General features: G+C 30.6%; 2 protein-coding genes and 2 long non-coding RNA genes across 4 annotated transcripts; 2 read left to right on the top strand and 2 right to left on the bottom strand.

Annotated features, from left to right (window-relative positions):
• Nucleotides 1-11,573: 11,573 nt before the first annotated feature.
• LOC107898951 (thioredoxin 1) lies at nt 11,574-13,572 on the bottom strand. The gene is made up of 2 exons (XM_016824530.2): nt 13,180-13,572; nt 11,574-12,110 (listed from the first exon to the last, which is right to left on the bottom strand). The coding sequence occupies exons 1-2, from the start codon at nt 13,436-13,438 to the stop codon at nt 11,797-11,799; spliced, it is 573 nt and encodes a 190-aa protein (XP_016680019.2). The 5' UTR covers nt 13,439-13,572; the 3' UTR covers nt 11,574-11,796.
• Nucleotides 12,792-13,264, top strand: LOC107898952 (uncharacterized). Its single transcript, XR_001684530.2, has 2 exons — nt 12,792-12,878; nt 13,066-13,264. It is a non-coding gene; the product is annotated as an uncharacterized lncRNA (long non-coding RNA).
• A 10,113-nt stretch (nt 13,573-23,685) lies between the features above and the next one.
• On the top strand, nt 23,686-24,709 carry LOC107898953 (pathogenesis-related protein STH-2). Its single transcript, XM_016824531.2, has 2 exons — nt 23,686-24,119; nt 24,197-24,709. The coding sequence occupies exons 1-2, from the start codon at nt 23,939-23,941 to the stop codon at nt 24,493-24,495; spliced, it is 480 nt and encodes a 159-aa protein (XP_016680020.1). The 5' UTR covers nt 23,686-23,938; the 3' UTR covers nt 24,496-24,709.
• Nucleotides 24,710-27,833: 3,124 nt separating this feature from the next.
• On the bottom strand, nt 27,834-29,126 carry LOC107898363 (uncharacterized). Its single transcript, XR_001684374.2, has 2 exons — nt 29,047-29,126; nt 27,834-28,097 (listed from the first exon to the last, which is right to left on the bottom strand). It is a non-coding gene; the product is annotated as an uncharacterized lncRNA (long non-coding RNA).
• Between the last annotated feature and the right edge of the window lie 22,379 nt (nt 29,127-51,505).

Raw genomic sequence — 51,505 nt, 5'->3', positions numbered from 1 at the left:
GTTCACCCCTACCTTTTAGCCCTTGCGATGTTGTTTACAAGATCACTTCTAAGCCTATTGTCAATTGTCTTAAGAATGCTCTAGCCTCTATTATCACCCTTTTTCAAAATGCTTTTGTGCCTAAACTCCTCATTTTTTTATAATATTATTTTAGCTAATGATGTCTTTCACTCCATCAAACGAAAAACCAATGGCAATGGCTCTGTAGCTACTTTTTAAAATTGATATGAGCCAAGACTTTGACAAGATCAACTGAGATTTTCTTCTCTTTATTCTTAATTCTATGAGATTTGACCAAATTTAGATCAACCTTATTCGTCAATGTATCTCCACTGTCTCCTATCAAGTGTTGGTTAATGGCTCACCATTAAAAGGCTTTGTCCCCAATAGAGGTATGTGACAGGGTGATCCTCTATCTCATTTCCTTTTTGTCATATGTATGAATGTGCTTTCTCTTATGCTTCAAAATACTGAAAGTAATGTGACCACCTCTAAACATGTTATCGTTTAGAGTATAAATACAACACCAAGATATATATATAATTAAATCAACAGTGTCTGCAAGTATACGGGTCAAATTATATTATAGATGTGTTATAATGGAACATAGGGAAGTATTTCAAGGATCGTACCGAAGGGATTACAGATTGGAGAATCTTATTATTAAATTAATTACGAAAAATAATTATTAATCTAATTGAGTTCCGAATTAGTAGTAAAAATCCAAATTAAAGTATTTATTAAACTAATTAAATTAATTTAACCTAAACTAAGCTAATGGAATTTCCTATTCCTGGTGTCGACAATGTGAGCTCTCGGCCTATGATCAATTAAATCCGTAATCATCTAATTGAGTCATTTATTACCCTCAACTAAGTTGTTTACTGCCCTTAGCTAAGAATACCCTCTTGGTCTCATCTTCATTAAGAATTACCACCTAAGTCACCCTCTCGGTCTCTTCTTAGGTATACAAATACCCTCTCAGTCTCACCGCTTGACACAAGTTATACTCGACAAGATACCCTTTAGGTCTCACCTGTCTCGATATTCTACTAGAGGCATCACTCCCTAGTATACTAAGCACTGTTGAATAAACACCCAATTTTAGATAAATAGTTACTTAATCAATTAATCAATTCTATAACCAAAACATGCTAGATATAAATAAAGCACATAATTGATTCTAATATTCATACAAACATTAGTTGATTAGACTAAAGAAATATAAATAAAAGAACAAAAGAAAGAGATAAGGAATTACTCATTAATAAATAATTGAAGCACAATTCTGAAACAATCTCCGCTCGTAATAGTCTTTACATCAGAATATAAAAGTTTCGACTAAGCAGACATAAAAATAAAATACAACTAAAAACTGAATAAAATTGTCTAGGTCTAACTCAGTATATTTTTCGGGTGACCCTAAGGTGACTTATATAGGCTACACATTACTTGGTGCCCACACAACCCTAGATACACTTTAATACTAATTAATGTAATTTACTATTAAATGACTAGGGTTCAATTAAGGAAATATCCCAATATGGTCGTCCAAAAACTCAACCACATTTTGGTCTGCCTTTGTCGCGTTGTCCTGACCTGGGGAAAGTCATTGTCACGACATAGAATGATTTTCTTCTCATCTACGTCGCGTTGTCATGACATGGAGAAACTATTTGTACGAAGAGAGGTGGATTTTAGCCCTAACAACTTCATTGTTTGAGACACGAACCTTCATGTGTTATGACATGGCCATCGTCCCTTGTATTCTTGGACCTAAATTGACACCCTAAATACTCACATGACCCATTAGTGACTCTCGAGGCCCATGTTAGCCTTACGGGTCATCGAGATACTAAGAAGTGTAAAAAAAACTTATTTTGAAAATAATTAAATCTAAACTAAGAAAACTGAAAATGCATATAAATTATAAAATCACTAGAAAACAAGCTCTTTAAATGCTGAAACGTACCTAAACTACCACTACAATTGGCGGCGGATCATAATGGTTTCATACAAGGCATTAAAATCTCAATAAATGCTCCACCCATTAATCACCTACTTTTTATTTATAGTTGATACATTTTCTTTAATACTTTTGTTGAAGTATGCAGGTCTCTCAAATCATTTCTTCTAACTGTCTTCTCTCTCACAAGACTTCAAATCAATTTCTACCATTACAATTGGTGGTAGGTCATAATGGTTCCATACGAGGTATTAAAATCTAGAGAAATGCTCCACCCATTAATCACATACTTTTTGTTTATGGTTGCTACGTTTTCTTTAATGCTTTTATTCAAGCATGTAGGTCTCTTAATTCATTTCTTCTAAATGTCTTCTCTTTCTCGGGACTTCAAATCAATTTTGATAAATTGAAGCTTTTTCTTAGCCTACAAAGCTTTAAGCAAAAAGATGATTTAATGGTATTCTTAATGCAAAAAAGGTTGATATCCCTAGAAAGTATCAAGGTCTTGAACTGGTCAAAATTTAGAAAAAGAAAGAATTACTTCACAACTTGTTGGACAAACTAAGTGCCAAAATAGATTCATGCAAATAAATGCCTTTTAAGGGGAGAAATATTCACTCTAATCAAACCCACATTTTCTTTCATCCCTCTCTACCCCCAATTTATCTTCAAAACCCCTCTTAATATTTGTGATGAAATTGACAAAAAAAACTTAGAGCCTTTTAGTAGGGCAATGATCTAGGCTCTAGAAAACTGCATACTTGCAAGTGGGACACTTTTTGTACCCCATCCCTTAGGGTGGCCTCAACATATGCAAAATCAATCTTTTCAATTATGCCATTCTCTCAAAAGTTATGTAATAGCCCATTTTTGCCCGGGCCCGCAAACCAAAAATAAACCCAATTTTATAAATAAAAATAAAGCCAAATTTTAAAATGCCCACAGTCCATTACAGCAGGCCTAATAGGGCCCAAATCAGTCCAAATCACTACCCACACCCAAACCCGTTATAAACCCAAACCCACTAGCCTAAAAAAAACCCTTTGGCCCACTCAGCCCGAAACGCAAACAGGAGCAAGGAACCCTAGCAGCTTTCGGTTCCCAACGCCGCAGTAGAAGCGCCTCTTCACGCTCCCTCCGCACGTGACGAGACTCCGTACGCGCGCGCCCTCATCTCCGTACGCGCCACGTGTAACACCCCTTACCCGAGACCGTCACCGGAATCGAGTACGAGATGTCATCCAATTTAACTTACCAATTCGGAGCATAAAAATTTGCTTTTAAAATTAAATTCACTGTTCACAACAAAACTGTCCACCTGCATGACTGTCACTAATTTAATTATAAATTGAGTTACGAGACTCTAAATTTAAATCCATAAATTTTCCCTAAAACTAGACTCATATTACTACTTACCATAAAATTTTCAGAATTTTTTACTTATCCAATTAGTACAGTTTATTCATTAAAGTATCCCCTGTTTCACAGCTCGACAGGTCTGACCTCTTGGCACTAAAAATAAATTATCTCATTGCACAGAATTCATATAAGGTTATCGTTTATTTCTTTTGAAAATAGACTCACTAAGAAATCTATACATATAAATTATGACCCATAATTATTTCTGTACAATTTATAATGATTTTCCAAAGTCAGAACAGGGGACTCCAAAAACCATTCTGACCCTGTCTCACTAAAATTCAAATATCTCAAAATACAGAATTCATTTGCCTACACCGTTTCTTTCATATAAAAATAGACTTGATAAGATTTAATTCCATATATAATTCACTCTCTAATTCCATTTCTAGTATTTATGGTTATTTTTCACATTCACGTCACTGCTGCTGCAAAGAAACTGCTTCTTTGTATTAGCTACCATTTACACATACATAATACCAAAACATAATCTTTACTAACCATTTCAATAGCTAATCTTAGCCATATCATATGAACATACTCAAAATGATTAAGACTCTATACATGCCATAGTTTAAACATTTTGAAAAGCACATAATACCGAGATGATTATGATAGTGTGATACGAGCTCCGACGATCTCCAATTCGACCAAGTTCAAATCACTATAAAACAAAGGAAAAGAAGAAAATGTGTAAGCTACAAATAGCTTAGTAAGTTACATGAAAATAATAGGTACTCATTTAATAATTAACACTTTTAACATATAACTAATGAAACATTTCTTAGCAATTTCAATCACTTACAAATGCACAATCTTACCAATTCACTTGCTTATACATTTTCACACTTAACTTTTATCACATATACTCATTCTTTCAGTTGTACCTGCATACACACTTCATTTCATATTCACTTTAACTCATTATTAATCCCGTTGAACACTCGGAATATACACAGATACGTAGAGATTTAGCACATAAGTGCAACACTGATATGTAGCCGAAGCTACCACTGTTATGTAGCCGAAGCTACCACTGAAATGTAGCCGAAGCTACCACTGTTATGTAGCCGAAGCTACCACTGAAACGTAGCCGAAGCTACCACTGATCAATAACACTGGAAATGTCCACGGGCCTACTCACACAAGCTGTCAGGTGTCTACAACACATGCTAGATCACCCAGCACCCGGGACTCACTGTAACACTGTAACACTGTAACACTGGTCTCTAGTGACATGTCACTTGTATCCACTTCTATTCCTAAGTTCAACCGGGAATTTACACTTAACACTTTATTTTAAACACTTTATCACTTGAATAATTCATGAACAATTTTCCTTCCACACTCAATATTGATTCACATATCAAATAAAATTCACAATTTATAAAATATATTACTATTATTTACACATAACTTACCTCGGATGCAAAACGACTATTTTTGTAATTTAGTCGATAACTTTCTCTTTTCCCCGATCACTTCCACTATTTCTTCTTTCTTGATCTATATTAACACAATTTAATACATTTTATCAATATTCTATTCAAATACAATTCATACACAATATTTTGGCAAATTTACATTTTTCCCCATAACTTTTCAAAAATTCCACTTTTGTCCCAAAGCTCGTAAAAATAAAATTCACTAAATTTTTAAATTTCAAACTTCACTAAATCATATTTCATGCTCATAACAGCCCTCAATTTCACAAAATCACAACTTTATGCACACTTTACCATCTTTCACAATTTAGCCATTTTTCAACATTTTCATCAAAATTCATCTAGTAAAACTTGTAATTAACACTTCAAACATTCATTATCTAACATCACTAATTAATTTACAATTATATCATGAATGGGTCAATTTTTAAACTTTAATTTCATTTAAATTAAATAGTAGAAACATGAAATTCAAGCTTCAATAAGCATAAAAATACGAAAATAATTAAAAAAAAAGGCAAGAAATCACTTACAATTGAGCTTAGAAAAATCAAAAACCCTAACTATTGAAGCATGAAAGTTTCGGCAGCAAGCTCTTCAATTTTGAAGAAGATGGACACTTATTTTCACTTTATTTTGTCTTTTTCTCAATTTGGACAAAAATGCCCTTGACCCATTACTTAGATTTTTTTCTAGAATTACCCTTTTGTGTCCATATCACTAATTTATGGTCTAATTGCCACATAAACACTTCCAATTTCAGGCAATAATTCAATTAAGTCATTTAATCACTAATTAGACACACTTTGTATTTTTCTCAATTTAGTCTTAAAAATTCAATTAGGCACCAAATCATTAAAATTTTCTATTCATATTTTCACACAATATTTCAATCAATTAGTAACTAATAAAAATTTATAAAATTAAACTATTTCACTTCGGATTTGTGGTTACGAAACTACTATTCCGATTAGGCCCTATTTCGGGCTATCACACCACGTCCCCGCCGTACGCCAGGCCTGCAAACAGAATGAAAACAACGCAGCAAAGAGAAACCAATGTGAGGGTTTATTATTTTATTTTTGTTTTTTTTTTTTGATTGGATTTTTCGGGTTCTCTGTCGAATACAGATATAAGAACTAAAAAAACGCTTGTAAGACAGACACATTCGATACTCATTGCGAATACAAAAAAAAAATCAAAGAAAAAAGGTGATTCCCTAGTTTCTTTTCTCCTGTTTTGGCTATTCAGTTTTCTTTTTTTTTCTTTTCTACGTTCAATCGTTAGATTTTTAGGTGAGAAAGTGATAAGGAAAAAGAGCGAAAGCGTACCTGGCGATAGGATTTCGGCCTCCTCCGTCGTCATCGGAGAGCAGGTCGGAATCGGGGACTACTCGCATGCCTTTGGTACGAACGACGCAGAGTCTTCCTTAGTTAGGTTTTATTTTAGTAAAGATGATAGGTGTGTTTAGGGTTATTTTAGTTTAAACCGCAGGAATCAAAACGTCGCCGTTCAGAGCCAATACAATGGCATTGAAACGACGTCGTTTCGAAGACCCGATCCGAACGGTGACCCGATCCGGGAAGGATCCGCGCACTATGGATCGTCTGGTTTATTTATTCACCAAGCCCCTCTTCGTTTTGATTAGTTTCAATTTGGTCACTTTTGTTTTTTAAAATTTATACTGTGTATTTAACTTTGTTTGCATGTCGATCCAAGATTAAGCGATGCCGTTTTACGCTTGATTGCTATTATTCTATTGTTTGCGTGAAATTGCTGATTGAGTCTCTTAAGGTTGAAAAAGATTTCATTTTTGTACGAATTTAGTTTTCTTAATTCAATAATATTTGTAAACGCAAATTAATCATACTTATATACATTATAAAACTTAATACTATATTTAATTTCAATAGTATTTAAATTTATTATAGTTTAAGATGTAATAAATTATTATTTTAACTTGTATTTTATGTTTTAAATTCATTATGCGCTAATATTTGGAGTTTATTGTATTTTTTTAATTTTGTTTTTTATTATTTTATTTAAGCTTTGATTTAAAATTCATTAATTATTGTTTTCAATTATAAAAAGTCTTTTCATATTAAATTTTGATTTCAAAAATTTTCTAATAAATCAACTTTTATATTCATTGTTTTTAATATTATTTTAGTATTTAGCTTAATATTATTTTTGAATTTGCTTTTAATATATTTTTAGAAATAATACATAGATTCCTTCAAATTATTATTTTTAATATGTTTTAAATTCATTAAATATTATTTTAAAATTTTTTATTATACTTTTATTTTTCAATTTGATATATGATTATAAATTTCATCATTTATTAATACGCATTGTAGTAGATTAGACATAATTTATATATTTAGATGTTGTAACCTGAGTAAAATTATTGTTGCTATTTTATTTGTATTTAGTTATTGCTTATTTAGCTACATCTTAGTTTAAATTTGAGTTATCATTTATCGTTTTACATTACACATTTCTTTTAAAATTTTGCACCTTTATCATACTATTTCATATTAAAAAGGCCTAGCATTTATAATCTTCGAGAGAATTGAGCCCTAATGTATTGGGTTCCAATTCTCCTTGTTAAATCTAAATAATCAAAAGTTTTATTTAATCAAAATACATAAAACCCACCCTCGGGAATTCGATAAGTCGTGTCCTAATGTATTGGATGTGATGTGTCATTTTCTCGAAATGAGGATTTTTTTTTTAAAATAATAAGGTCAATATTCAATGCTCGGAACTTTGAGAAGTCGTGCCCTAATATATTGGGTTTCGATTTTTCATCGGACTTAAAGCAATTGAATATCCTTTTAAACATCACCACGCAAGTTTTGGAAATCAAAAGACAAACTTATTCTCGAGGACTAAAAATGTCGTGCCCTAATGTATTGGGTGTGTCATTTTATTACTCCAAGATAAGGAGGTTTTTGGTATTCGCATCGATTTATCCATGCATCTTTTATAAAATTAACACTAATAAGAAAGGGGAAGGATCATATTTTAAAAGTTTTTCAAAGTTTCAACACGAAGACATAAAATGATCAATTCGGTACCAATTTTGGGCATTACGAGGGTGCTAACCCTTCCTCGTGCGTAACCGACTCCCGAACCTGTTTTCTCAAAATTCACAGACCTAAAAATATTTTCTAGGTGATCAGATCACATCTTAATAAAAGATCAGTGGCGACTCCCATTTTTATTTTCAAAGTCGATCCCTATTTTTCAAATTTAAAAATGGTTTCGACAAGTTGCATGGCGTATTTTGACGGAAAGAAATTGATTGCTCATCAAGGTTCTTACTACTAAGTATTGCAACAAATATCCTTTTAAATTTGTCAAGCCAAAGCCTTCTAACTTATGGGTCTGGAAAATCATCTTTTATTGGCAGAAATATCTGCAACATCGGTAAAGATGTTCAACTCTGGAGTGGGAAAAATAGTTGGATAACCACTGACCCATTTCGCTAGCTTATTGACACTGTGGCCCCTCAATGCTCGGGATTTCAGGCTCATACTTTCATTCAACCTGCTCGACTCTGATAGAGTTTCTAATCTCCTCAATAGAACGATCTCCATCCAAAAAGGGTCCAACATGATGGTCTAGAAATCTGACTCCAATAGCCTCTTCTCTATTAAAAAAAGCTTATGTGCATCTTTATCAAAGAAACATCAATATTATTACGCCTGGACCCCAAAAAGTTGCATAGACAAATCTTTGGCCTTTCAATATGGAAGCTATGTAACAAGAAAGATAACATAAAAACAATTGACCATCTCTTTCTAAACTGCACCTTTGTAAGAGCAATTTGGTTTGGATCCCCCTTGCACTATGCACTGACTGCTTGGATGGTATTTATGTTTCCAATTGCATTCTTCAATGGCTTCAAGGTAATGATCTCTCAACTGAGTTCTCAATAAGTTTCTACACAGCTATGTCTTACACTCTTTGGATAATCTGGAAATTAGGAAACAATCTCATCTTTCGAGGAACCAATCTTTGCCCTGTTAATGCAGCTAAAAGAATCTCTGATATGTTTCAATCAATCCTCAATTCCTTCCAAGACAACTTTTGCCCAACTTAGTAGCAGTAGAGAGTTCATTCGGTTCCTTCTTCGGATGCTACTAATGCACAATGGTCTCTTCTCTTAACATCATTACCTAGAATACTAATGATTTCCAACTCATATCTATTCACAGTTTTAGATTTGTCAGCAAACTTCTTGCCTAGATCCTCACTCTTCGTGTTATACTCTTGCTTTTTATATCTCTCAATGTCAATTCTTGTAGGCTACTGAGTGCCAATAAAAAATGGAGTAACATCATCATGGGACACTAAAACTGGATGGAAACTTCAACCAATTTTTCAGGATATTAAGTTTCTCCTCTAGGACAAAAAAAAAGGCCCGTTTTCTAAATGAGCCAGGTCTCAGGTAAAATTTTTTTTGCCTAGGCCTAACTCGAATTTCCCTAAATTTTTTTCTTGCTACTATTTGCTGTTGTTTTGCTATCATTTTGTTGTTGTTTGGATATTGTATAACTGTTGTTTTATTGTTAATTTTGCAATTATCTTAGTGTTATTTTAAGTATAAAGACTTTTTTTAATGTACTTTCAATTTGTTGGGAAACATTTATTTTTAATGTTTTTAGTGTATTTGGTATTATATTTTTGAAATTTGTTTTTATATAAAAAATAAAAAAAAATTAATACAAGCAAGCTAGGTCGGGTTCGAGTTTAGCATTTTTTTTATCTAGGCTAAGCTTAGACAAAATTTTAGGCTCATTTTTTAGGTCAAGTTGGGCTCAGAAAATAAGCCTAAAATTTTGTACCGACCCAACCCATTATCAGGTCTACCTTGTAGCAAAAAAAATTAAATAAATAAAATAATTGATTGTATTATTTTACTTATAAATAATTTTTTTTATACAAAATTAAAAGTGAGGGATGAAAGTCACATTATTTAAATACATATAATATAACAAAAACTTTGAATATTTATAAATAAATTTTAATTTAACATGCTTAATGATTATTTTATCAGTTATAATGCATTTCACCATTATCCTTGCTTTTGCATTTATATGTCATCATTAATTTTAATTTTATCGGTCCAATATGTTATTAATGTTATTAATGTTGATTTTTATTTTTTTTATGAATTTTAAGTATTTTTAAAGAGTATGGTGAAGTTGACAAAAGTTATAAATATTAATAATTAAAAAAGTTATTTTACAACTTTTTACAAATGCAACATTAGCAACTACCAGAAAAATTGGAAGGAAGTTAGTGAAAGAATCAAGTCAATGTTACTGTGATTAAATTTTAAATTTTAAAAAGTAAAAAAAGACTCTTAACATAATTAAATCTAAGTTATATATAAATTAATAATATAAACTATTTGAACTAATTAATAATATTATAAATTTATAAGACCGAATTGTGTTAAAAATAAATCTCAAATTTAGACATAATATAGCCCTTTAACTAAAATTTAACCTTTACCAAAATTTAATAAAAATAATCAATAATATTAATTATTTGGACAAACTAATAATATTATAAAATATTAGATTTAAATTAGGTTAGAAATTAAAATATAAATATTGAATCTAAATCTAGGCTGATCAATATATCATGTAAGAAAAACAGTAGGATGGTGGGACGGGTGTCATGTTGATATAGACTTACATGGTTAAAATATGTTATAGGTCCTTATATTATTTATAAATTTAAAATTTAATTCTCATATTTTTATTTTTAAAAATTTATTCTCTCTATTTTAGAATTTTAAAATTCAAGTTCGATCGTTAAAACTGTTAAATTTTTATTAAATTTGTTGATGTGATATTTTAAAAGAAAAAAATATTCACTTGGTAAAAATGTAACTAAAAAATAACGTTGTAATTAATTTAAATTTTAACAAATTAATCTTAAATGTCAATCGTTAGACCCGAATTTCGAATATCTAAAAAGTAGATAGATTAAATTCCTTAAAGTAGAAGTACGGGAACAAAATTCCAAATTTTTGTTGAAACATTTTAATTAACTGATTAATTATTATATATTTCTATAATTATATAAATTTATTCATGTTGAGAAGCTACTATAACTTGCAAAGCTTCAAGTAGTAGACATAAATTTCAAGTTTAAGCTCTATGAAATCCATTTCCTCCCCTAAAATTGTATAAAAATAAATAAATTTATTGAATCGATTTAACAAATAAAAAATTTAAATTATTTAAATGAAAATATATTAATTGATAAAAAAAAGTACAAAAATTGGGTACTATTAGGTTAATCCCCACCCTAAAGTCCAAAATTGTACTCCATCCAACTACATGCCAAATGCATCTCTAGCTTTTCTAGTAACGCAATGGTGAAGGACAAATATGAATTAGGTTATATCATGTCATATATACTAAAAAAGTGATGACCATAAACATTAAATCAAATATAATTTTCCCTTCATATATATATATATATTCCTCCTTAAATGCTTTTCCACATGGACTATTCTTTTTCGCTGCTTACAAGTTATGGCCAATATAGAAGCCATGGGTCATGAAATTCACCAAAAAAGCAAATTTTATACCTCAAAGGAATAGTTAGGTCCAAAATCACTATCAGTCTTTCCTTTTGGCAATCAAAGGAAGGAACTAAATCCACCTGAAATTTGGTTCATAGGTAAGCTTCAAATTAAATGATTGCAAATTTTGTAAGCTGAATATATAGTATATAGTTAGCAATAATTAATATTTTCAAAATACAGACATAAGCATGTGTACGAGACAAGGAACGGTTCCAAATTTGACATAAAAGTAGGAAAATTTTCAACATCACATAGAGAGAAATAAAGCATCTAACCAAAGCCAAGTGGGTGATGAGTGCTGGACACTTCCATGATTCCATCAGTCAATATCACTTCTTATGAATCGCTATCTACAAGAATCTCTCTATGCTTGCTGATAGAGTAGTTTTTGGCACAGCACCAATAACTGCATCTTTTTTCTCACCATTCAAGAAGATCATGAGTGTCGGGATGCTTCGGATTCCATATTGGGAAGCGATCGAGGGGCTATCGTCTGTATTCAGTTTGAAGCACTTGAGTTTTCCTGCGTATTGCTGTGCTAGTTCACCTATTACGGGATCGATCATGCGGCATGGTCCGCACCAAGGAGCCCAGAACTCGACTAGTACAGGTCCATCTGCGTTGAGCACAAGTGATTGCCATGTTTCATCGGTCACAGCTGGAACTGCCAACAACAATCAAAGGAACAACGGAATTTAACAGAAAGTGAAACTAGTACATATTCGAAGCAGGCTGATTCGAGCTATGCCTGATTCATTTCGTTTTGCAAGACCAACCAGTTTATAGATCACTGCTATAGGAATCTCATTTGCCAACACTGAAAAAAGGCTACCAAACTAAAATAAAATATTGTACTTATCTCTCCAATAGTTCAGCTTCAGATTGTAAGTCGCAGTAAAATCACAAGATGTTTCAATGAATTCCCATAGATGGAATCTTATAGTTTACCTATAGGTTATCCTTATAACAAGTTGCATTGAACAATCTTTTATACGAACTTTCAGCAAGAAGATTTTGTTATGCAATATGAAATAAACTATGATCCTGATGTTCCCTAATCTTGAAGATAACTCCAATTATTTGCAGAGGGATGCAAATAAACTTGTCACTACGCTATACTAGTAAAATCAACCACAAGCTTTAAAACTAAAGCTGAAACACGACAGCATTGTCCATTGTTCAAGCGTTTCTTGATTAATCAACACATCATTTTCAGCAAAGTTGATAAGACCTGACCAACGAATCTTGTGATTTCAAGTCATGAAAACATCGTTTTCAGCTTCCAATTTCAAGATAAGTGGAATAAAAACTGGACGAACCTGGCGGCTATATAAGAACCGGGGGACAGTCGAAGCAATCAAAATTGGTTAATGCTACTATCTTCCATCGACATGAATTAGGCCGCTATATGAACAGTTCCAACTTCTAACTGGTAAGCATATTTGTTAAATCAATTTCCTTATCAGAAAATTAGGGTTACAAAACTTGAATGATATTGTTAAAAGGCCCTCTACTTTATTTCCAGCTCGCATCATAGCAAATAAATCCACTTAAAAACATGATTACTCTCAAGTCTTGAAACTGTAAATCTAACATATTTCCCCTGAATTCTTGCTTAGAACTAGTTCAATCTTCATTCATAAATCGCAGCAGTATCAGTTATAATTTCAACTAAAAATTCGAAAAGTTTCGAACTGAGAGAGAGAGAGAGAGAGAGAGAAAGCAGAGCTTACTGTCAATAGCAGTTTCCTGAGCTTCGCAAACAATGCGTCCACTATGCTTGGAAACCCTAGGATATCTGGAATTCGTGGACGCGAACGAAAACAGTGAATAGGATTGGACTTTCAGCCCTTTAAATTCCGGCAAACCTCGGCAGCTATACGAAGAAACCGCCGGCTGTGAGATCATCATCGCCGGCCGTGAGAATGAAGTTCTAAAGCGTGAAGTAGTAGGAAAAGAGAGGGCGGCAATCGACTCTGTTACTGACGCCATTGAAGAGAGAGAAATCACAAGAAAGAAATGGGCAAAGAATAACGGGTTTTTTTTGTGTGTGTGTGTGTTTTAATTAGTTTCTTTAAAGGGTTTTTTACCCAAATAATATTAAAAAAATACCTAAATCACATTCTGCAATAATTATGTATTAAAATGATACATTTAAATAGGTGGAGGGTGGTGCATAGATGGCACAACTTTGATTCTGACATAATTTTGTTAAAAAAAAAAGAGAGTATAGGGCTGTGGTGCCTATCTGATAGGCAGCACCAGCCAGTGACCGCTAATAAATAGACAGCACTGATGGTGCCTATCTGATAAACGGCACACCCAGTATTTTTTCCCTCACACCCCATTATTTGGCTCATTTTAAACATTTATCAAAATACTTAAATTTTATATATTGCTTTTAATTACAAAAAAATATCAAACAGTTTTGTCCACGTCATATTTTTTGCTATACTACATTAACAAAATAAATATATTTTATAAATTTTAACTCCAACTCAATGGCCACATTCACAACTTTCATCTCGATGGTTTAATCTTTTACCTATATAAAAAATAAAAAAATTATATTAAAATAATAAAAATAACATGCCAATAAAAAATATAACAAAAACATAACATAAACGATACATAATAAATACTAATATTGTTATTATTATTTTAAAATGATAATAAGTAAAATGTATTAGTTTAAAATATAATATATATAATAACATGCCAACTTAATTATTGTCATTTTTTTTTGCATAGAACTTCAAAAGAAATTTCATTTTTAATATTTATAAAAAACATAAAATAAAATTTAAAAACATAAACTCTTATTCTCAATTATAAAATCTTAAAAAATTAGAACATATAAACTAATTTCTAATTTATCTCATAAATTTTAAATTCCATATCAATGGTCTCATCTTTTACCTACATAAAAAATAAAAAAATATTAAAATAATCAAAATAACATGCCTAATAAAGTTCATAAAAAATAAATCTAATCAATCTAAAACACAGATAACAGATAAATTACATAAAAAAATAAAACATTCTTTGTACATTAACATAAATAGGCTTTTTTACTTCAATAAACATTAAAAATAAATTATGAATGAATGAAAATATAAAATAAATACAAACATACCTTAATAGCTCTTTTTAACCAAATAATACATTACAAAAATGAGCCGGATGGGGGAGTGTGGGGAGAGAAAAATACTAGGTGTGCCCCCTATCAGATAAACACCACCAGTGCCGCCTATCAGATAGGCACCACACCTCTGTATCCTTTTTTTTTTAATGAAATTGTGTCAAAATCAATGTGGTGCCGCCTATGCATCACCCTCCACCCATTTGAATGTACCATTTTGGTACATAATTCTTGCAACATGCCATTGAGGTATTTTTTAAATATTATTTGGGTAAAAAACCCTTCTTTAAATGTTTTTTTTTATTTTCTTTCTCTTTTTCGTTTATGCTTCAAGCTATTGAGTTTTCAGTTTTGAGCAAGGATAGGTAAGAGTCTTCACATTTCGGTTAAAATTTTATTAATTGCTTGGATGAATTTAATTTGATTAATTGATTAGTAGTTAATTTTAGTTTGGTTTCGATCGGTTAATAATTTTTGAAATTTTGATTATCAATTAATTCAGTTCAAAATTGGTTAATTAACCAAATTAATCAATTACCCGAAATATTTGTTGTTTTCAAGATTTATTAGTGTTTGGTTGTTAAATTTCAAGACTCATGTAATTCTAATGTCTTATTTGTTATTTTCACCTCCATTTAAAGTTTTTTGAACAATTAAATAAAAGAAAATGAATATTGGTAATGCAATTTTTATATGTTTTATATTTATTTTAACCAGAAGAAAAAATATATAAATTTAATCGAATTAATCGAAATATTTCGGTTTGGTTAATGATTAAAGAATTTTACATTTCAAGTATTTCAGTTAATAGTAATTCAGTTTGGTGATTAAGCAAACCGAACGTTTGAACACCCTTAAGAATAAGTGGTGAAACTATTCAGTCTTCGATTAAATAAATTATTAAAATTTAAATCAATTGATCTTTTACTTAATTAATCTGTTCATATCGATTTTCGGATCAATCTATATTCATTAGGAAAATCAAAATATTATTAATATATTATCAATGAGAATCGATTAATTTTGTTAGAAAAAGTTTGTAGAAGATTATTTGTTGAGAACCGACTAATCTCCCTCGATAAATTTAGTATTGTATTTCTGGAGTGTTTGTCTTCTATTTTAGTTTCCAATAGTCATATTGTTTAAATTTGGTGTTTATATATAAGACATAATAATAAATTTATCCTCAACCTTTGTACGTTTATTCAACTTGACTTTTACTCTTTTATTGGAAGTAAATTAGAAATTTTTGAAACTAATAAAGTTAAAGGATCAAAAAGACCTAAGTAACAAATTAAAAAAAAATCATTAAGTCATTTTAAAATTTAAAATTTAATTAGAAATCATAAAAATTATAAAAAATTATTTTTAAAAGTTATAAAAATTTAAAATTAAATTTTTCTCCCCAGTTTTAATTCATGTGATGATGTGATACAATCTCAGAATGTCATATCATTTACGAGGATCAAAACTAGAAAAAAATTATCAAGTTCAAGTATTAATATGGACTAAAAAAGTTCAGGGATGAAATTAAAAAGAGCTGTCAAGTTTAAGGGCTAAATCATGATTTATCCCTACATTAAATAAGAATAATGACCGGTATTGATATTTTTTAATAAAAAATTATAGTTTTAAAATTTGTATAATTTTTTTTATAAATTTTATTACTTTAAAATAAATTTAAAAATTTAAAAGTGCTTAATTGATTTGTTTTAAAATTTGTCACTAAGGCTTTTTTGACCCTTTAACCTTGTTAGTTTCAAAGTTTTCTAATTTACTTCAATAAAAGAGTAGGGATCAAAGTGAAAACATATATAAAAGATGAGAGTTAAATTTGTCATTATACCTTATATATAAACACCAAATTTTAACAGAGGAGCTAAAATGCAACCCGGAATATAGTACATGATTGTTTTTTATGCTTTTACCCATATTTGATATATTATATACATTAAAATTATCCTTTTTTTATATATATATATAATGCCTAAAACTACTCATGACCCCTTTCATATTTGATATAATTTTAAACGTAAAATGATGTTACAATGACATTTGTAAATGTTTAAAAATTATTAACAGCTTATGATTTTTTTCTTTTTTTTTTTACATTTTATTATAAACTTAAAAGGTATAATGACTTTTTGGCCCTCAAATTTTACACACACAAAAAAGTCTTTTTAGCCCTTATTTAATTTTTTATCTCTTTTAGTCATTAAACTTGTATTTTTTGTCAAATCACCCCAAAATGGGAGAAAAAAGTTAATGTTTGTTAACTTTGTTGACGTGGCATACACATAGATTGTTATGTGGATGACATGTCAGCATTTAATTAATTAATTTATTTTAAAAATATTGAGAAATATTTTTTATAAATTTAATGATTTTTAATTTAAAAAAATAATTTTTTGGATTTTTTAAAATTTAATTAAATGTTGACGTGTCATCTACAAAACAATCCACGTGTATGTCACATCAAAAAAGTTAAAAAAATTAAATTTTCTATTCATTTTGAGATGATTTGATAAAAAAATATAAATTTAAAGACTAAAAAAGGTAACAAATTAAATAGAGAACTAAAATATTTTTTAAAATTAGAGGGCCAAAAAATCATTATGCCAATTTATAATAATTTCTTAGCTATCATAATTTTTTTTTTGTTATGAATTGGTAAACTACAATGTTACAGGATATTATTAAGTGTCAACGTAATCTTTTTAATTATTAGTTTATCAATTTAAACCTTCTAATTTAGAATAATTTAACATATTGACCAAATCGTAAAATAACTTAAAGTTTAAATAATCTCAAAACTTAATATAAATGTGATACTATACCATGAAAAAAAATTAGCATTTGTAAATATGAAATTTATTTTATTTTCCTATAACTAGATTAGTTTAAGCTTTGTATAATTATGAAATTCCTATTATGTTTAACATTTTTTATTAATAAGTTTATATTTAAAAATTATTTCTAAAACATTTTATACAAACTTAATGCCGAATGAATCTTAACTCGATTGACATCAATATTGTTGTCAGTGTAACAGGTCGTGGGTTCGAGTGCACGAAAGAACATTATGAATTATATCAAAAAGAGCAGAGTTCATAACTAATGAGATTAATGTTAAAAAAATAGTTATAAATTAATAATAAGTACTTTCTTAAAAGCATAAACTTTTTTATTTATATTAATGACTTATTTAAAATTTAAATTTATACAATTATTTAATAATGCATCTATTTACAATAAATTTATCCAAAAATTGTTAAATATCAAAAAATTTATTGTAACAGATTTTATTAAGAATCTATCTAAAAGTTTAGAATTTAATGAATTAATTGTAAGTTTGCACCCAATCAGTATGAGCATCGATAAATGCAGAAAGATGTAAATTCAAATGTGCTGAAATGCATTATTCTCTTATTTATAAATTAAAAAAATTATGAATTGTTTTAAGTATTATGTAGATAACAAATAGATATGATCAAAACCATCGAATTTCGTTTGGCTCGATTTGCTTTATAATGTAATTTTGAGCCTACTGGATTTTTGTAAAATTTTATTTCAGCTATTTGAAATTGGGTTTGAGGGTTTTTTAAAAAAATAATTTTCTTTAAATTTAATGTTTTGGGTTTTTGGCCCACTAATGTTTAATTTTTTATAATTTTTATTTAATATTTTATTATATTTTATTAAATTACAAAATACACAAAAATCAAAAATAAAAATTACAAAATCAAAAAAGAAAATATTGCAAAAATGACCCTAAGTTTCTCTCTTTTTGCAAATCAGTCCCTACACTCCATCACTTCCACCAACCACCAACTCCTATCAGCCAACCTACCGCCCCATGCCCTGCACACCAATCACCCTGTAGACACCCTGTCCCATCTCCATCAATCCATCATCCTCCTCCTCCACAAACAACCAAGAACAAAGAAAAAGGGGGCTCCCTCTCGATTACCTAGAAACCTTCCATTACCATCACTCTCGACCGCTCTTTGGGCTCCAACCGGCCATCCCTCTCAGCTCCCAAGTTTCTGCCAACTCTAAACCTCAACCCTCATACCACTATACCAGTCCATTACCGAACCAAAACAGTGCCCCTACTGGCATCCATCATCACCCCGACTTTGATAAATCATCGGGGCTCCTCTCCCGCTCTCTTAGCTCCCTCTCACACTCTCTCTCGCACTCTCACCCTCATTTCCTCAACAAGACATCACCACCATTTTCCACATTACCAGGCACCATCAACACCACGACCGAGCCCCTAAACTGAAACCCACTCCAAACAGCCGAACCAACCGATCATCAGCAACCCAAAACCCAAACCTAAACAGGAAACCAAAATACAAATACATACAAAAAAAAAAAGAAAAAGAAAGAAAGAGAGCTCCACCGTGACACCTGCAAACCAAACAAGTCAGTATTCAAACAAATAAATAAATAAATAAAAAGAGAAGAGAACCCATCTTTCGGGTTTTTCAGCAGTTAGGGCGTCGGAGCTCCGCTTATCAATCCGAACGGTTGAAGACAGAGAAAGGGTGGAGGAGAGCAACCTATATCAATTTTAGGCTGGATCAATGGTCGGATTAGGAGACTGGAATTAAAAATCGAATGTGGGAGTGATATCACGAATTATGAGGAGTCTTTTGGGAAATCTATGCCAAGATTTGAAGAGAGTAGGGAGGGAGGAGTATTTTGGTGGTACCCGATCGGAGCTCCGTGTTATAAATATAATATATGAAGTGAAACGGCGCGTCTTTACGGTAGAGGGGGCCTTTTAAATAAACGGTGTGTCTTGGGAGTTATTGTAACCCAAACAACCCATAAAAATTTTCTTAACCGCCTTTTTTCTATAAACAGTAAAGGCTGAGGAATAGAGGTGGGGGCTGGGTACTAACAATATTTTATACCCTTTTATGGGCTTGGGTTCTTCGATAAATAAGTTTAAAATTTAGGTCCGATTTATTTGTATTAAATTTTTTATATAAATTCTTTTTAAAAATATTAAAATAAATATTTTTTAATAAGTTGAAAATAAATTTAAAAAAGTTATACTTAAGTAATATTAAGATAAATGCAACATAATAAGTAAATATTTTTAAAATAATAGTAAAATTGATAATAAAATAAGAATTATAAAATATCCATACAATAATAATAAAATAGTAAAATGCCAACTAAACAATGATAAATAGCAGCAAAATAGTAGATTTTCTTTTACAAATTCGTGTTTAACTCAAATCAAAAAAAAATTTATTCGAGGCCCAATCTGTTTTTTAAAACAAGTATTATTCTTTTACTCAAAGCTATTTTTTAAACTTATATTTTTACTCAAAAATTTTTACTTTTCAGATATACCTTCATGCCGGGCCGGAACTGAGGAATAAAAGTCAGCCAATATAATTTTCCTCAGAAACAAGCAGCTCGTATCACTCCGGCGGCTGATTAAGCGGCGGCTAGGACTGCATAGGAAAGAAAAAAGTAGAAAGAGAAAGTGATGATAAGAAAGAAAGAAATAATTAAAAAAGAAGGAAAGAAATAAAAAATAAAATAAATATAAAAACGATGGGGCCCACAAGTTTTAAGAAGTGGGGTGAAAAGAGAGAAGAAAAGGGAATTTGCAACCTTAGTCCCTTAACATTTTTGGGGTAAATTACACTATCAGTCCATTTAGTTTTGAGCTTTTCATTTAAGTTTTTATTTGTTTGCATTTCAAGGAAACGAGTTTGATGGCATTTTTGGGGTACAATTTCTAATTATGTTAATTTTCTACGTTTAACTTATGTTGCATTTAATTTTTATTTTAATCTTAGATTAAATTTCTTTTGAAAAAAGCAACAACGATGAATTCGATAAAACTTGTGGTAGTGATTCCGTTAAAATTCTATTAAATTTCAAAAATAAATTCTGTGAAAATTTTCATATATATTAAAAATAAGTAAGCAATATGACCAATAATTCTTTTGTTGTGTCCGGTATGATTTTATTGATGCTTATTAGGAACGACATCTTTTTTTTCCAAAACCAAGTGAATCCATAAGTTTTGTTCTCATATAAAAAATAGTTTTTTGGTATTTTTGTGGACACTAAGATGTTACGAGTCACGAATCAAAGCCTTCGACCAAAGCACATAAAGTTGTCTAAAGAGATCGATTAATTAAATGAGACTCGTTTAATCCACTTAAATTGGCCCAATTCGTAAAACACATGGAGAAGTCCATCTACTTGAAGCATTAGTAACTGAATAAAACATTTTAGTAAAAGAGTTACCATAATGAATATTTGTAATTTTAAAGGATATTGTAAAATGTTTAAATCTCTCAGAATTTTCAAACTTGTAGATAGGTTTAATCTCGATCATTGATATAATTTAAATTGTTATTAGATTTAGGGGAGTTCAACTATAAATAGAAGTCTTCCCTCTCATTTGCAATCACTCTGTTGTAATTTTACAAAGTAATAGAAACACTTTGGGAGCATTTACTCAAACACTTGGTGTGCTTAGTTTTCTTGTGGTTTTTTTGTTCGCTTTTTGCTTCTTTGCGTAAGAGTTCACTTCTGCTATATTTCAGTGCCTTAGAGAAATTCTTTTGTGAACTTTCACTACAATAGGAGATATAAAAAATTATCGTATTTTGAAATTTTAATTCACTCAAAAAATAAGTGTTTTATTTCAAAGGATCACAATTAATCATTAGATCTCCTACTTTTAAATTTTGATTTTTTTGACAAGTGCGTAATTAACAAGGTACCAAATTTGGATCTTGTAGGGTGCCATAATCTTCCATACCTAAAATTGACTCTCGAACTTGACTTTCCTCTGGATTTCAACACAAACCTTAAAATTGTAATTTTAAAAGAGTTTTTTAAATTTCTTTTGTTAGAGATTGTGTGACTCAAATTTCATTACTTGTTGAAAAATAAATACAGTGACAAAATGAGGGGATTTATGGCGGGCTACGACCTCGAGCTGACCATACAGCACAAGTTGAATCCGTATAGAACTATTATTCTTCTATTTGATTTTGATTAGAATAGGGTTTTTCAACCCTTAATCATTCGTTTTTTAACATTAGTGAATTTTTCCTCTTCTGCCCGTGGCTTTTCCCGAAAGAGTTTCTTGTGTGTTCCTATTTTTCTTTTCTTATTGTTTTGCGATCGTTTTACCATTATTATTAACATTTATTATAATCACACCTAGCTAAAAAAAGATCCTGACTCCTCTTCTAAATAAAACCTTTGTATTTTGCAAACTAAAAACTTTCAAATATTTTCTAGAATTTGTCAACCTGATTTTTTTTTTTTATTAACGGTAAGTTAGTCGCGAGAATATAACAATTCTATTAACAGAATATATCTTAATTACAATAATAGATTTTACTTTTATATGTTTAACTCATTTAAGTTTAAATAAATTAATAAAATACACTCTTCAATAAAATTGTTTAATTAATTTTGACTTTAATACTAAGTTAATATATTTAAATTTCATTATTAATTTTAATGTACATTAATATTATGTGAACTTCATTTTTAAATATTTATTAATTTAATATTAAATGAAATAATAAAAGTACATATTTATATTTTTTTGTTAATTTTAAAGTTTATACTTATATTTTTTATATATATAATATAAAAATAGATGGATGGATTATATTCAACTAGGTTTTTTGGAGGCTACTTGCTTTCTAGATAGTCCAAGTCTTCCCATAAATTTGACAATAATTATATTATATTATATTATATTTACTTTTTCTTACTTATGATAATTTTGTTTTTGCTAAAGTATTATTTGATAAATTAAAAAATTAGGTGTTGAAAAATTAAGTATTGAAAAGTTATAAAATTGTATGATATATTACTTAAAATTAATTACTGAATATAATTAAATTGTTTGATAAATATATTTTTAAATTATAAAAAATATATATTCTACATTTTATCACTAATTTTTAAATATTTCACCTTGACCAAAAAAACAAAATTTAATCGTGAAATTTTTATAAAATAAAATAATATTAAAATAAATAAATTTAATTAAATTGATTAAAACTATTTCTTCATTAAGTGATAACTAGCTCTTATCTATTTATTATTTTTTAAATTTTTTAAAGAATTTTTATTTTAAATTATCAAATATGTTTAAAAAAAATTAAATCATTAAAAATATTAATTAGATTTAATTTTTTCAATAATAAATCAAACCGGTATTAAGATAATAAAGTAGTTAATTGAAGTTGCATTCATTTTATTATATTGAAAATTCACTGACTCATAAACATTACATCTTAAAAAGAATTGCAACTTCTTGGAGGCCCTCATCTAAATGCCAATTCTCACTATGATCCAACTTTCCAAGGTTGGATTGAAATGGAGTTAACTCTAAATTTAAATGTGATTATCCTATGAAGCATTAATGGACTGTGGTTTTTAGGGATCATATTGGGATTAATGATAATGATTCTTTGGAGGTTGGTGACCCGGCAAATTCTAAATATGGTATTTTAATCTCAAAATTGCGTTAGACAATTGGGAAAGGCATTGTTATTAGGAAAGATTGGGTTCTTAATAATACCATTAAGGATCGTGGTGAGCATTTTAAAACTGTTAAAAATACCAAGATCTCTCTTTCAAATTCAATGAACTCTATGGCGGCTTTAATAAATTCCCAGATTGATACCGAGGCTAATAAAGTTGTGGTGATTCCGAATAGCAAACACCGGAATACTGGAACTACTTCTAAGCAGTAGAGTTAGGATGATAACTTAGTTATTTTTCTAAGTAGTATTATTGCAATTTCATTTTCATTAAAAAAAAATTACAACTAACCTAATAAAATTTGAATTTAATAAAACGATTTCTTAAAATAATAATGAATGAATGCTGATAAAAACCGTCAATGCATCAAATTAATTGAATTGAATCCTAAGGATATCTGTGAACACATTAGGTTGAAAATGAATAACAAAAATTGGAGTCATCAGTGGGATGCTTATTTTGACTAGCATTAATAAAAACGATTTCTTAAAATAATAATTAATGAATGCTGATAAAAACCTTCAATGCATCAAATTAATTTAATTGAGTCCTAAGTATATCTGTCAACACATTAGGTTGAAAATGAATAACAAAATTTGGAGTCATCAATGGGATGCTGATTTTGACTAGCATTATTTCATTGAAAATGAGAATAATAAAGTTCTTAAGCTTCAAGTTAAATCTATAAATAGCATGTTAGGCCTCTACTATCCCTCACACCTCAAACATTCATTCACTCATCCCTTTCTTCTCTTCTTTCAACTCAAAGAAAACTCCCAAGTAATATTAGAATCATGGGTGTTGTCACTTATAACTATGAGTCTACCTCTCCAGTCGCCCCTGCCAGGCTTTTCAAAGCTTTTTCTCTTGAAGCTGACAAGGTTTGGCCCAAGGCTGCTCCTCAGGCAGTCAAGAGCGTTGAGGTTGAAGCTAATCCTGGCCCTGGAAGTATCGTAAAGATCAACTTTGCTGAAGGTTAGTTCTTTCATTGCTCTTTTCTGTAAATGTGGTTTTATAAGAGTATGTTTGATAACAAGCATTTATTTGTTTAGGCCTTCCATTCCAATATATGAAGCACCAGATTGGAGGACATGACGACAAGAATTTGTCATACAGTTATAGTTTGATCGAAGGTGGACCTTTGGGGGACAAGCTTGAGAAAATCAGCTATGACAACAAGTTTGAGGCAGCTGCAGGTGGAGGAAGCCTTTGCAAGAGCTCGATGAAATTTTACACTGTTGGCGACTATGTGATCACTGAAGATGAAATCAAGGCTCAAATCAAAGGGAGTGAAGGAGTTTACAAGGCTGTTGAAGCTTACCTCTTGGCTAACCCCGATGCCTGCAACTAAGATATATGTTGGTTGCTTTGAATTCTCTTGCTTGATTTTAAAGAATGGTGTGCTTTTGGTATTTTCCTTTTTACTCTTAAAACTTAAACCGTCTTCCGGTTGTCTTAATAAAAATGGCGGTGGTAATTGATCTTTGATCATCTTTGATATATGATGAAATAAAATAAATATATAAACTAGGAAAAAATTTACCTAGTATATATTTTATAGTTTACATGAAAGAGATTACAAATTGTTCTTCCTTTTGGGTTTTCCCTCTAATTAAATGCAACTTGCATTTTCTCTCCCATGAAATATAGTTGTTATTGCAAAGAATTGTTGCATCACTTGTATTTTTTTATTGTAACATGACAAACACCAAGTTATCAATTTTAAGGTTTTAAGAGTATATAATTTTTATATGTATCTATGGAATGAAAATAAAAAGGCTAAATGCATCATTTGCTTTTGAAGTATTCAATTTTTTTTCCAATTTAGCATTTAAAGAATTTTGCATAACTATTTGTTGAGTAATTTTCTGTGTGTCTCATTAAAGGAAACATTCGGGTATTTATACATAGGACTGACACTCTGAGTAGGCCTCGGGCATTTTAGACATGCGTACCATTCCAGGTTGCATGTTGGAGTTCTCAGTCCCCTCCATATGAACTCCTTAGGTTTATGCGGGTTAGGACTGCAAACTCCCTTCGATTCCTGTGAGCTGATACGGCAAGCTCCCTTCGATTCCTACGAGCTGATTCCGTGAGCTCCCTTAACTATCCTCTCGCTATACGTCTCATGTGTATCCATCTGGTGGGGTCTAATCGAGTCACGGGTAGGCGACTCGAAACTTATCTGGGTCTCGGGTCGATGACTATTATTGAGTGACACTATTCAAAATTCAATATTTACTTTTTGTTATACAGTTCACCTCAAAGAATTAACCCCATTTAAAAATTAATAATGGCCTTTTTCAACCAATCAAAAGTGTCACATGGCATAGGTAAAACACTTAAAAATATATAGATTTAAAAAATTGTAAAAAATTATAAAATAATGTACAAACTTATAAAAAAACTATAAAAATTAATTTTAATTTTTTTTGACATAAAAGAAAGTATCACAAAACACTTGACACTATATCCGGGATTACATTTTAACTTTTTTTACATAAAATTAAATTGTTATTATACCTTATATATACACCAAAACAAACATTAACGGTGCAATTTTAACGAAGAGATTGTTTTTCTCATTCATCTAAGTACAGAAACTAATTTACCCATTATTTCAATAAAAAAACTAAAATACAATCTATAATATAGTATAAGGGGTTTTATAGTACTTTTACCCACTTGCCTTCGAATAATAAAAAAAAATATGTTCTTAAAGTTAGTTTGGGCCCCTAGAATTTCTATAAGGCCCAACATATTTTTCATTTACCCACTTCTTCGTTAAAAGCGACTTTGCATAATACGAATGGCCATTAAAACGATTCAATATCTCTTATAGCACTGTCTCAATTTGCTGACCCATTCTCTTATCTGACCACATTAGTAATCTTTCAAACACAAACCTCTGTAACTCCACACTTGTGAGCTTATTCGATCCAAATCTTACAGATTTCATTGTAATATTTTACTGATAAGGGGTGAGGGTAGTAAAGCCTCAAATTTAACTCGGACATAAATGCACATAACACATACTATTACAAATAGCCAATTTATTAACAATTTCACATTCTCCAAACATTTACTAAACACTTGCTTATATTCACTTTTGTTCTTAACACATTATTCATATACCAATTCAAATCACTAACTCACAATCAAAGCATTTCAGATAGCAATCGTAACTCAAATATCATATCTCATATGCTCATATAAGTACAACATTTATCAATAACAACATTTCATACAATTTGGTCCTTACCTTTATGAGTTTCTACTCATAATCAACACATTTTCACTCAAACATTTGAGTATTTACTTTTGTACTATCAGAATTAGCTCGGTTGGAAAAACACATCTGTCTCACCAAAACAATTTTCGTCAGAGTCGGGAGATATCACACTATCACAAGTTATATATGGCATGTATAGCTAGACTTACATTAGCTATGTTAGTCCTAGAACCGACTAAACCATAGCTCTGATACCAATAAAATGTAACACCCCTAACCCGTGTCCGTCGCCGAACTAAGGTTACGAGGTATTACCAAACAAAACACAGTTCAAAACAGACATTCTTTACAAATCATAGGCCCAGTAATGTATTCTCCCTTATAAAATTTTTCGAAATAAATTGATAAACCAACCTCTTATTCATACAAGTCAAAATCATTTATTCGAATCACATATCTAACCACACATATCATGCCTTATCGAACATTCTCTTATATGAACTATATTTCAATATCTAACCATTTCAATTACGTTTGCTAATTCAAAACTTTCAAGCCAAGCCATCAAATATCAAAACCAAACTAAATAACAAACGTAATATTTAATAAAATTATACATACACCTGTTAAACTAATTTAGCCATATCTCACAGTTTAATAACCATTTGCACATAAAACGTTAGGTAACTTTATACATGACCAACTAAGTTTTTTTTACATCATCCAACCATGTGCATAACACCCTAAAACCAAAAGTCATTTCTAAATTCAATTACCAAATCATAGCATTTTAAACATTATAACCTTATGTACATTTTACTAAATCAAATTTAACCATTTTCGAATACAAATGCCAAGTCATAAAATATCTAATTTGCAAGCTAAATAGCATATCTAACATGTTATATTCAACCACACACATGAACCCCATACCTAATTCGCATGCGAATTATCATGCCTATAATTCATATACACAACCAATTAATATTTTCAATAATCAATCATTCAATTAACCTCCATATCAATTAGATCATATACATTCTTTGTCATTCAAAAATCGAGCCTAAATAGTCAAATACCATAGCCGAACATATAACTACCTATATATATAACACATTTTATAACCATCATTGAATCAATGATTTGACCTTTTTAAAACGAAACTACAAGCAAACATTAAATAGGCATATGTATTCATATCTCAAATGTCCAACAATTTAAAAAAAAATAACCTTTCGGTTATCAAATTTAACTCAATAAATCATAACATCTCCATCACCCAGTCTATAAGATAAACATAGTATCTTATATCTTAACATCAAAACAATATGTCATTTATAGATATTCAAATGACCCCTTTTACCAAACCATATTATACCACTTTTCATGCCACCAAAGTAAGTTAATTAATAAGCCGAATATATACCCTACTTACCACTTCTCTTTGCCAAATCATATAACCAACATCACAACATATTTACCATAAATCATACCTCTCAATTAAGCTTATAACATGACCAAAAATAATTGCCAACATTTGCATCATGAACAAGCCATTTTCGCATGGCTATATACATATACAAATTTCAAAAATCAAATATATCAAAACTAGCCTATACATGCCACATAACCAAATCTCAAAGCGTTTATTTACCGAAATGAATACGGGATAGTGTGATGAGATCTCCCAAGACTTCCAACCAGAGCAAGTCTCCGAAACTCTATAACATAGGAAAAACACACAGAGTAAGCTTTGAAAGCTTAGTAAGCCATAAGCAAATAAATCATTCCAATAATGTTTATAATTCAATTTAACTAAGCTGAATTTAAAAAATCTCAACCACATATACATTCATCATAATCTCAATTTCTTAAGACCACACTAGGTAACTTCACTAGAGTTAATTATGGATGGACATATAAACCGTTTTTTTTTTTCAAATTCATATATCTACCATTAGCTCATTCGTAGGATTAAGCTTCCACAATTTCATTACATACCAACCGAATCATGATCATTTATTACAATTTATTCGTAAAAAAAATATATCAATTTCTTTTTATACACTTCCAAGCCCGAATAAGCATAACAATTCACATCTCATTTTCACATAAATTATATAACGAATAATCATAATCATACTTACTTTCATTGCTCAAATTCATATTCATCATAAACATACCTGATTCGGCTGCACACTCATATACTCATTTATTTCTCGGAATACCCCGTTGAACCGTTCAGAATCAAATAGGATACTTGGATAGCTCAAAAAAAAAATCGTACAATGCCAACGTCCCAGACGTGGTCTTACATGTAATCAATATCGATGCCACTGTCCCAGACAGGGTCTTACACGAAATCAAATATGATGCCGATGTCCCAGACATGGTCTTATACATAAATCTCAAATCGATGCCAACGTCCCAGACGTGGTCTTACACGATAACATATATCGGAATCCTATGTCATGACATATGTATCCTAACTATTCCTATGGTTCGTACGGGGCTTTTCGGACGTCGTAATTCTATCGATTCAAGCTCGTAACTAGTTCTCCAACTCTAAATTCAATTCAGCATATGCACATATATTTATTAAAGATAAATTCAGCACATATAACATATATACATTCAAATTTAACAGCATTTATTTACTTATGAACTTACCTCGTACGAACGCGAACGGACCGGAACGACTAATCGATAACTTCCGATTTTCCCGATCCAAATCCGATTTCCACTTTTTCCAATCTAATTAATATCAAATTTAACTTAATTATTCAACATTTCATTAAATTTTCATTCAAGAACATATAAATGGAAATTTGCATTTTAGCCCCTAACATTTTACATTTTTCTCAATTTAGTCCTTATTTCAAAATAACATAAAATACACAAAATTTCACTAAATCCTTGTTAGGCTGAATTCTACCCATACTACTAGCAGCCCATATTTTTAGTTTATTCACACATTTAACCTTGAATTTGTACACTTTTCTCAATTTAATCCTTAATACACATTTTTATCAAAAATCACTTAATTAAACATAATAATCTATCAACAAAAGTTTATATTTCATCATCAAACCACAAAAACATCAAGCTAACATCAATGGCAAATTTCAAAATCATCACCAATTCACAAAATTGAAGCATGGGCTTTAAAGAACACAAAGCAACGATCTCAAAAACGTAAAAATTATCAAAAACCGAACAAAGAACTAACCTTAATCAAAATTCAAAATGGCCGAACCTTTAGCTTGTTCTTTCCTTTTTCTTTTCTTTTACATTCGGTTAGTAGAAACAAAAGAAATGATAATGGCTTTTTAACTTATGTTTGTTTTTTTATTATAATAACTTTATAATATATTATTTATTATTATAACCTTTATAATTACTATAAAAACTATATAATATATACATAGTGCCGTCCATTCATTAATTCAATGGCAAAATTGCAACATGAAACCTTCATATTAAAAGAACAACCACTATTTGGCCTTTCTAAAAATAACCACTAAATTTTTATTTTACTCGATTAAGCCCTATTCTCAAATTAAGCACTCAAACAATAAAATTAATTCACGAAACTTTCACATATATAAATTCACACATAATAAACACAGAAAAAAATATTAAAATAATTTTCAGACTCGGATGTGTGGTCCCGAAACCACTGTTCCGATTTGGGTCAAAATCGGGCTATTACAAAGTGAAATAGTTTAATTTTATAAATTTTTATTAATTACCGATTGACTGAAATATTGTGTGAAAATATAGATAGGAAAATTTAATGATTTAGTGCCTAATTGAATTTTTTGGATTAAATTGAGAAAAATGCAAAGTGTGTATAATTAGTGATTAAAGGAATTAATTGAATTATTGCATGAAATTGGAAGTGTTTATGTGGCAAGTAGACCATAAATTAGTGTTATGGACACGTAAGGGTAATTCTAGAAAAATATCTAAGTAAGTGGGTCAAGGGCATTTTTGTCAAAATTGAATAAAAGACAAAATAAGTTGAAAACAAGTGTTCATCTTCTTCAAATTAGAACCTTGCTGCCAAAAATTTCATGTCACCATAGCTAGGGTTCTTGATTTTTCTAAGCTCAATTGTAAGTGATTTCTTGCCCCGCTTTTAATTATTTTCGTATTTTTATGCTTATTGAAGCTTGAATTTCATGTTTCTACCATTTATTTTAAATGAAATTAAAGTTTAAAAAATTTACCCATTCATGATATAGTTGTAATTTGATGAGTGGTGATAGATAAGGAATGATTGAAGTGCTAATTGCGAGTTTTACTAGATGAATTTCGATAAAAATGTTGAAAAATGACTAAATTGTGAAAGATTATAAAATGTGCATAAAGTTGTGATTTTGTGAAATTGAGGGCTGTTATGAGCATGAAATATGATTTAGTGAGGTTTAAAATTTAAGAAATTTAGTGAATTTTATTTTTACGAGCTTTGGGGCAAAAGTGTAATTTTTAAAAAGTTATGAGAAAAAAATGTAAGTTTGCCAAAATATTGTGTATGAATTGTATTTGAATGGAATGTTGATAAAATATATTAAATTGTGTTAATATTGATCAAGAAAGAATGAATAGTGAAAGTGATTGGGGAAAAGAGAAGGTTATCGACTAATTTACGAAAATAGTCGTTTTGCATTCGAGGTAAGTTACGTGTAAATAATAGTAATATATTTTTTTGTAAATTGTGAATTATATTTGATATGTGAATTAATATCGAATGTGGAAGGAAAATTGTTCATGAATTATTCAAGTGATAAAGTGTAAAATTGTTCATGAATTATTCAAGTGATAAAGTGTTTAAAATAAAGTGTTAAGTGTAAATTCCCGGTTGAACTTAAGAATAGAAGTGGATACAAGTGACATGTCACTAGAGACCAGTGTTACAGTGAGTCCCGGATGCTGGGTGATCTAGCATGTGTAGCTTCGGCTACATTTTAGTGGTAGCTACGGCTACATATCAGTGGTAGCTTCGGCTACATATTAGTGTGGCATTTATGTGCTAATTCTCTATGTATCCGTGTATATTCCGAGTGTTCAACGGGATTAATAATGGGTTAAAGTGAATATGAAATGAGGTGTGTATGCAGGTACATTTGAAAGAATGAGCATATGTGATAAATGTTAAGTGTGTAAATGTATATGCAAGTGAATTTGGTAAGATTGTGCATATATAGGTGATTGAAATTGCTAAGAAATGTATTGATTAGTTATATGTTAAAAAATGTTAATTATTAAATGAGTGCTTATTGTTTACATGTAACTTACTAAGCTATTAGTGGCTTACTCCTTTCTTCATTTCCTTTGTATTGTAGTGTTTTGAGCTTACTCGAACTGGGGATCGTCGGAGCTTCGTATCACACTATCAACAGACATCTTGGTATTATGTGATTTCAAAATGTTTAAAGCTATGGCATGTATAGAGACTTATTCATTTTGAGTATGTTCATATGATATGGCTAAAGATTAGCTATTGAAATGGCTAGTAAAGAACATGTTTTGGTGTTATATATGTTTAAATGGTAGCTAATACAAAGAAGCAGTTTTTGGACAGCAGTAGTGACGTGAATTTAAAAAATCACCAAAAATAGTATAAATAGAATTAGAGAGTGAATGACATATAGAATTAAATCTTATCAAGTCTATTTTTACATGAATGAAACGGTGTAGGCAAAGGAATTTTATATTTTGAGATATTTGAATTTTAGTGAGACATTGTGAGAATGGTTTTTGAAGTCCTCTGTTCTAACTTTAGAAATTCATTAAAAATTGTATAGAAAGAATTCTGGGTCATAATTTATATGTCTAGATTCCATAGTGAGTCTACAATGAGATGATTTATTTTTAGTGACAAGAGGTCAAAATTGTCGAGCAGTGAAATAGGGGAGAATTTAACGAATAAACTGTACTAATTGGATGAGCGAAAAATTCTAAAAATTTTATGGTAAGAAGGTATATGAGTCTAGTTTCATAGAAAATTTACGAATCTAAATTTTGAGTTTCGTAACTCATGTTATAATTAAATTAGTGGCAGTCGCGTAGGTGGACAGTTTTGTTAGAAATAGTAAAATTAATTTTAAAAGCAAATTTTTGTATTCCGAACTAGTAAGTTAAGTTAGATAAAGCCTTGTGCTCGACTGTGGAAATGGTCTCGGGTAAGGGGGTGTTACATTTAATTGTATCAGAGCTACAGTTTAGTCAACTCGGACTAACGTAGCGAGTGTAATAGACTATCTATACATGCCATAATTGAATAATGATAGTTTGACGATTCTTGACATCTTAAAATGTTTTCTTTTATATAGTAATGGATTCTAATCGAGCTACAGCTGATGATGCTCAAAGTAATGCGCCTGCTTCCGCGCAAGGGACAGCGCCAATTGTAAGTCGACCCGAGACTCAGGGTCAAGGAGATGAGGCTCGGGAAGCCTTTCTCCATATTATGAGCAATTGGTATATCGAGTTTGTTAGAACTAACCTTACTGCTCAACCTCCTCCGCCCCCTCCTATTCCTCAAGTTGTTCCCATAGCTCCTCAAAAAAATGAAGTGTTAAGATTGTTAAAGCCTCTAGTGGACAAAATTCGAAAGTATGGAGCCGAAGAGTTCCGAGCTAATGTAAATGATGATCCTGAGAGAGGAGAGTTCTAGCTTGAAAATACCATCAGAGTGTTGGATGAATTATCTTGTACTCCAGAAGAAAGTCTCAAATGTGTTATCTCATTATTGAGGGATTCGGCTTATAATTGGTGGAAAACTTTTGTGTCAGTGGTGCCTAAAGAGAAAATTACATGGGATTTCTTTCAAGAGGAATTCCGAAAGAAGTACATAAGTCAGCGTTTCATTGATCAAAAGAGAAAAAAGTTTCTTGAATTGAAACAAGGGCGCATGACGGTAGCCGAATATGAACGAGAATTTGTCAAATTAAGCAAGTATGCCCAAGAGTATGTATCTAACAAAGCTACATTGTGCAAGAGGTTTGAAGACGGATTGAACGAGGATATCCGATTGTTAGTGGGAATCCTTGAAATTAAAGAGTTAGTGGTACTAGTTGAAAGAGCTATCAAGGCTGAAGAATTGAGCAAAGAGAAAAGAAAGGTGGAAAGTGAAGTAAGAGATGCAAGAAAAAGATCAACGGGCAAGTCATTTCAGTCTCAAGCAAAGAAGTCTAGAGAAATGAATACTCGATCGAATATTTCTAGTGTGAATTTTCAAAGAGATCGAGGAAGACAATATTCAAGTTCTAAAGCTCAAGCGACCTCTATGGCAAGTGTAGGTAGTGTTAAACCTACTAGACCGAAATGTGAACATTGTGGAAAACGACATTTGGGAGAATGTTATTTAATCAGCCGAGCATGTTTTAAGTGTGAATCTCAAGATCTTTTTATGAAAGATTGTCCAGAAAGAGAAGAGATAAAAAAGTTTCAAAATGTGAAATCGAGCAGTGTGACTACTAGAGGAAGACCACCGAGAAATGAGGGGACTAGAACTAGTGGTAAAGGTGTAACAAAAGACACCACCGTAAGATCCGAAGCGAAAGCTCCAGCGAGAGCTTATGCCATCCGAGCTAGAGAGGAAACATCTTCCCCTGATGTGATCACTCGTATGTATGCATGAATTTAGTGTTTGATAAGAATTTGTGTGTTGAATTGACTGAGTATGTGGTTAAAGTGTCGAATCCTTTAGGCAAACATGTAATAGTTGATAAAATATGTAAAAATTGTTCTTTGATGATACAAGGTCATTGTTTCCCTGCCAACTTGATGTTGTTTCCATTTGATGAATTTGACGTTATTTTGGGAATGGATTGGTTGACATTACATAAGGCCAAGATAGATTGTAATCAGAAAATTCTTGAGTTGAAGTGTAGTAGCGGTGAAGTTCTTCGGGTTGAAACAGATAAGTTAAATGTGATGCCAATTGTGGTTTCTGCCATGTCTGCTCAGAAATGTTTAAAAAATAGTTGTGAAGCATATCTTGCTTATGTGTTGAATCCAAAAGTGTTTGAAATGAAGATCGAATCAGTGCCGGTGGTATGTGAATATTTAGATGTGTTTCCGGAAGAGTTGCCAGGTTTGCCTCCGGTTAGAGAAGTGGAATTTGGTATTGAAGTAATGCCCAGTACCGCTCCAATATTGATTGCTCCCTACAGAATAGCACCAACTGAACTGAAAGAGTTAAAAGTGCAATTACAAGAGTTGACTGATAAAGGATTTGTAAGACCAAGTTACTCCTCGTGGGGTGCTCCCGTGCTATTTGTGAAGAAAAAAGATGGGACATTGAGATTGTGTATTGATTATCATCAACTTAACAAAGTGACAGTGAAGAATAAGTATCCATTGCCCCAAATAGATGACTTGTTTGATCAGTTAAAGGATGCCATAGTGTTTTCCAAAATTGATTTGAGGTCCGGATATCACCAACTAAGGGTTAAAGAGTCAGATGTGCCAAAGACTGCTTTCAGAACCTGGTATGGCCACTGTGAGTTTCTTGTAATACTTTTCTGTCTGACTAATGCTCAAGCTATTTTTATGGATTTGATTAATCGGATTTTTCGGCTCTATTTGGATAAATTTGTTGTGGTGTTTATAGATGATATACTTATTTATTCCCGAAATGAAGCTGAGCATGCCAAACATTTAAGAATTGTGCTACAGACTCTGCGAGAAAAGAAATTGTTTGCTAAATCTAGCAAGAGTGAATTTTGGCTCAGTGAAGTTGGATTTTTGGGACATATTGTCTCGAGAGATGGTATCCGAGTGGATCCGAATAAATTATCGGCAATAGTTGAATGGAAGCCTCCAAGAAATGTATCTGAAGTTAGGAGTTTTCTAGGCTTAGCCAGATATTATCGTCGATTCGTAGAAGGTTTTTCGATGATAGCTTCACCGATGACAAAACGGTTGCAAAAAGATGTTAAGTTCGAATGAACGAGGAGTGTCAACAAAGTTTTGAGAAATTAAAAAAGTGTTTAACTAAGGCAACAGTGTTAGTGCAACCCGAGTCAGGAAAAGAATTTGTTTTTTATAGTGACGAGTCGTTGAATGGGGTCAGATGTGTATTGATGCAAGAAGGAAAAGTGATAGTGTATGCTTCTCGACAATTGAAACCGCATGAACAAAATTATGCTACTCATGATTTAGAGTTGGCTGCTATTGTCTTTACTTTGAAGATTTTGCGCCATTATTTTTATGGTGAGAAATGTCGTATTTATACGGATCATAAAAGTTTGAAATATGTTATGACACAAAAAGATCTGAATTTGCGGCAACGAAGATGGTTGGAATTGTTGAAAGATTATGAACTTGTGATAGATTATCATCCAGGAAAAGTCAATATAGTTGTTGATGCTTTGAGCAGAAAGTCTCTCTTTGCTTTAAGGGCTTTGAATACGAGATTAACATTGTCTAAGGATGGATCATTGTTTACAGAGTTAAAAGCTAGACCATTGTTTCTTCAAGAAATTTGCGAGGCTCAAAAAGTGGATAATGAGTTGCAAAGAAAAAAGACTCAGTGTGCAATGGATGATAATTCTGATTTTTAGATTGATTCAGATGGATGTTTAATGTTTCGTGACAGAGTATGTGTGCCAAAAAATGTTGATTTAATTCAGAAAATTTTGCAAGAAACGCATGATAGTCGTTTAGCAGTTCACCCCAATAGTGTAAAAATGTACAATGATTTGAAGAAATTATATTGGTGGCGGGTATGAAACGGAATATCTCCGAGTATGTGACAAAGTGTTTAGTGTGCCAACAAGTAAAAGTTGAACATCAAGTACCTTCAGGGTTGCTTCAACCTATTATGGTGCCTGAGTGGAAGTGGGATAGAATTACTATAGATTTTGTTTCCGGATTGCCAATGTCACCGAAAAAGAAAGACTCAATTTGGGTGATAGTTGATCGATTGACTAAGTCGGCTCATTTCATTCCTGTGCGAATGAATTTTTCACTTGACAAGTTAGTCGAATTGTATATAGGTGAGATAGTCTGATTACATGGTGTGCCTATGTCTATTATATGTGATCGAGATCCACGGTTTACTTCAAGGTTTTGGAATAAGTTACAAGAGGCATTGGGTACTATATTGAATTTTAGTACAACATTTCATCCCCAAACTGATGGACAGCCTGAAAGAGTAATTCAAGTACTCAAAGACATGTTCAGATGTTGTGTATTGGAATTTTAAGGTAATTGGGAAAGATATCTACCTTTGCTGGAATTTGCATTTAATAATAGTTATCAATCGAGCATAAAAATGGCACCTTATGAAGCATTGTATGGACGAAACTGTCGGACTCCATTATATTGGACTGAACTTAATGAAAATCGGTTGCATGGAGTCGATTTGGTAAAAGAAACCAAAGAAAAAGTGAAAATTGTAACAGCCCGATTTTAAGCCTAATCGAAACAGTGGTTTCGGGACCACAAATCCGACGAGGAAAAATTTATTTCTTATTATATTTTTATGGTCTACAATTTCACGAAAATATTTCGTGAAAATTTCGTTCTAAAATTTCGACATTTGAGCACTCAATTTAGTCAAAAGGGTTAAATTGTAAAAAGTGAAAAAGTTGAGTTCTAGAAGCTAGAGGTGTCAAATTGCTATGAAATTTTAAATTGGATGTCCTTAAATGGTAATTAGACCATTGGTTATGTTATAGACAAAAATGGACATGAAATAGGTGAAATAGGATATTTTTAAGTTAAGGGCATTTTGGTAATTAAAACAAATTAAAAAGACAAAATAAGGTCAAAATCATCATCTTCTCCATGAGTGCGGGCCGAATATCATGTAGAATCCATGGCTAGGGTTTGTTCATTCTTTCAAGCTTCATGGTAAATCCGTTCTAGCCCCGTTTTTCTTGTTCTTTATATTTTTAGAATCCCAATAACTTGCTTAAGCTATTTCTATCATTAATTCGAGCTAGAAATTATGTTTGAAAAATTACCCATAGATGAAAAGTGTGAATTTTGATGTTTCATGATAGAATATGAAGCTTATAATTATGTTAAACGATTTTTCCTAAATGATTTTTAGCGAAAATGAGTGAAACGGTATAATTGTTAAAAATTATTATTGTTTATAAGTGCACTTTAGAGCAAGAATTTGATGTTGCTATAGAAGGAAAAATTGTTCAGCATGTCATAAAACATAAGAAAAAGGAATAAAATTTAATTTCCGAGCCTAGGGGAAAAATCGTAATTTTGTGAAACTTTAGGGGCAAAAATGTGATTTTTGGACTGGATTGAATAATGTGAGTGTAAAATAAGTTAAATGTGTTATTATAAGTCAAGAAAGATAAGAAATTGACTTTGATTAGTGAAAAGGAAAAAAAATGAGAAAAAGTGAGAAATTTCCCGATTGAATATTCGGAATAAAAAGGGATACGAATGAAATGACAGAAATGATCACATGTGTGACATGGACTGTGTGTAGGTCACTATGTGAAAGTGAAAGTGATGGTCACGTGTGTAGTACTATGTGTAGGCTACTATGTGTACCGGAATGAAATGTTGCATGTGTAGTACTATGTGTAGGCTACTATGCGTACCGGATAGCTTCGATCACGTGTGTAGTACTATGTGCAGGCTACTACGTGTATCGGATATTAATGGTCACGTGTGTAGTACTATGTGCAGGCTACTACGTGTATCGGATATTAATGGTCACGTGTGTAGTACTATGTGCAGGCTACTACATGAACCGGAAAGTTTGAACACGTGTGTAGTACTATGTGTATCGAATGATAATAGTTAAATGAGTGGTACTATGTGCAAACCACCGAATGTTCGCTATTATACCGACATGTTTAACAGGATATGAGAAATTGTAAACCAATAAGAATATGTGATTGAAATGCGATGAGTTGCAAAAGAGTCACTGGAGTGATGGAGTTTTGTACCGTGCTTACAAAATAAATTGTTATAATGTTATGTGAATGAGTGAATTTGAAACAGAACAGATTTGGATAGTGACAGTGACGTTAGTTTGAAAAATCACCAAAAATTTTAGGAATTGAGTTAGTGGTTGGGTGAGATATGGAATTAAATCTTAGTGAGTCTATTTTTACATAAAAGAAACAGAGCAATCAAAAGAGTTATACATTTTGAGATATTTGAACTTTAGTGGGGCAGGGTCAGATTGATTTCAGAATCCCCTATTATGAATTTGGAAAATAATTAAAAATTGTAAAAAAATAATTATGAGTTATAATTTATATTCATAGAATTCTTAATGAGTCTATTTTCAAAGGAAACAAACAGAAATATCATCTGAAATCTGTACAATGAGATAATTTATTTTTAGTGAAGAGAGGTCAGAGATGTTGAGCAATGAAATAGGGGAATATTTAAAGGATAAAATGTACTAATTGGACAGGTAAAAAATTCTGAAAATTTTATGGTAAGAAGACATGTAAGTCTAGTTTCGAGGAAAATTAACAGAACTTAATTTGGAGCTCTGTAGCTTCGGATAAAAATGATTTAGTGACTCTGACTCAAATAGACAGCTTTGAATTTAGATATAAGTGAATAGTGAAATTGTGTATAATGCTAATTAAGCATGTTTTATACATAAAGGATGTGGAATGGAGAGGAGGAGGAGGATAATAAAATGTATGAATGAATTGTGTATAAATGGTTATATGCCCGATTATAATCGGTAAATGTTAAATTGACTGGTAAATATGTATTGATACTAAAGGAATATTGCTGTATTGAAAAGCAATTGATCAAATGTTTAAGAAATTTAGTCATGATATTTATATGTGTGAAAATAATGATATATGGATGATTATATCATTGAGTTGCATTGATTAATTCGGTTTATGTGATAGAAATGTCAAGAACATTTGTCTTTGATATGTGATGATCATGTAATGCCATGAAAAATTGTTTATTTGTGTGGTTTAAAATGTATCTATATTTTGTTATATAACTTATTTTGTAATCTATTTGACAAATGATAAAAATTAATTCGGTTACTATGTGAGGTGAATTATGATTTGTGAAGCATATATATTCGGCAATAATGGATAAAATATATTTATGTCATGGGTGAATGGTTAAACACTTGGGTTAGTATAAAGTGTATATTTAGTAAGGTTTGTTGGAAAAGAAATAACAGGTTTTGGTTTATATCGAATAGAGAAAATTTGTACTATCTTTGTGGGTAATTTTGTTAGCTTTGTGGGAGATGAATGGATAATGTATATATATGTGACAATTAGCTTACTAGATAGTGAGTAATTGATATATTACATTAGTTAAAAAGGAAAATTTGACGATATGAGAATATGTAATGAAATGGATAAATTCAGGTACTCAGGACGAATTCAACAAGTAAGTGAATATTTATAAAGTGAAAGATTGTGAGTATATTTAGCCAAGAAAACCCTAATTAACGACTCGAGAATAACAACTTGAAAGTTTTAATTTAGATGAAATTTTACAACTTGGTTTACTACGGTTAAAAGTGTATATGTTCTAGTAATACCTCGTACCCCATTCCGGCATCGAATACGGGTAAGGGGTGTTACAAAAATAATCCGTGATTGTTTGAAAGCTGCATCGGATCGACAGAAGTCGTATGCGGGCTTGAAAAGAAAAGAGATTGAATTTCAAGTGGGTGATAAAGTATTTTTGAAAGTGTCTCCATGGAAGAAAATTTTGAGATTTAGCCGTAAAGGTAAATTAAGTCCAAGATTTATTGGCCCGTATGAAGTGATAGAAAGAATTGGTCCAGTGGCTTATCGATTGTCTTTACCACCGGAATTAGAAAGAATTCATAATGTGTTTCATGTTTCTATGTTGAGGCGATATCAATCGGACCCATTGCATGTGATTTCACCAACTAAAGTGAAAATTTGATCGGATATGACATACAAAGAAGAGCCGATTCGAATCTTAGCATGAGAAGTGAAACAGTTGAGAAACAAAGAAATTGCTTGTAATACCCCAAAAATTTTTACAGTAAGATATTATCTTTGATATAATAAAATAAAGAAATAAAGCGACAAAAAAGGGAAATTTTGGAGTTATGTCAACATTGGGAAGTATATTATGACATATTAGTTCAAAAAAGATTAAATCACAAAAGTGAGAAAAATTTTGTTGCCCAAGAGTAAATACTAAAAATTTGAGGGGTTAAAGTGTAAATATGAAAAAGTTGAAGGACCAATGGTGTAAATATTTTAAGGGTGGAATGATCTAGAAACTAAGGAAAATGGATGAATTAGGACCAAATTGAAAAATGTGAAGAATTTTGAGGGACTAAATCACAATTTTACTAAATTAAGTGATGACTCAAGGATGAAATTTTAAAAGATCATAAAGGAAAAAATGGTCAATTAGAAGAGAGAGAAATCTAGAAGATAATGATGATGTTGGAGATATTTTAGATTAATTAAATAAATAAATATTAGTTTATTAATATTTTAATTTGATTTTTAAATGATATTTTATTATTTTATTATTATTTTATTTAGTATATATATATAAGAAAAGGAAGATGAAGAATCATCCAACCCACCAGTTTTCCCATGCACCAACGTGAGAAAAAGAGAGAAAGAAAGAAAGTTTTGCTTTCTTTACAATTTGGTCCTTCCACCAAAAATTCACCATTTTCATCTAGAAATTAAAAGAATTTCCATATCCATAAAGAGAGAAAGATAACAAGGAGACTATGGGGAGCTAGAATATCAAGTTAGATTCAAGAAATAAAAGCTGGAGGAGAGAGAAAATCAAGTTAAAGATTGAAATCAATATGACAAGGTAAGAACATTAAGATTTTAATATATTTTTTTAAGTTTGATATTATTGAAAAAGTATGGAAATGATGTTAATGTAAAGTTTTTGTATATATGGTCCTATATTCTTGATATGTTAGTGAAGAGAAAATAAGAGAAAGTGATGAGAAATAGTGTAGAGAAAGAAAATAAGGGTGTTATAAACATGGTAATAAACATCTTGCACTAAAATAGTTTTGGACAGCAACAGTAGGCTAACTTTGAAAAATAACCATAAATTATGAAATTTGAATTAGAGGATGAACAGAATATGGAATTAAATCATTAAGTCTAGTTTCTCATAGAAGAAATGGTGTAAGTAATGGAATTATAAATTATGAGATATAATAAATTTTGTGAGACAAGGTCAGAATGAATTCGGATTCCCCTATTTTGATTTTGAAAAATCATAAAAAAATTGAATAAAAATAATTAGATGCTTAAATTTATATGTTTAAAATCCTGAATGAGTCTATTTTTGGTAGAAACAAACAGAAACATTATTCTAATTCTGTACAAAGAGATAATTAATTTTTAGTAAAGAGGGGTCAGAATTGTCAAATAGTGAAATAGGGAAAACTTTAAAGAATAAACTGTATTTGTTGGATAAACCATAAAATTCTGAAAATTTTATGGTAAAAATATATGTTAGTCTAGTTTCAGATAAAATTTTCAGATCTCAATTTGGAGTTCTGTAGCTTAATATATAATTAATTTAGTGACTATGACTCAAGTGAACAACTTGTTATAAGTAAACAAGTAAATAGTGGTATTATGTATATATCAAGGATGTGGAATGGAGTGGAGGAGGAGGAAAAACATATGTGAATATTCAGCTAATATGATTTTATTTTAAAATAGCTAATTTACATGTTTTAGGTTCAGGGACTAAATTGAATAAAAGTAAATTTTAAGGGTAATTTTATAAAAATGTCAAAAATGACCAAATTGCATGAAATGAATTGTTTTATTATTTAAATTAATAAATTTAATGAAATATTAATTTAGATCAAGATTGGGTAGAAATTTGAGGAAAATTTAAAATTACCAAAATGTCCCTAAATTTTGGTATTTTTGTAATTTAGCCCGGTAAGTTTGTGTAACTTGAATTATATTCTTAAATGTCTGAAATGTTTGTTATTAATGTGAATATGATTTGAATGTTCATTGTATGAAAATTGATGAAACATTGATATATTTGATAAAAAGAGGAAGAAATCTCGGTTGAATGGAAGGAAAATTCGATGGATCTCTTAAAAGAAATTGACAGTAAAAAGGATCTAGCCCGGACGGGTGATCCTATCCTAATATAGCCCTCCCGAAGAATAGGTGGAAAATGGATTTATCCCGGACGGGTAATCTAAATTAGGGTCTGAATTTAGCCTGGACTGGTAATTCAGATCCAAGCTCATTAGAGTAATTATCATTGCAGGGGATTTAGCCTAGACTGGTAATCTCGACAATACTCTATGAGTTTATATTACAGGGGATTTAGCCTGGACTGGCAATCCCGATAATACTCTATGAGTTTATATTACATGGGATTTAGCATGAACTAGTAATCCCGCTGTAAAGATGAGGTTCGTGGGAGTGTGCTCTCTGAAATGGAAATGTGCGCACATGAATATGAATTGACGGACCCGGATTTGTACACTAAAAGTGTACCTCTGAAAAACCATCAAAATTTTCGAGAAATTCAACGAGATAAATATGGAAAATAATAAGGGTAATAGAAAACATGGAATTGAATTATTATTGGAAATATATTATCGAATGTAATACCCAGTTTGGATTGAACGCGAGATTGAGTACAATCGTTCTATGCCAAAGGATGAATTGATGGCAAATTACCCAAGTAAATCGAGGCTCAGCATTTGTTGCGGACTTTCGTGTTTACTATCTGTTTAGCTCTCATGAGCTTAAGTTCAGCCTTCGGGCTTCTGAAAACAATGTACTCATATCCGTAAGTTGTTCTTCGAAAGGTAAAATATCGAGAGTTGTCTTGAATAGTAATATAATTATTTATATGATGTATTGAATTGGTAAGTATTTAAGTGAAAATATGCTACTGCTCATGAAAAAGTATTAAGGTTTAAATTAAGCAAACTTCTTTTGAAATGACTTATCATGTGAGCAGTTCGAGAAAGACTTTGGGTAAATGCACTAGCTTGTGACCATGGTTGACTGATATGTTTATGACTTGCGTGACATGCATATGAAACAACCGTGGAAAGTAAAGAAATGCAAATGAAAATAAAGAAATTATCAAAAGTTAAGGTTATATAAAATCCTATTAAGCTTGGGATAATATGTTTAAGTGATACTGTGGATTTATTCACCTTGTAAGTTGATGAATATAGCTTCATGGGTATTGTGGTATCAATATTGGGTTATCCTTGATATGTAAAGATTTCATATTTTAAAAGAACTAATATGATTAAAGACTACACGAACTTACTAAGCATTCATTGCTTATGTATTTGTTTTTTTTATTTACCCTACAGATTATCGGAAGCTCGATTGGGTTGGAAACTTGTCGGAGATGTATCACACTATCCATTGGTTTTATCGGTAATTTTGGATGATTTGATTCTAGTTATAATGGCATGTATAAGTTAATTTAGCCAACGTTGGCTCATTAATATTTTGATTTTGGTTGGTTTCAAATATGAATGCTAGATGAAATGAAATGTCTGAAAATTAATTTGTAAATTTTGGTAATGCTTCGTAACCCTGTTCCGGCAACGGATTCGGGTTAGGGGTGTTACATTGCTTTAGTGAAAGTGTTATGGCAACGACATGGAGTGGAAGACGCAACATGGGAAACAGAGGAGGCTATGAGGAAACAGTATCCCAACTTATTCACTTGTAAGATTTTCGGGGACGAAAATCCCTAAGGGGGGAGAATTGTGATAGCTTGAAATAGGGCCTAATTGGAACAGTGATTTCGTAACCACAAATTCGAAGTGAAATAGTTTAATTTTATAAATTTTATTAAATATCAATTGATTGAAATATTGTGTGACAATATGGATAGGAAAATTTAATGATTTGGTGTCTAATTGAATTTTTAGGACTAAATTGAGAAAAATGCAAAGTGAATCTAATTAGTGATTAAAGGACTTAATTGAATTATTGCATGAAATTGGAAGTGTTTATGTGGCAAGTAGACCATAAATTAGTGTTATGGACACATAAGAGTAATTCTAGAAAAATATTTATGTAAGTGGGTCAAGGGCTTTTTTGTTAAAATTGAATAAAAGACAAAATAAGATGAAAACAAGTGTTCATCTTCTTCAAATTAGACCCTTGCTGCCAAAAATTTCATGTCATCATATCTAGGGTTCTTGATTTTTCTAAGCTCTTCCTGCCCCGTTTTTAATTATTTTCGTATTTTTATGCTTATTGAAGCTTGAATTTCATGTTTCTACCATTTATTTTAAATGAAATTAAAGTTTAAAAAATTTACCCATTTATTATATAGTTGTATTTTGATGAGTGATGATAGATAATGAATGATTGAAGTGCTAATTACGAGTTTTACTAGATGAATTTCGATAAAAATGTTGAAAAAGGACTAAATTGTGAAAGATAGTAAAGTGTGCATAAAGTTGTGATTTTGTGAAATTGAGGGCTGTTATGAGCATGAAATATGATTTAGTGAGGTTTAAAATTTAAGAAATTTAGTGAATTTTATTTTTACGAGCTTTGGGGAAAAAGTGTAATTTTTGAAAAGTTATGAGAAAAAAATGTAAGTTTGCCAAAATATTGTGTATGAATTGTATTTGAATGGAATGTTGATAAAATATATTAAATTGTGTTAATATAGATCAAGAAAGAAGGAATAGTGAAAGTGATCGGGGAAAAGAGAAGGTTATCGACTAAATTACGAAAATAGTCGTTTTGCATCCAAGGTAAGTTACGTGTAAATAATAGCAATATATTTTTTTGTAAACTGTGAATTATATTTGATATGTCAATTAATATCGAATGTGGAAGGAAAATTGTTCATGAATTATTCAAGTGATAAAGTGTTTAAAATAAAGTGTTAAGTGTAAATTCCCGGTTGAACTTAAGAATAGAAGTGGATACAAGTGACATGTCACTAGAGACCAGTGTTACAGTGAGTCCCGGGTGCTGGGTGATCTAGCATGTGTAGCTTCGGCTACATTTCAGTGGTAGCTATGACTACATATCAGTGGTAGCTTCGGCTACATATCAGTGTGGCACTTATGTGCTAATTCTCTACGTATCCGTGTATATTCCGAGTGTTCAACGGGATTAATAATGAGTTAAAGTGAATATGAAATGAGGTGTGTATGCAGGTACATTTAAAAGAATGAGCATATGTGATAAATGTTAAGTGTGTAAATGTATATGCAAGTGAATTTGGTAAGATTGTGCATATATAAGTGATTGAAATTGCTAAGAAATGTATTGATTAGTTATATGTTAAAAAATGTTAATTATTAAATGAGTGTTTATTGTTTACATGTAACTTACTAAGCTATTAGTAGCTTACTCCTTTCTTCATTTCCTTTGTTTTATAGTGTTTTGAGCTTACTCGAATTGGGGATCGTCGGAGCTTCGTATCACACTATGAACAGACATCTTGGTATTATGTGATTTCAAAACGTTTAAAGCTATGACATGTATAGAGACTTATTCATTTTGAGTATGTTCATATGATATGGCTAAAGATTAGCTATTGAAATGGTTAGTAAAGAACATGTTTTTGGTGTTATATATGTTTAAATGGTAGCTAATACAAAGAAGCAGATTTTGGACAGCAGCAGTGACGTGATTTTAAAAAAGCACCAAAAATAGTATAAATGGAATTAGAGAGTAAATGACATATAAAATTAAATCTTATCAAGTCTATTTTTACATGAAAGAAACGATGTAGGCAAAGGAATTTTATATTTTGAGATATTTGAATTTTAGTGAGACAGGGTGAGAATGGTTTTTGAAGTCCTCTGTTCTAACTTTAGAAATTCATTAAAAATTGTACAGAAAGAATTATGGGTCATAATTTATATATCTAGATTCCATAGTGAGTCTATTTTAAAAATAATCAAACGATAACATTATATGAATTCTGTACAATGAGATAATTGATTTTTAGTGACAAGAGGTCAGAATTGTCAAGCAGTGAAACAGGGGAGAATTTAACGAATAAACTGTACTAATTGGCTACGCCAAAAATTCTAAAAATTTTATGGTAAGAAGGTATATGAGTCTAGTTTCAGATAAAATTTATGAATCTAAATTTTGAGTTTCGTAACTCGAGTTATTATTAAATTAGTGACAGTCGTGCAGGTGGATAGTTTTGTTGGGAATAGTAAAATTAATTTTAAAAGCAAATTTTTGTGTTCCGAACTAGTAAGTTAAGTCAGATAGCGCCTCATGCTCGACTCCAGAAACGGCCTCGGGTAAGGGGGTGTTACATATCTCACATCCAACATTGCTTAAGAAAACAAGGGATTGCTAGAAACATTTTACTAAAATTGGCTGATTCCTGTAAATTTTCAAAAAATCGATCTATTTTTGTAATTTTTTCAAAAATAGTTTTTTTTGGTAATTTAGTCCTAAGTTCAACACCAAGAATGATTCTCATTTCCTATTCAAAATCGAATCTACATGCAAAAACACTATTTAAATTCAGATATTCATCGTTTCATATCTAACTAGCTCATACAATAAGTACATATATTTTTACAATTTCATCCATATGTTTTATATATGCTTCACACCATATTTAAGTTGGTCCAAGCTAATGGTAAAACTAACAAAATGATTTGATTGATACAATATTAATATTTTGAGGAATCAATTAGAATGTCTTAAAATTCAAGGACCAATTTAAAATTTGGGTCATATTCAGGGGTCTGTAATGCAATAATAATTGCACTATACTATGAAGACTGAATTAGAATGTTTAAAGTTTATGAAGCAAATTAAATTCTAAACCATATCTTGATAGTCTGGGTTGCAATAAAAATTGCACAGTTAATATACCAAAAATGAGTCAAAAGAAAAATCTATAAAATCAGTAAGAATAAAAAAAAAGGTTCATAAAAAAACTTTTTTAAAAAAAAGGGTTGGATTTGATCTTTTTTCTTTTCTTTTTAGTGCAAAATCAAGTTACAAATTGAAAGAAGAGAAATTACATCAAGAAAGTTTGAACCCTAATCATTAAGATGTTCAATTTTAAACAAATTTTTAAAACTCACATTTTGATCTAGATAAAAATTTGAGTTATCCATCTACAAATGATCAGTCTTTACTAAAATTTATAGAACATAAATAAACATATACGATGTTAATAGTAAACATAAATCCAACCTTAATCCGATACAATCCAATTCAAGAACACTTCTAAAAGCAATATATATGTATATAGGTAAGAGGAAGAGTGGAGGAAGTCTGCACCGATAAAGAAATGAAGATGGGATTCCATTTTGGCTTCACCTCAATCCTGTAGGAGGGGTTGAAGATAAGATAATAATGGGCAAGCCATCTGCACCAAAAGTAGCCCCTCATGATAAAGGCATGTGAGAGATGGACATTTCAGTCATGCATATAAAGAGCCCCAAATCTTCTCAAATAAAGCTAAAGGGTTTATGCATCATCTATTTTTGTTTATGTGGCAAATATAATAAGGATAAGCTAAAGGTTTAGCTTGTTTTGATCATCCATTGTTTGGTGATCAGTAATATTAATGACTTGTTATATTCTCGTTGCTGATTTGTTTACTATTGTTAATAATGTGATAACAAGATGAGTTGAGGAGGCATGTTAATATCATCATTTTCAGACCAAAATTTAAGATTAAATTATACAGTTAGTCCTTATACTTTTAAACAGTTTAATTATTTTCCTTTTATTTTTTAACTTTCCTTTTATTTTTCTTTTTTTTTCCTTCTCTTTCTCCTTTTCACTTTCTTTATTTTACCTATGCAGAAATACATGAACAAATAAATAATAAGAAAATAAAAATTGTAAAAAAAACGAATATGAAAACTTAAAAAAATTAAAATATCAATATTTAATATTTTAAATTTATTATCTTCCAAGTATAACTTTCTCTATGTTAGCGTGTCTCATTAATTCATTGTTATATTGTTATCGACAATTAACGATTCTGTTATCACATGATTTATATCGTATCAAATCGATAATGTTAGTGACTATTCTTAATTCTTAAAATTTTAATGACCCAAACATAATTTTAAGCAAATAAATTTATAATTTGTCCTTATTATTATTGGCTGCGTGAACAAATACATGCCTCAACCGTTTAGGTTTATGGAGAAAATTTGGGTCTCATTTTAAGGGTACCTAAAAATGGTAATAAACATGACATAGAAATATGAAATCGCTCCAAGTGACTATTGGACAATCGGTACAGTGAACAGATCTTAGATCCAAGTCGAGTTAGCGATCAATGTCAGATATCGAAGAAGAAATTCTTTGGATTTTGGTTCACAGATTTTTTACATTTAAAGTTGTTTCATGAAACAAAAATCTAATTTGTAGAAGAGAATGGAAAGGAAAACTTTTGAATAATTCACGATCATTTTGTACTTTTTTAAGCTGAATGATTAAAACATAAAGTTATTAATAGTGTAGTGACTTTGGATATAATTTACCCATATTATTTAAAAAAAAACAAACAATTAGACAAACTAATTTGAGAATTTTGAAATTCTAAGTCCTATGGTGCATAATATCATGTATGAATTTAAATTTATTTCAACTTAAAGTAATATATGTATGGGTAAACTACATCTATGGTCACTTTTATTTATCTCAAGTTATATTTTAGTCACTTACGTTATCATATTGTAACATTTTGGTCACTAAACTGTTACATGTATGAGTTTTGTTTAGAAATAACAATCATTCATTGTATCTATTTAAATAGAGTGTTGTACATTAAAATAATAATTATTATATAAGTGAAGTGGATAAATTCGAAATTGGGTTGTATCAAATTATTGAAGCTTTATTATTTTGCTTTTTGATCTTTCAATTCAAAAAGACCCCAAAATGTGATCAATCACCATTGAGGGTCAACTATGAAGTTAATTCTAAAGCGCAGCTATCACTTCAGTGAAAAAAAAAACATTGCATCTTCTCTCCTTTTTTCCTTTCATTCCCAAATCAAAATTTCCATCATTATCTAATTTAATCCCTACAAGTGTTTAAACTGGATGATAACACCAAATCAACTCACTATTAAACCAAAGTTTTAATTAGTTGTTTAACGTGGAAATTAGATCAAGATGCCCCAAATTCAATTCCGTCCATGGATTGAAAAATAAATTAAAATTGAACACCAATTGCAAGAGATTCTAGCTACTTTTTGGAATTAAATTAACTTTTCTTTTATGACAGTTGGGTCCATTTCTGGTGATATAGATACTTTTAAGCAAACCCATAAAAACCAGAATTTTATAATGTATAGGTTAAATGTTTATGGATGAAATTTTTATAGATTAAATAAGGATATGGTTTTGGCCCCAAAAAAGGTAAAACTTTCATTTAGCCCCTTCAAATTTTATGGAATTACACGTTAGTATAATATTAAAATTGTACTTTGAACCCTCCAAAAAATATGATTTATCCCTAATTCCCACTCTGGACTAGAATCATGGGGAGTACTGCCTAGTCATTTCTACGCCCCAATTAGTATTCTTTTTTTGTTATCCAGAAGTCTCTTTTTATATAATTTACATAATCTCCATTACCAATCCTTCATGTATTTTGGTGTTCCTAACCATCCACTCGTTTTTTGTTCAATTCCCCGTTTGTTTAGCAATACATGTATGGGAATTCATATAAAGGATAGCGAAAACTCTATATGGTTGACCTTTTGAGCCTGCTTCAAGCTATATTGACTAATCAACCCGTCTTGGGGTAAAGATTTCTTCCGCTTACGTTTTCTTTCACTTAACTCTTGTACATAAGAAATGAGATTCTATTTTTTTGTTTAATTTATTGCGAATTTATAAGCTGCTTTCTTTCACTCATATATAACTATCTAATTTAGTTTATCAACTCAACTTATTTTCTAGAACGAAAGGAATAGGTAAAATAAAAGTTTCTATTTCAACAAATCGCACGATTTTCTGACTTTGCCTTTAACTTTACCCCGATTTATAGTATAAAATAGGTGAATAATGGCATGTTTAAAATAAAACATATAGCAGCTAAGTTAAATATTACTTGAAAACAAAATAAATAAAAACAAAAACATGGTACACTATTTAAATAGTTCTTAGTTGAGCACTTTAAAAAAATTAATTTTTATTTAATTATTTTGAAAGGTTTAATTTGTATTGGAGCCTTCTAAAAAATGTTGAATATTCATTTAACTATTTTAAAAGGTAACACAATTTGAGCATTTAACCTTATTATGTTAAAATGTGCGAGGGAATCAATATCATTATTTTTTGCACAGCCGGCCGTTTGGTATTGAAAGTAGTGGCGGAAGGCGGCGATAGCCGCTGGATGAGGCCATCAGCGGGCAAGATTAAATGTAACGTGGGCTATTTTTGCTAGTGATGAATATATGGGATGGGTTTTTGTGGTGTGTAATGGTGAAGGTGATTTTGTCCTGTTTATCTCTGATTTTATGAAATGTAGATTAGACCCTTTTGTAGTTGAGATTTAGGCAACCTATGAGTGCTTATTTTGGTTCCAGTCTCTTTATTTAGATGGTATTATCCTCGAAATTGATAGTCAACATTTTTGGCTAACCTTCTCTTCGGATCCCGTGAATGATTCTGATTCAAGAATGTTAACCAAAGATTGTCACCACATTGTCTACAGTTTTCAATTTCTATCTTTTTGTTAGATTTGTAGAAACGTTAATAAAGCTGTTCACTCACTGGAACGAATAGCTTTATTGTAAACAAACTACTTTGATTGTGTTCTTCGTCTTGTTTCTATTATTGATGTTATTTCCACTGATAAGTTTAGTAGCATTGATGATAACGCAAGGAGTTAGATTTGAGTGTAATGGGTAGGCCCATTGACCGAGGTTAAATATATTTCTCGCTTCATTTCTCTTTTGTTTGCTCTCTCTTTAATATTTTCCTACAAAAAATAATTGATTGAGTAGTGTTACAAGTTAATCGAATTGTAATTTCGTAAGTATATTTAAGATATTTATAAATTTAATGATATTTTTATGTAATTTTTATTGATTAATTCTTTGGCCAGAGAATGGAACCCATATCATTCTTTTTTGATATAATGAGTAACAACTATGTGGTTGTAAATGATGACGTGTACATATGCAA

Source organism: Gossypium hirsutum, chromosome D04 (assembly GCF_007990345.1).
Source record: "Gossypium hirsutum isolate 1008001.06 chromosome D04, Gossypium_hirsutum_v2.1, whole genome shotgun sequence".
Taxonomy (NCBI): Eukaryota; Viridiplantae; Streptophyta; class Magnoliopsida; order Malvales; family Malvaceae; genus Gossypium; species Gossypium hirsutum.
The sequence above is the reverse complement of the archived record's forward strand: the minus strand, read 5'-3'. Positions and strand labels throughout refer to the sequence as shown.

Excerpts from the sequence above, each read along its gene's own strand:
- LOC107898951 (XM_016824530.2), bottom strand. The coding sequence starts at position 13,438 with ATGGCGTCAGTAACAGAGTCGATTGCCGCCCTCTCTTTTCCTACTACT. Across the intron at positions 12,111-13,179 it reads TCAGGAAACTGCTATTGACA|TTCCAGCTGTGACCGATGAA; the intron begins GTAAGCTCTGCT and ends TGTTGTTGGCAG.
- LOC107898953 (XM_016824531.2), top strand. The coding sequence starts at position 23,939 with ATGGGTGTTGTCACTTATAACTATGAGTCTACCTCTCCAGTCGCCCCT. Across the intron at positions 24,120-24,196 it reads AAAGATCAACTTTGCTGAAG|GCCTTCCATTCCAATATATG; the intron begins GTTAGTTCTTTC and ends TTATTTGTTTAG.